The 61,544-nt window shown below is 39.0% G+C and overlaps 4 protein-coding genes across 4 annotated transcripts in view; 1 reads left to right on the plus strand and 3 right to left on the minus strand.

Annotated features, from left to right (window-relative positions):
* LOC137268430 (protein DDI1 homolog 2-like) overlaps positions 1-9,479 on the minus strand; it is a 9,783-nt gene extending 304 nt beyond the window's left edge. The window contains exons 1-8 of the mRNA XM_067802999.1: positions 9,094-9,479; positions 6,379-6,588; positions 5,886-6,012; positions 4,926-5,053; positions 3,263-3,391; positions 2,421-2,524; positions 1,622-1,799; positions 1-12 (exon numbers count right to left, since the gene is read on the minus strand). The exon at positions 1-12 is cut by the window's left edge and continues 304 nt beyond it. Of these exons, the coding sequence (XP_067659100.1) occupies positions 1-12; positions 1,622-1,799; positions 2,421-2,524; positions 3,263-3,391; positions 4,926-5,053; positions 5,886-6,012; positions 6,379-6,588; positions 9,094-9,373 (1,168 nt within the window). The 5' untranslated portion in view covers positions 9,374-9,479. The remainder of the gene's footprint in view (positions 13-1,621; positions 1,800-2,420; positions 2,525-3,262; positions 3,392-4,925; positions 5,054-5,885; positions 6,013-6,378; positions 6,589-9,093) is intronic.
* A 1,246-nt stretch (positions 9,480-10,725) lies between these two features.
* On the minus strand, positions 10,726-25,034 carry LOC137268667 (sialin-like). Its single transcript, XM_067803256.1, has 11 exons — positions 24,916-25,034; positions 21,908-22,155; positions 20,636-20,869; positions 18,608-18,695; positions 17,479-17,574; positions 16,138-16,271; positions 15,465-15,608; positions 14,447-14,579; positions 12,663-12,813; positions 12,180-12,270; positions 10,726-11,284 (listed from the first exon to the last, which is right to left on the minus strand). Exons 1-11 carry the CDS (start codon positions 24,965-24,967, stop codon positions 10,880-10,882), a joined length of 1,776 nt encoding a protein of 591 aa, XP_067659357.1. The 5' UTR covers positions 24,968-25,034; the 3' UTR covers positions 10,726-10,879.
* Positions 25,035-31,947: 6,913 nt separating this feature from the next.
* Positions 31,948-35,018, minus strand: LOC137268558 (uncharacterized). The gene is made up of 2 exons (XM_067803127.1): positions 34,818-35,018; positions 31,948-33,577 (listed from the first exon to the last, which is right to left on the minus strand). Exon 2 carries the CDS (start codon positions 33,554-33,556, stop codon positions 32,015-32,017), a length of 1,542 nt encoding a protein of 513 aa, XP_067659228.1. The 5' UTR covers positions 33,557-33,577; positions 34,818-35,018; the 3' UTR covers positions 31,948-32,014.
* A 5,723-nt stretch (positions 35,019-40,741) lies between these two features.
* On the plus strand, positions 40,742-59,683 carry LOC137268437 (uncharacterized). Its single transcript, XM_067803004.1, has 4 exons — positions 40,742-40,784; positions 48,987-49,095; positions 51,065-51,114; positions 57,492-59,683. Exons 1-4 carry the CDS (start codon positions 40,782-40,784, stop codon positions 58,416-58,418), a joined length of 1,089 nt encoding a protein of 362 aa, XP_067659105.1. The 5' UTR covers positions 40,742-40,781; the 3' UTR covers positions 58,419-59,683.
* Positions 59,684-61,544: the final 1,861 nt, after the last annotated feature.

Here is a 61,544-nt window from a genome sequence, read left to right on the forward strand (position 1 = left end):
TGCTGCCTGATGCTGAAGCAAATGAATTCATTAATCATTAGATTGTCATCCCACCAACCAAGCCACATGCAAAGTAAAACATCAAAGAGTAAATGAGGACTGGTGTATATAGATCTACACACTGAATCAGGGTTAACCAGGATTTTTCAACACATGAACATTAGTTTCTGGTGTGGATTAAGGACTGAGTTTGATTTAATGCAACTTGGAAAAGCACTCCAGTTTTATGACACCATGTCAGCTTAATATTTATAGAAGCCTGAGGTGACGCAGGTCTAAAATGTTTACCAGTCTGAGAAACCCAAGAACATGGGTCACAGATGACAAATCTAGAAACATAGTCAGGGCAAACTTGACTTTGAACCAAAAATTAAAGACTCTGCATACCAAATGACTGGATCACCCATCCACTCAGAAATCCTGTGTTTCCACTAACTTTTCAAGCCACTAGTACAGTGTACAGACAGCAATGAATATTTTGGTACATTACAATTTTAAGCGGTACTGTACTATAACATGACCTTGATAAAATAAAAACCAAAACCAAATACAAAAAGCCTCATGATGACTATTGTTATCAAGGTAGTCTTTCAAAACCAATTTTTGTAACCTAATTCACTCATGAGTAGATTTATTCAATTTACCAGCTACTTCAGATATTCTGCAAAACAAAGTCTCCCGTTCACATCGTTTTTGGTGTGTAAACAGTGAAATTCGTGAAACCAGTCATCATTAAACTGCTTCTCTCTCCTTATTACTTGTGACAGCTTGAATTTTTTTGCTATCATTGCTATTACTAATCATGTCACCAGTTGCCTCCTCACTTTCATTAGCAAATGAGCTTAACCCCTACCCAAAAGAGATGACAGCATCGGCTGCTTTTGAGTTGCCATTTGACACATGCTTTGAAAGCCTACCGTAACCACTCGTACCATTCTGCCAGACATGGAGGACACGAGTTTTTGTGAATCGCTGTCTCAGCCGATCAGAATCATGGAGCATCAACATGTCAAGGTTACTTTGGTAACGTCCGTGGTAATGAGACCAAAACGTCAGATGATTTTATTGCTCAGAGTGTTCTTAATGTATGATTACTGCCACTAGTCTAATAACCAACTAACTGCATATGATTTTTACTGGCACACTGATCTGACAGCATTTGAGATTACAGGTACATGGCATATTTTAGCAGTAAAACACCAGTAATTACCGGCAAACGGAAACACTGAAGTCCCATGAGAAAATGCCGCAGAATATACAAGTCTGCATTACTATAACACCTCTTTTATGAACACTGTGTTATTTACATCATTTTTTTGTGACTTATGTGCCATCAGAAGAACAAAATCCTTTTCACTTTAAATGATGAAATAGACTTCTCGTGAATAATCAGACCCACTGAAAGACAGTGTACACAAATGTCCAAACCACTTGTTTTTGTAGAAAACTCAGAGAATTATGCTAAACATATCCTGAGTGCCGGTATATTTTGAGGCTATTTAGACTACTGAGCATTCCTGTTTCGGCTACATCTCTTCACAACCATAGGGAAATTGATAATCTCAGCCTAATTCGTCAGGAAAATGTAGTGCTGTAGTTCAACAAAGGGGAGAAAACCTACCTGCTTCAGCTGCTGACTTAGCCAAAGCCTGAGCGAGCTGTTCATCTTCTTTGTCAACACTTGGCTGGTTACTGAGGTTGAGACGAGCATGCTCTGGCAGGTCCCCTTCTGCAAGAAAGTGTGTTTCGGTGCCCGTTGTCCCAATGATTAACCTGTTCTTCTTTAAGTCGATACAGCACTGAAAGATAGACAGTCAGGATGAAAAATAATACTGATTCAGTGGTGTGCAGTGTATGCAAAAACAATAACTAGAATAAAGTCAACAGTTCATGGGTTTTGATACCTTATGTTCCACATGACCAGTCAGAACATGTGTTTTGGTAAGTGCAGTCACAGTGATGAGGGTGTCCTTTTAATCAAGTAATGAATCAGAGCAGTGTGTCCAAATATTGCTGGCCAGTCGGGCTAGCTATGCCTGAAAGTTGCTAGAAAAGAATTCACTAGCCTGAAATTTGAACATAGAAACTAAGCCAAAGATTAGTAAAACAGATGAGATTGTTGGTATGACATGGGTTTCATCATGAAGGTCATATATAATATGAACATTTTTTAATCTATTTAACTTAACGAATTGGAGAGAGTGATACATTTACAGAATGACCCCATGAAAATTCACTTGCCAGTCGAGCCAATGACTGTGGAGATTTCCTGGCCCAAATGGATTTTTACTAGCAAAGCTAGTGGCTGTTTCGCACACTGAATCTACTTCATATGCCTGAATACACTACATTTCTTTCACCATTTGTGAATACCTATATCAGTCAAAGGGACACTGCAGTCACTATGCTGACTGACTTACTTGATGGCGTTTGAGCATATCAAGGCCCAGCAACATGTCCATAGGTTGGTCTTCCAATATGGAAAACGAGGACTGGAGGTAATCTGGTCCAATTTGGATCTGACCTGAAACAGCAGTGAATCTGTCACAATCATCTACAAGAAATGGTTCTGGGTGATCTTATACAATACTTTTCCATAACTGAACAGCAACTTATTTTTATGACTTCTTGGCTAGTCTTGGTCATTAGGCTATCATCCAACAAACATGAACTCATTCCAGTCATAGCATCAGTTCACACTCTCAATGTCAAGGTAAAACCAAAATTATTCTATCAACTGAATTAAATCAGATCTACACCTGACAGAATCCCTATGTGGCAAGACCTAAGGACTATCCTATCATGTCCACAGAAAGTTATTGAACAGACTTTGAGCGCCTAGTCAAAATGAAGGATGTATGGGTTCTTGAGCCAAGATGTCTGCTAACAAGAACTCCTATGTAGGTGTCCTAAGCTCTCCACAAAAACGTATTATAATGGAGGAGACAATCTGGATTTCATGGAGATTTACTTTTCTTTAAACACAATTGTGTATGTTTCGCAAGCCTCATCTTGTAAAACATCTTCACTGGTTCTGGCACAGGAATGAATATGGTGATGATCTTAAATGAAGATTACTAACACAAGAAAAAGATTTTCAATGATGCTATCTTCAGTCAAATTTTTCCATACTAAACACTCCATAAATATGACACACACATTATTTGAAACACTTCCATGTACTGAGCAAAGCCATGCTAACATTTATTTGACTAGTCTATGGATTATGATTGAAAATTGCAGAATGACATCCATGACTCACATAGATGAACTCGTCCAATAATTCTCTGTGTTCCTACGCCCTTGGCAATGCCAGCCCACCTCTTGTCGACCAGTCTCATGATGTTACACCTCTCGGCACAGGCCTGGCTCATGATGGTCATCTGGGCACCTGGTGTCAATATGAACATGCAATGTCAATTTCCTCTGGTGGAGATACAGGTAGCAAATGTGATACATTATCGTGGTATTATCATGACATGACACATATCCTAATGTGTGTGATGTTTATCTGGGCGCCTGCTGTCTATATTGTCAACAAGTTATGTCAATTATGTCACTCTGAAGAAGACACAGGCAGTACTGGTGAGACAATATATTTGGGTGACATTACAAACCTGATACTATGGGTGGGATGTTTATCTGGTGTCTATATTATCAACTAGCTATTTCACTGTGGGGGCAACACAGGTAGCAGTTGTGACACAACATTATGGGGTGGTGATATGCCATGTGCACAAATACTATGAGTGTAATGTTCCCCTAGTGTCAACATGATAGCTATGGTTGAGGGACTGTTAGTAATGATGGTAACAAGTTACTGGTGTCACATGTGACATGATAAAAGTGATTTCTAGACAGCAGTTTACCAGTACCATGATATTCAACTACATCAACCACAGACAGCCTCCACATTTATCAAAAGAAGTTGACAGAGCTCCAGATAAAATTTACGCCCTGACTTTTATGACACAATGTGTGATGTTAATGTTTACTGGACTATTTATCGAAGTGTGATAATTTCATTCTCTACTAGCTCTTCTTTATGATTAATGCAAACTTCATTATGATGGCTTCATTATGAGCAGATATGAAATCCTAGATTATTTGCAGTTTGAAACAATTAGTGGAAATAATCTAGTAGTCCACAGACAAGAAAGATACCATGAATTGATTGCCCGAAATGAAAACTGACTTGTCCAGGGCGTTAGACGCTGGGATTTTTTAACCCATGGTACTGTATCCACTGTATTATTTTGAAGTGGGTATTATGAATGTTGAGTGGGTATTATGAATGTTGAGTGGGTATTATGAATGTTGAGTGGGTATTATGAATGTTGAATGGGTATTATGAATGTTGAATGGGTATTATGAATGTTGAATGGGTATTATGAATGTTGAGTGGGTATAATGAATGTTGAGTGGGTATTTCATTACCAAAATATGTGGGTACTTCAGTGATTTTACTCAACTAAGTATGTGTCACTGAGTATGTTTACTAAGCAGGTATGTACTGCCATATGTCATACCTAATCGGAACCAACTTATATATAATGGAAATGATTTCATAAAAAATCACTCCCCCTTTAATGACAGTACAATACTAGTCTTATACTGACAGTACAACTTGACAGTAACCAATGTATTTGTCATTACACAAGCGATTTTTATAAAATTATTCCACATGCATATGTTTTAAAAGTTTTGCGTATGTAACACTTCAAATGCGCAATTGGTTCGCAACAGTTATTTCTTAATGTGTAATTGGACACTTTCTATGCATATTTTAGCCGCATATACACAGCTTATCTGGGCCTCTTGTTGAAATCTTGGTTTAATGCATTATTTTGTGTAACACAACATCCTTTCATTCAAGGTGTATATCTATCATAACTGTAGATATCATGTAAAGTTCCAAATATTACCTGAGTCGACGAATGCCTTAACAGCATGTCCATTCACCATACAGTCAACATACAGCATGACAACCTGGCCAAAACTCTCAGGAGCAAATTCCATAGCAGTTTCCATGTTGGATTCAACATTCTTTAACCTGAAACATACTCCAAGCACTCTTAAACAGAAACTTACAGTTATGATGTTATATTTTTTATAATGTCACAAACTGCTCATTAGGTATTGAGATTATTGTGCAGAAAATTCCTTTTCATCACTAGCAATAACAAAATCCAATATGCTTTTCAGTGCTGAGAGATCCAAATAATGGATGGGTTCAGCTACAATGATTAGTTGGCATGTTGCTTAACGTTGCACTCCACAATATTCCAGCTATATGGCATCTGACTGTAAATTGTCTAGTCTGGACCTGACAGTCCAGTGATCAACAGCATGAGCATTGATCTTCACAAATGGGATACAATCATGTGTCAACCAACTCAGCGAATCTGATCACACGCCTCTTAAGGCAAGCATGGGCTACTGAAGATCAGTTTTATCCACAGCTTCATGCATATGTCCAAATAAAAGACAAAATTGGATCTAAAATGATAACAATGCGTTCTGTAAGTGATATCAGGTTGTATGTAATATTCTGTATCCAGGGCTTGACATTCACTGAAATTTCCAACAAGACCACAGGACCAAAAACTTTTAAAAATCACTGGTCCTTACAGATTCTTACTGGTCCTGCTTAACTTACATTCACACATTGTCATGTAACTTTTATTTTCATTTAATGTTATTTTTTTAGAGATCAAAACCTGTACAATTATACTGACAGCCTTATATATCTAGTTGACCATCTGGTATCAAAGTTGCACAAGTCCTATCAACTTTTTGCTAGACCTGGGCCAGTGTGTTAGCATGAATGTCAAGCTCTGGTATTATGTCATGATTTACAGGAGGTAGGCTGCACATTAACTCACCTGATTTCCTCTGCAATCTGTCTCTGTGCATCTGCATCAAATGGGTCAGCAGTGGCAAGGCGTATACGTTCCTTCTCTTTCTCTTGACGTTCCTTTTGCTGCTTCAGGAATACTTCGCGAAACTTCTCTGAAGTATACAACATCCTTAAGATTAGGACAACAAAAATAAATACACTTAACATATTGAAAATAGTCAGGGCTATGCACAATTTGTCCTCAAATATACAGTGTATATATAAAGCACTACATATCAGGCAATATAAGGCAATATAAGGCACTATGGCTCACCATTTCATACCACATTACCAGACTGGACTGTGTATATTTACTCTGACATACCCTTGGTTTTTGACTGGAATCACATGCACTGTACTTATCTTGAACTGATAGACATCCCCAGCCAGACTGAAGCATTCTTTGGTGTGTGCCCTCTAGTCTGGTGTGCCCTGACCAAAGCCAATGTGAGCCATCAACTCAAACATATTAAACATACCAGGTTTTCCACTTGCAAGAGCTTCAGCAAGTGGTTGATTTCGCTCTTTGAGTAATGCGACCTGGTGAGGATTTGAAAGAAGCATCTGACGGATGAAGTCCGGGTCCTCCATCATGGCAGCTGTTGGGTTCTGGGGTTGGATAGGTCTGGGTGCTGCAGCTGGTCCAGCGCCAGGGATGTGAATACTGCCGAAGTCAATCTGTGGCAGTGCTGTGAGGATAACAGAAAGTGACACAGGTTAGTAACATACATAGTAAAGCAAAAGTCACTGTGCTCTGTAATCTGATTGGTTGGAAAACATTATCAAATGGTATTTGATTCCCGGAAACTGCAAGACTTTTCGCTGCGTATTGACCTGTAGAAACATCACAAACAATATTGTTTTGTCATGTCATCAACAGTGGGGACAGAATGCTCCAGATGCTACGATGGGAACCACCTGAAACGGAGAGTTCATGACACTTCACTGCTGTATCTGTACTCGATGTAAACAAGTGCAGACAGTAAAACCCTTTGGTTTACCTTTTTGTTTACAATGTCGATAAACATCACATGTTGGCCAATTTCTGGGTTTTATTGAGTATTTGAAACATGGGAATACATTTGGAACCAATGGCTGTCCAAATGTATTCCTGTGCTTCAAATACCCAATAAGGCCGGGAAATCGGTCAACACATGATGTTTATTTCCTGACTGGTATGTCAACTTTGCCCCATGAAAACAACTGTTTTCCACTTCAGACATCAAAAATGAGGTATGTTTGGACACTTTCTTAGTATTTTTTCTTGTTATCAAATAATAAAACTATGATGGCGGCAAAAGCCATGGTGTAAATATCTAAACATGCTATTTGGGCAGTGAGTGTAACACTGCTGGTTACAGTTTTTAGTGTCACACCCATAATATGTGATGTTACATATACTCTTCACAAAAAGTTAAGCAACATCTATTATTGAGAATGTAATATCTTCATTGGTTGAGATAGTTATTCATGAACACATAATCCAGGCCACAAAATTTCCTACTAATGTTGCACCTGAAGTCTTTTCCAGGTTGGTTTTCCAACAAGATTGTTAACAACACATGAACACATCCACCCTCAAAATGCACATTGCAAATCACTTTAATGTTCATCACCGCGTCATCTCCCAGGCAATGTCTCATTACTGTCAAACTGGATTGATGACTGAGAGACCATGCACTGATCATCCAAGGGTGACTCCTCCTATTTCTGCACCTTGGCCAGGAGAAGTAGATTCACAACAGCCAGATCTCTCTAGAATGCCCTCCAGAGAGTTGCAGGAAACAGAATCTCCACCCAGACAGTAAGGAACATGTCCAGAAGACCTGTGCAATGTATCTCACTTCCTGCACACCATCAACAATAAAGAATCAACTTGACCATTCAATGCCAAAACTTGAAGGTCAATCAGGTGCGCAATGTTCTGTTCACAGATGAGCCCAGATTGATGGCAGAGTTCACGTGTGGAGAAACAGAGCTGAATGATACGCCAATTGTATGATTGTGGAACATGATCAATACGGTGGTGGAAGTTTAAAGATCTCGGCCGGCATTCAGGTTGGACAAAGAAATGATCTTGTTGTCATCAGACGTGGTACCATGACAGGTGTGCAGTACAGGCACGAAATTGTCACCCCTGTAATCATTCCACAGGCACAGCAAGCACAGCAAACAAATAAAGTTTTGGTTAATCATGGATTTGAATCAATGATCATAGGTTTCTGCCACGTCTAAGGAATGCAACTCTGTGCACCTTAGTCAACTGGACCTGCTGTGGCTGCTACAGATAAACAAAATACCATTATGATTAAGCCTATAAATATTATCATACTCTATTACATTAAACTATGTCAGAAATAGGGTGTAAGGTGTTACAGTAAAGCGCAATGATTACTCTCAATGACAACCTCATAGTAAGATCTCCCTGAGATGCGCATGCGCAGTGCCTAACCACATGCGAAAAGCAGACGACATCTTGGCAGTGTCACAAACATGCAACGTTGCAATAAATCTTGAAAAATCCTGACTTTCGTCGTGGCATAACGTAAGGGACCATTCATTATTTATGGTTGTGGGAGGAGTAGGGTGGTGTTGGGTGTTTGTGGTGTTGATTTTAGTGGAGTTGCATTTACAATGTGAACGACTCCCCATCCCCTCTAAAATTAATGTACAAAGGAAGTGAACCCCTCTGCCTATGTACAAACTCTATGAACCCCATCACATCCCCGTACATGTGCACAAAATTAATGGAACCCCACCTCCCACCCCAGAAGAATTTGGGTGACAGCCCCCCTTATATCATCAAAGCCATAAATTCTGAAAGGCCCCTAACTATAGAATCAGACTGCCCCCATTGTTAGGTTAGGGGCGAACATGTTCTATAGGAGTTATAGTTTGTGTTTAAGTTAAGAGTTTTGACTCTAATACCAGTAATAGGGGCTCCGGAAATAGCTCTGATACTTTGGCTACCGGAAGGCTACATCATTATGGAAATACCCGTATCTATAAATAAAAATGATCAATGTCTGCAACGTCATACTCATGACATTATTTGCCACTGTCCATGTACATTGAAATCACAAATAATACTCCCCGTTTCCAAATTTCGTCTGTACCGCAGATTACTGGAAACTTTGACGGACAAGATAAATGTAAACGGTCTTCAAAATTATTCAGTGAGATGGTGTGAGTACCTCCAGCCCCTGCTGACGACTGGCCAGACGCCGCCTGACCTCCAGCTCTCTGTCCACTACGTAACTGCTGTAATAAAAGGACATCTCCATTCTTAATTCCGTACTGTTTCAGCGTTTGCTTGTCATCTTGGAGCGGACGTCCATTCCAAAGAATAGCGATTTCGTTCGATGAGATGCCGGTCTCGAATTCACATAAAGCTTTGAAGTTTTCGAGTTCCAAATCCTCACTGACGTCGAGGGTGAAAATGTCGTCAGATAATGAGGTTATTGTCAGTTGCATTGTTTGTGAAGAACCAGAAATTCTCTGAAATCTCCACACTGCGTTCTCAACACGGTGCCTGTGATCACAATGCACTTCCGGTGTTTACTTTCCGTTTCGCGCATGTCCCGCTAAACGTGAGCATGCTGGGTAACTAAGTAACTTAAAAGGGTTAAACTTAACTTAAAAGGGTCAAATGAATGTTGTAGGTTATGTTGTCAAAGAGGCAATGATGTTTTATGTTTCATGTATGAAAAACCTAAACACTTGCATGCCTCTGTGGTGACACTGAAGGGGATAAATATGTCAAGGCTTTAAGCATGTTGGAAACTGGTCATTCAAAATTCAAAATCTGATGCTGAACATCATGGGCTTTTACTGTAATCCAACTTACACCTTTGATATGTATACATCGATAATGAAGCATATAAATATTTGTTATCGCGGTTGTTGTAATTTCCACAACATTTTTGTCACGTTAAAAGATTTTAGGTGCGCTTCAAATTTGAATTGTCTTGGGCAGCAGAGTTCGTCGGCTTTTATTTCAGTCTTGTTTATCTCAAAGATAGAAAACTCGAATTCTACTCGATTTTGAATATTTCCCACGTTTCACACCGCCTTTCAGTGCAAATATTTGTATGGTTTGAAGAAATGACAATGTCGCTAGTTGGTAACAAGCTTACGTTGTACACATAATCGAGGAACCTATATGGTCTGCCTCAGAGTCCATAAACCCCGATCGTTATTTTGCCTTTCTGCAATACTTAAAATGATCGAAGCAAGTGTAGATTCCTGTAGGTTCTGAATCTTCCATCTCCTTCGGGCTAATTTCAGTTTAAAAGGAATTATTTGTTGTTTACCAAATGTTCTGAGATTAAGTGTTAGTGTAAGAAAAACGCTCTGTCACTTGTAGGATTTAATATGTTGCTGAGCATCAAAACCAGTGGCCGCTAGTATCAGCATCTCGTATGACAACACACTGGATCAAGTAGCTTGTCTGTTCTTTTCTGGAAGAGGGACTGTGGGGTAGTCTAGTGTCTAAAGCGTTCGCTCGTCACGCCGAAGATCCGGGTTCGATTCCCCACATGGTTACCGTGTGTGAAACCCGTTTCTGGTGACCCTACCGTGATATTGCTTAAAGCGGCGTAAAGCTATCCTCATTCACGCACTCACTCTAGGAAGAGCCAAGCGAAGGCTGACCTGGTTTTAAACCTCTGCACAACCTGTAGACCACAAATTCAGGATGTAGCAACACTAAAATCAACAAGGGCACTGTCCAAATCTAATGTGATGAATATAGTATGTCCAGGCAATGACGAATTATTGGTGGTCAAATAGAAAATAAATAAATAAACTAATTCAAACCAAATGTACTGTATTCTTAATATTTAATCCAGGTTCTACAATAAAAGAGTTGGCAACAATAAAGACGGGCGATGAAATCACGTGTTTCTCTGGTTACGGTTATCACGAGGAGACAACACAACACATCCTAGCTCACTGGTTATCAAGCCTATACCTCCGGAACTAAAGCCGCGTTACTTGGTCACGGCTGTTTCCATGGTTGCCAGCCGCTCCACCAGGACATGGCTCCGTGCTGTGACTTGTTTCATTAACCAAGTCACCAGACAGGTCCAATGCGGCGTTGATAGCACCATTTTTCGACGCTTTCAGATCCAACGTGTCCTTGGAACGTTGCCTCTGAACAGAATGTTCGTCCGATGCTTCAGTTCCTTTCTTCCTGTTCTCGACGCCTGTCGTACCAGCCGGTGAGCCATCGGCACCGGAAGTGACCGAGGGGATGACGTCAGTAGGTTTCTCCTTGGCCCAGTCCTGTTCCTTTCCGCTGCCAAAGATGAGGAAGAAAACGTCAGCCATCATGACGATACCCGCCGTCAGAAAGAACACCTGCTGCCACTGTTCCCGAGTTCTCTGTAATATCATCATATGAGAAAATTAAGTGTTTTACGTGGCGCCAGCAATATTCATTCTATATCAAGGGCGATGGGGTAGCCTAGTGATTAAAGCACTGGCTCGTCACGCAGAGGATCCGGGTTCGATTCCCCACTTGGGTCCAATACTCAGTCCTACCCATTAAATGTATTCGAGATTTAGACAGGTAGCACTGTGGTTTAAGCGCTCGCTCGTCGCACCGAAGACCCTACATTCGGTATTTTTCGCCGTGATATTGCAAAAATGGCGTACAACCATACTCACTCAAATACACGTGTCTTGGCTATGTGAACAGGAAGAGGAGTCATTCACACTGTTTGGACGCGATTATAACCAGCTACATCACGCACGATAACCACGTGGTCAGTATTTGACTCTGCTTAGGGCATAGGGGATTAAGAAAGGCGGGCCACCAAGTGTGAGTGGTGGGTGAGTAGGTGAGATCTGAAGTGACACTTTGGTGAAAGCTGCGATAAGATTTTCCTGCTGGACAGTGCTCGGTGTCATTATCAGTGAGGTAGCCTAGTGGCGTTCGTTCGTCACGGTGAAGTTCGATTCCCCACTTGGGTACAATGCGTAATGTCTATTTTTGGTCTCGCCCTCCGTGATATTGCTTGCATATTGCTAAAAGGGGCCTATCAAATCACTCACTATCAGCACAGAGCAATAATATGGCCTCACTGCCAGCGGATCCTAGCAAGGCCAAAGGGACCCATTTTTGAAGAGCGAGTAGCGACGCTATAGGCCACATGGCCACCCAAGCATTATCCGATCTACAATTACTGTAGGATCTACGTTCTTTTGAATGTTGATATTTTAAATTCCACATTCATGTCTGAAGAAAGTGAAATTTGACTGGAACAACGTCTCTTACGTCTATAGTCATGGCTGAGATGATTAGAGGGGATACGATGGAGGCACAGCAACCAATCGTCAGAGTGAAGCCCATCACCTGGCCCGCGTATCTGAAATATATCATACCGTTACACTTGAAACATACCAGAACTTCATACCTGTACTATATCAGAACATCATACCTGAAACATTACCAGAACGTCATACCTGAAACATTACCAGAATGTAATTCCTGAAACATTACAAGAACGTCACACCTAAGACATACATCACCATCATACCTAAACATACACCCACCATTATTCCTGAAATAACACACTGTTATTAAACATACCAGAAGTCACATTTGAAACATTCCAGAACGTTTTACCTGAAACATGCCATCTTATCGTCTTTTGCCCTTCGTGAAACAGCGTGATTTCCCCACAAATCGTTCCCAAATATAAGCGAGTTAGAAATAGAAAAGTGGTTGATATTCCAGTGATTGTGTTCGTTTGCTCACCTTGGCGCAATATCGAGGTGGTTGACCCTGAAGGAAGCCATGGTGAACGCTTGTGTAGTCATGGCGATCACCATGAGCCCTACTGCCAACATTCTCTGGTCAGAGGTCAGGAAGCTGACGCCAATTAGAAACCCTCCCGGCAGATATGTACCTGTACAGTTTATAAATCAGTCATCTGCTTGTTCTCAGAGAGCCATTGGAAACTTTTCATTAGTGTGGCACATTGTAAATGTTTCTGCAGTGAGAGACGTTGCCAGTGTTTCTGGAATGAAACGTACTTTCAACATTTCTCTAGTGTGACAGCACATTCTCAATATTCCTCTGGTGCGGTATATTCTAACTATTCCTCTCGTATGGCATACTCTAAATATTCCTTGCACGTATTACATACATGTATTTCCACAGTGGGAAGCGTTATCAATATAATTACAATGCGGCTCATTGTCAATAGTTATGTAGCGCTGTGAGCATGCCTGCAAGTGAAGATTGATATGGTTAAAGTCCCTCAATTAAGGCGTAAAGGAATGACGTTAAAATTACACATTTTGAGCATAAGTTTCTCTCAACATGTAATCAACACCTTTGAAACAACCGTTGTAAGAACCTCTCTGGATCAGCTTTGGAAACCAACGATCTGGCATTCTATTTGTTGCTGTGATGATAGAATGCATTCACGTCTGGGAAATGAACGAACAATATGGCAACCTTGTATATTAGCCTTGTATATTATTTACATTGTATTTATTTTGTTCTGCTCTGTATTATTTCCGGTATTGTTGGCTTCATGTGTCCCAGACGATAGTACTCGCCAAACCTCTCTGTGTCGCGCTTGAACTGCGCACTGCCATACACACCTCATGGACAGCTGTTGCAAGTTTGTTGATTTAGAAACCTCGTTTATTTTACGGACTTGTCCTTACCTTCCTGAAGGGGTCAACTTCTTTGATCATGTGGACACGGCGGTGTTTTGAATCACAGCAAGGGAAATCTTATGTCCGCAACACTAACATCGGTTAACTCGAAGTATTAATGTACGTCCCTTCAACTTCGCCATGACGGTGTTATACTGTATCTATAGACTATAGGGATGGGTATTGCCCAAACTTCCGTATTGCGATATATTATTGTGAAAACACATGATTTAAGGTAAATGTATTACTGTTTCCTTTCTTTTGAAACAACGCCACTGGCCACTGTGAAGGCTCAGTTGTAACTGTTGAAGAGGTCAATCGAAAATGATTCCCAGCTGAAGACTTCGCTCTGAAGTTTGGAACTCCAGAACAATGTTCTGCAGCTGCGTGTGCCATTTGGGTTTGTTATCCCTACAACGAGTGCCTGAAGCAATTTACTTTTTCACAATCAAGGTTTAAAAGTCATGCAAATGCAATTATATGACCAATAAACATTCTCCAAACTATTAATGTAGAATAATATAGAGTAAATAGAAACGTTATTAGCTTTTTCAACAACATCACGAAAATTAACGATCATGGTCACGAAAACTGCCGATCATATCGGGTGAATCGGTTCAGGAACTAAGAATGTAGTGCAATATATCGTATTGTTACGTTCGAATTGCTGACATGCCTGTTAACCGGCTGGTATTCTCTCCCGCTTATAGGCCTTATGAATAGCCCCTTTGACTTCCATATAACCGTAGTTCTGTACAGCGAGATACCTGAACACTTTAACAAAGAAATGCACTTCCGACCTGTTGAATTTTGAATTGAGACCTGTGATTTCGAGATAGGAATTTGGGAAAAGAAGAGACTGGGTGTAAATACCTAATGTCTGGAATATCTTCCTGTTGACCGTAACCGAGAGGGAGGTCTTCTGCATCACGAGGTCGGCGATGTAGGCGAAGAAGAGGCCGCCGAAGAAACGACCAATGTACGGGAGAGCCGAAAGGACGCCGTTCTGTGGGGAGGAATCGTTGCACAGTAATTCCAGTTATATAATGAGTCAGTTGGTTTAGTTGTAAGCGAGTTTTAGCAATATCCCAGCAAAATCATGGTGGGGGACACCAGAACTTGCCATGGCTTCGACCCCGGGTCTTCATGGTGACAAGCGAACGCTTTAAACACTAGACTACCCCACCGCCCCACGGTATACAATAGCGTATCAACATGTAGCGTAACACCCGATATGATTCAGATTTATAGGATATGAAACGAGCTTCCCCTTTCATTTCAAGTTCATGTCCCGAGTGAAATAATGTTATTTATATTTTATTTGAACGAGGGATACAAAGTTGATGTGAAAGGGGAACGAATGGTGCTAACAAACTTTGAAATATAATCGTGACCACCCGAAACTGACCCCATCATCATAGCATTCCATTTATAACTATTTGTCTCTTTCGGTGACCTGAAAGAAGATCTCATTCGTGACCAACTAGTGTTATTCAAGGACAAGCCGAATAGCGATTGTTACGGAAAGGTGACGAATGAACATCTTCCAGGTTACCGAAAGGGACGAGAAGTTACGAATGCACAGCATTAATGGGCAACTGTGTTATTCCGGGGCAGGTCGAACAGCGGAGTTGTGGAAAAGGGCGAGTGGTGACGAATGTAATGGTGTTCTGGCCATTCGCCACCACTCGCCCCTTCCCTTAACCTCCGTTAATCGGCTTGTCCCGGAATAACACGAGTTATAGCTGGTGCTGTTATCCCGTGTCATGCCGCAAAGCGGACGTACCGGTGATGGGCGAGTGGTGAGGAATGTTGTTGTCTGTGCCAGGCAAGGGAGTTAAATGGAAAGTGGGCCTTGTTTTGGGATCACGAACAGTTGAGAGTTATTTACCGAACCTATGTCGAACTTGAGGACATCGCTCATGTACATGGGCAGGAACGTCTGCATCGACGACATGATCCAGGAGTGGGACACGTGACTGACGACCAGGGCCCAGAAAGGCATCGACCGCAATGTCTTCATCCACGGTAGAGGCTGCATAACAACGAGGGTGAGTGAATCAGTACTATATCAGAAATGTGTCCATGTGGGGAATAGAACCCGGGTCTTCAGCGAGACGAGCGAGCTAGGGTACCCCACCGCCCCTTTGCAAATGTAAGCTATATCGAAGCATTATGAATTATGCATGAATTGATAATTAAAGCTTTGAATATTGACCAGAAAGGCAGACCAAACACATTTCTCAAAACTTGCACATTGACCAAATACGTCTGAAGTATTTTGTCAGAGTCCAGTTAAAACAATTATATTGCTATAGATTTGAAATTTGCCCAGATATCTGGAGTCTTAAATACGTCTCAAGTATTTAATCAGCATTCAACACTGATATTGTTACAGACCTGAATAGTGACTAGAAACCTTAAACATTGGCCAGACAGCTGGGACCTTGTACAGCCATAATCTTGAATAGACAGGAAGCATGGTGATGATCCATTCTAACCAGGATCTTCAAGGACTTTCTGTTGATTGAAATCATTTATGCAACATCTACATGTATACTGACCTTAGGTGAAGACTTGATGGAGGTCTTGCCGAAGTAGATGCGCTGCTTTTCTTCAGTGGAACATCTGGGATGCCGCTCTGGAGAATCGTGGACGAACAACAGCCAGAAGACCATCCAGACCACGCCCACCCCAGCTGACAAAGAAGGAAGTGTGTGTCAAATTTCATCAACGAAATGTGACTTGTCCGTACCCAGGAAGTGACAGATCCGTGTTTTCACCAAAGGGACACGTGAAGATCCGGGTTAGAATTGGTCCCTAGCAATCCTTGTCATAAGAGCAGCTAATGGGATCGGATGGTCAGGCTCATTGTTTTAGTTAATGCATGTCATATTATCCCAGTTCGTAAATCGATGCTCATGCTGTTGATCACTGGATTATCTGGTCCAGACTCGATTATTTACAGACACCCGCTACATAGATTGCGGGTTAAACAACAACTTCACCAAAATTGCTTGTTTGTTTGATTGATTTTTCTTCGTATAACGCCGCAGCACTCATTTATGTTCCAGCAATATCGACGCGTGTAAATTTGAGTCCGGACCGGACATTACAGTATTCTTTATCTAAGCATTAGCCTGACCAGTGACCAACCATCACCTTAACTACATCTAACGATATGCGAAAGTTGCTCAAGACCAATTCTTACCCGGATGTTCAGGGAACACCTATGAGCAAAACGTCCATTAACTGGGTCATTTCGGTATATTTCCCTCATCAAGCTGACACGCTGTTGGGTCATTATCACTGGATTACAGTGGCGTTGCACCAGCCTCACACTTTCATTGAATGAATTTATTTATAATGCAAACGAGATTATGTCCGTGTCCTAGTGGTATTTGTGAAACGATACATGAAAATGTGAGTTTGAATTCAAGAAGTCTAAGTAAACTTAGGCTTAGTATTATTCGTTACACGACCATACATGCTCGCCCCGGTATAGATGATGAGGCTAAGTTTACTGAGACTGGACTGCAAGCCAAATACAACAATTCAGTTTTATCGGTCGTCAAAACATCTTTTCAATTTTAACGGGTCGGTGGGGTGGCCTTGTGATAAAAACTTTCGCTCATCACGCCAAAGCCCCGTTTACGATTCGCCCTATGGGTACCACGTGTAAAGCCCACTCTCGGTGTCCCCTGCCATATTGCTGGAATATTGCTAAAAGCAGTGTAAAACCTAATTCACTCATTCGTTCAGTGACTTTGTCACACCCATATATAAGCATGCTCTGTAGTGAGTGAATGTGAAATAAGTGAATGAGTTCAGTGATATTTCTAGATAGTGCTGAAAGAGGAGTGAAACCAAACCATACTCACCCAATCACTTCAGATTTAACTTACCATATGTGTAGAAAGTAAGAGGCCAGCCTTCATCGAGTGGTATCTGGCATAAGAAACCGGAGATGGCAGTGGCCATGATACTCCCGACGTTTACTCCTGCAGGACATCACAGTTTTTCTGTACAACTGGGCAAGTTCTGTCTGTTTGTCTGTCTGTTTGTTTGTTTGTTTTGAATGTAACTACTTTTAGCTCACCTGATCAAAGGCCACGTGAACACATGTCCAGTGAGTGAGTTTAGTTCTTCGTCACACTCTGCAATATTGCAGCTGTATGGCGGCGGTCTGTAAATATTCAAGTCTGGGCCAGACAATCCAGTGATCAACATCTTAAGCATGGATTAACGCAATGTTAACGTCTCAACCAAGTCAGTGAGCCTGACCACCCGATCCCATTAGTCATCTCGTACGACAAGCATGGGTTGCTGAAGACTAATTCCAACCCGGATCTTCACGAGTGCTGGGTAAGGGGTAGAGTGATAAGAGAATAATACGAAAAACATACCACTCAAGTGCTGGGTAAGGGGTAGAGTGATAAGAGAGTAATACGAAAAACATACCACTCAAGTGTTAAAACATAAACAAAAGCGAGACAGTTCATCATTTTGACCATTTGTGCCATAAATAAGAAAAGTAAACTGTTACTTTGGACTATATCACGACGATGGCCATTCTGTGATTCCATACAAGCCACAAACACTGCAACTCTCTTAGCTCTACATGCATTTATTTACTCATGCTTATAGTCTGTTTGGCTGTTTGGCGGACCGATGATTTGATATCTAACTCCAAAACTAATAAACATATAATATTCAAAACAAAAATATCATACCAAATCTGTGAGATTAGCAATGTATCATAAAAAAATGACACAGTTCACTGTTTGTTATGAGGGAGGAGTGCAAAGAGCAAGAGACAGGTGTACTCCTCCATCGTAACAAATAGTGAACTGTGTCAGTATTTTAATGACACTTTGACAACTTTTTCATTTTTAGGACATAAATTCTGAGACAATGTCATAGAGTTGGTCTGATGTTTTTTTTATTATGATCAACATTTCATTGAGTATTATTAGTTTTCGAGTTAGATTGCAGTTCATCGGTCAGCTATTGAGTCTGACCTGAATTTGTTACCTGAATTTGACGTGGCAGCGAGTTGAGCCTTTTCGGAAATAGGGGCCCAGTTTGACCACAACACTTGTTGTGACGGCAATATAACTCCCTGAAAAACCAACAACAGCAAATACATTCACGTTTCCTTTGTTGTGCACACTGCATCCGTAAATGTAAACATGTCGAGTGAGTGCGTTTTACCCCGCTTTTACAAATAGTTCAGCAATATCACGGCGAAATACACCAGAACTGGACTTCGCACAGTCTTACCACCAGGCTACCTTTCCCAAACCAGGGAAGAGGTAAGTGGTGGACACAAGAGACCTTTCACATTCCTATACATACTAACGTACAAAAGAAACTCTCTTCTTTGAAAATGATTGACTGTGGTCAAGCGTCTCATGACGTCAGCTGGGTACGCCTTCATCCACTGGTGAGGGCCTGTGCCAGTTCCTGTCTTGTAACTGGCGGCTTCGATTTGTCTCCCCGACTCTGTCTATGGGACAGATCCGTCTATCGAATACAACTCTCTCAGTGGCTGTTGCTGTATAAACGGCAGGACCTGTGGCCCCAGCACCAGGCCTAGGACAACCGCCGTTGATATGCCGTGATTACCGTAGCAGACAAGAAGGTCAGTCCGCATAAGACACCCCAGACCATAACGCTATCGTCGCCATACGGTTCCGACGTCTGTATACAACAGCAACCTCTCCTCCTGTAAATTCACTCTGCTGTCGGGTCTCGATAGACAGAATCTGCTTTCGTCAGAAAACGGTATTCTACGTCAGTCACATGGCTGCCAACGTCTGACTAGTCTGGTCCAGCTGACCATGTCTATCCGTTAGACAAAATAATTTATAAAAAAAAGTGAAATGTTTCTCGGGCATCGGCGCGTCACTTTCATTTGTGCACGTAAAAAGTTTTTATTGCCCTTAAAAAAAAAACAATTCTGACTTTGCCGCGTCCCGATTATCCATTTGTCCACTATAAGAATTGGTGTCTGTATGAACGGGTGTCACTGAATCTACAACTTATTCACACGTGCAAAACTTTCCAAGCTGCATTTCTGAGAAAAGAATGTGTTTCTCCCTCGTCATTTTTTTCTACCAAAAGTTTTAAAAGGTCCTACCGCCCTTGTCACTTTTGGAAAAGATGTGCCCGAGAAACATTTATTTTTTTATTCAGCCTTAGTATCGTTCCCCGGTATGGTCGATAACATCTGATAGCATGGGCACAACATCTTCTTGTTACTGTCCGTCGACTTACTGGGTGACCTAATGCCGCTGACGAAGATACCGTCACCGTCAGGAAGCGGTTCCGCCGGTCTTCCGCAGTCGTTGCCACCCAGGGTCTGCCAGTCTGTGGCCTGTCCGATGTCTGACCAGTCTGAATGAAGCTCTGGCGAACGTTCCTGGCAGTAACTGCGAAACAACTAAACGCAGCAACCTGTCCAGTGGTAGCACCAAACTGTACCATTCCTACGGCCCTCACTCGTTTGTGTGAGCCCACCTGTTGCATGCAATGCTTTCATACACTTTCCACACTTGTCTTTTGCCTTTATTGCACAACACGTAAATTTCACACATCCCCCTACAACCTTTGGTGAGTTTGGTCGCAGTCGTTCCCAAAATACAAATGTTCTGTTTCATACGAGAACGAGAAGTATTCATGTACCTGATTATTTTCCGATTATGTCAAAATAAAAGTCAAAATTGGTAAGAAAAAGTTTCTTTTGCACGTCAGTATATCTGTGTGGATATTTTTTACGCTTAAGTCACAACATGCCCCCATATTTTCACCAACGATCCAATAACCATGCCGACAACTATTCCACCAACATTCCAGGAACACTACAGCAAATAGCAACATTTCAGCAATACGCACGTACGCGCACGCGCCCTACATAGGCGAACACCAAGACCACATGCAAGGCAAGGGCAATGTAGACATTAATCAATATTCAAGCAACAGTCTGACAAAACTCCAGCAGCAAGCAACATTGCAGCAACAATTTAGCAACATCCCAGCACACGCACACACGCGCCCTACCGAGGCAAACCCCATGGCCACCCGCAGGGCAACTGCAATGTACACATTAGTCCGGATGCTGATTGGCAGGACCAACATGACAACCACAGACACCGCCATCGATAGAGTAATCATAAGCTTCGCCCCAAATCTAGCGGCAAGGTATCCACCAATCAGAGGCGTCCATATATACCCGTAGAAGTAACAGGAAAGCACCAACCCTCTGACGTCATCCGGGATATACGGATTCACAACCTGGTGATGGAAAAATGGAAATCTACATAATAACAGTGATTGTTTGATCGTAAGATTGTCAGAGAACAAACTTAACAGAGGCATGGTTCAAAATAAATCTGGGACTGGTTGTTGCTTCGCTGTTTCCATGATATCCCAGAATTCTTGACTGGCTCGCGACCTCTGCTTCGCAAATCCGAAGCACTATTGATGGTAAGATGAAATACAGTTTCGTCTTCGAATTAAATGGAAAATGTAATCATCGTTATGATCCCTTAAGGTAGTGTATACAAACAAGTATTGACTGATATGTTTACACTATTGAGTCAACTAAAGATTGAACCGCTTTACACGAGAAGATAAATATTCATGATGGTGTCTCCTGCGAACACCTGGTATCATAATGATCACCACTGTTTTGCCCTTTAAGGTGTGGTGAGTTGAGGTGAGTTATTTCACTCATATGACGATGTGCATGCGTGAGTATACATGGCGACTTGTACCAGCAAAACATGGGTAGCTCACTGGGATACCATGATACAGTTCAGCATGAATACCAAGACACAGTACACTGACTCCGAGCCGACCAGACCTTGCAGTACTCATTAATACCGAGCGCCAGGCAAGGACCAACAAAAAACATGCTTTAATGGTTAGGTATTCTATATGACGCGTCCGGGGAGCACTTAAGGTTGAGTGTTGACGTGGCACACTTTTTCCTGCCCCTGAGATCATATAACTGAAATACTACTCCATTATACGCAAATTAAAACGCATATTGAAATGGGTTTTTTTATTAGACCTAAAATATTGAAAATACCATTAATTATTGGTAAAACGATAAAAGAGTTCGAAGACTCGCCGAAAAACATTTTGCTAATAAGTAGATGCATCGCTCAGTTATTACTAAATGACTGTTTTGGTTTTTTTTATTAAACAAGAGTGTCTCCGACAATAAAGTAATACAGACACCCATTCTCTGCTAGTACCGTTACAAGGAGAAACACTGATACGATGTTAAGTGCAAAGGGAGCAAAAAAGTATATTTCATCAACCAACTTTGGCACTGTCAGCAACGCTGGTAATGGTTGTATTGTGTGTTTCCGTGATGTTCATGTCAACGATGTTGCCTGTTTCCATACACACTATGGCGAAGTTGAACGAGTGCCGAAACGCAAACAGCAGCAGTGAGCACCACAATGTCAGATAACCAGTCTGCCATCGACACGACGTAAACTTGGACAGACACCCTTCATCCGGTGGCTTGGCGGCCATCTTGGATATACTGTTGTCATTGTCAATTGTGTCTGGAATTAAATTCGACGACAAACTCATGGGTTTACTCACCACATCTGATATGGGTTATTATTGCTAAACAAAGCCTTGGCAATGTATCAGCTATTCGTGGGGAATAAACAAAGAGTAAGTGAGTGTGTGGATTTAACACCGCTTTTGACAGTATTCTAGTCACACAGGTTAAGCAGTATTCCAGTTTTGGGTGAAAGGGTCACATGCAACCAAAAAATCAAACGTAATTAAAACACAATTATCACTTATTCGTGACATATAATATACATTGCTGCTTGTTGAAAAACGAATAAACAAAATTAAAAGCGTACAATCGCAAAAAGTGCAATATTTTTTACTTGGGCTTACTTCCCTCGAAACGAAGCCCTCGGGAGACCGAACCCAGTCATAGCGGGTGGATGTGCACTCAAGGGTAACGACGACTTCCGATTGGCTGGTTCATGTGCTGATACGCTGAAGGCTCATTGTGTGTACAGAAAGATGATCAGTTTGATGGGCCTGTTATAAGTATGGCTAGTCACAAGAAAGGATAACAACTTCTTTTATTGTACTTGATTCATCGTTTCAGTATGGATTCATATACCGTTGTCAAACAAAAGCATTTACACTAGAATACGTTGTTATCCCTAGAGAATGTATATAGAGATGCTGGGTTTTGTAAATACATGTTCTCTGAATTTGAGTACGATTAAATCAAAAATCATCTCAGCAGAGATGGTGAACTACTGCGTGACTGGAACGTGTCATTCGTCCAAGTACAAAGCAGGACTTGAAAGAGTTTGCACCAGTTTCCGTCAAATCCAGTCATCCAGTCATAGTTTGTTTGCAACCCACAGACATAAAAACTTGTCATGTGTACAAGTATCACACCTGCCTAATTACATAATGTGGCAGAGACTGGACTAGGGTGCACGAGTCATAAATCAATTTATTTTGTTTATGGCGCATAGTCTGATAGGTGTTAAGTTCAATTAAATTGCATGTGGTCAATGATTGAAGCTGTCTATTGTATATTGTCTTTAGCAGACAGGCAGGCAGACATACGGGTGTCAATAAACCAGACATTGAACTTTCTCTGTAGCAGAGGCTGCTTACTACAATAGACAAATTTTTCTTATGTAACGAGTAGATTATTAACTTGTTTGTGTACACAACCAAGATTAGACTACTGCTCACGACCTCATACTCCGAGCATGCATACTGTTTCAAGCTCCGCGAACCTATTCACTGCGCATGCGTTATGCGCGAACCTATTCACTGCGCAGCGCAGCACATCTGTTGAAACCAGTTTTCCCCCCAGCGCTGGGGGGAATTTAGTGAAACGTTTGAACTCCGATTTCGCGGGCGTTTTTTTCATCGCGTTTTTTTTTCAACTTTATAGACTGAATTGTCACTTTTCATGATTTGTTTCGGTAAGTGCATACCTAAAGGTATCAGAATCTGCAAAGTTGTGTTTTATGTTGCATGTGACCTTTTTAACAATTTAACACGTGATTAAAACATTAAATTGTCCGCCAAGTGCCGGGAAACATCATTGTGCCTCAGACTGTTGAAATGAAAAGAAATCGTCTGCCACAAAGATACATTCCCGCAAGATGTATTTTTAAGCCATAAAGTTTTGATTCAGCGGTTGCAGTTGTAGGGATGTATATAACACCATAATCCGCCTTGTCTGGTTTTGACATTTTAAAGCGATGTCTCTACATATTTCAGTTATTTTACAATAATTTCCATTAGTAATTAAGAAATATTGTACATTAAGAATTTTATAGAGTATGTTCTTTGTTACGACTCCTTTGGAATATTACAAGTGGAAATATCTGTAGACAAAAGAAATGAATGTCAACTGCGTTTTGACACCACAGCAAGATTGACACTACCTTAGAAAACAGCGTGACGTTCCATAAACCATGGTGTGTAATTGCCAATCAGTAGTCACATGCGTACCTCAGTTTTCGCACTGTCATGTCTGTTATTGACAAACACGACCTTAATGAAGGCTAACACGTTTAGATCATAGCATAATCTGAAGGATTATAAAGATACTACCCCATACACACAACAGAAAATTACATACGGCAATAGATCTTCTGTCACATCGTATGGAAGAGTCTAGAAAAATACATGTTTCAAAGATATTATTAAAGAGAGTATGTACTTCATCACTTCAGCTGTAGGCGATGGGGTAGCCTAACTGTTTTAAAGTGTTCTTTCAAGCCGAAGACACGGGTTCGGCGTGGGTACAGTACGTGATAATGTGTCCCTCCGATTTGAGATATTACTAAAGGCTGCGTAAAGCCATACTCACTCACTCACTCACTCACTCACTCACTCACGCGTGTCATCTGAAGGCACGAGGGCCATTTGAAGACTATTGACAACCTTGCTATAATCGTTTAGAATAACAGATTTATACATACAAAACAGCCAGGCCACATGGCCACAGTATACTGTGCTTATAGGGAGAGGTTGAGTGTTATTAAATTAATTTTTAGCTGATATACCATGGTGTATAGACTAGAACATATGTTGTATTACACCAGTGTCAACTGGAGTCACTGCAAAGAGACAGTGAGGACATCTGGAACACACATCTGTGTTTTCACCATCTACTACTTTTCTTATAACTCATTTTAGAACTAAATGTAGCTGAACGATCCGTTATACTGCTAAAAGCGGTGTACAACCAACCTCACTCATTCAAAGATGGGGAAAAAACATGTAAAACTCGGTTGATATGAGCTTGTATTATCAGTTACCATTTGGCGGTCGTAAGTGACCAACGTCCATTATCTGCATGTCCGGTTCCATGGTTTCCTTGAAGTGATGTCAGCAAGAGCTCTGCTGTGGTCTTCTGTTCCTCCGTCGAGCTAGAGGACAACCCTCACGTGCCCGTGCATGTCCATCATCAACGTGATGAATGCATATGGGTTAACCCTATCCGTTCTAAGGGGCAAAGGGACCTAAGTCGTTTCAGGTGACGAAATGCGCCGTGAGCGAAAGCCGTGCCAGAATCGAGATAAAATCACAACATGCTTGTGAATCTTGGTTCAGACCCGTACTCGTGGGTTTCGCAATAGTTCAGAATGTTCTGGCTTTCTTCCCAGACTGAGTTGACGTCGAATTGTGACAGCAGTTGTGTTCGTAACGACTCTGCTTTCATGAACAACACCGTAAATGTACTACAAACAAAAAGTATGGGAACACCCTAAAATTTGATAGTCGCATATAAACTTGACCGTGGTCAGTTCATTCATACCTTAAGGTAAACGAAATTTTTTGCGCGCTTAACGGGAAGTTTAAACGACATGTTAGAACATACATTGAAGCAACTCATTCAATATTCGTTGAGTTTGAGTGAACTGAAACTGTGTCAGGAACAGCGAAAAAACATGGGTGCTGAAACACACTATGCAGTACCATGTTTGATTTAAACGCCCCAACACAACAGCCTATGGCATGGAAAAGGAGAGACGTCAATGTTATGGTCCATTCCATAACAAATCTATTCAAGATCATGGGAGATTACCTTTATAAAAAAAAAAAAACACCGGTTTTTTTGGAGGAAATAAGGAATTGTGTAAAGCATGTACAAAACTAAATGTGTTCTGTGAGTGAGTGAGTGAGTGAGTTTAGTTTTACGCCCCACTCAGCAATATTCCAGCTATATGGCGGCGGTCTGTACATAATCGAGTCTGGACCAGACAATCCAGTGATCAACATGAGCATCGATCTGCGCAAGTGGGAACCGATGACATGTGTCAACCAAGTCAGCGAGCCTGACCACTCGATCCCGTTAGTCGCCTCTTACGACAAGCATAGTCGCAAATGTGTTCTGTATATATGTCTCTGATCATATAAAGGAAGGATGGCGTTTGATTATTGCTCCGATTCAAGATGTTACTTTCTGCACTGCAAAGGTCACAAGTCTGCAGCATATTTATACATAGAATTCAGGTAGTAGACACTGGACAAAGTAAATATGTCTGGTGTAAAGAGGCATAATGGATGTACATGGACAGTCCTGTGTGCGGTTGGTACAAATGTTGTGTTACAATGCAGGTCAAATGGGTTTCAATTAAGTTTGAATTATAGATTCTATTTCAATATTTTTCATATGGTTATACTCCTGGTGCCTACACCATGTACAGAGCACACCACTCTGAGTTTAGTTTTGCCGCTATTAGAAATATTCCTGGGCCCAGTTCTTCAAAGAGATCGTAGCTACGACTGGCGGTAGTAAGTCTATGGGAGTTACGATCACCTTAGGGTTAGATCGCTTTGAGGAACGGGGCCCAGAAATAACACAATGGGGATATCAGAAATGGGCTTAACACATTGTACCCACATGGGGAATCTAACTGAGGCTTTTGCGAGATGAGCGAACGCCTTAACCGCTTGGCAACTCACTCTCCCTCTCACTCACTCTAAATGAAGCAAGATTCACCATGCTACTTTGGTTTAGTTTTTTGTTTCTGTCAAAAGTGTACAGTTTTAGAGACATATGTACAAGAAGCAAAGTTACATGAGATACCAATCTGAGATTCAAACCCTGAACCATAGTATTCTGACATGCCTGAGGGACATATCTCTGCACACCTAAGAAACTTAGGCCAACGTGCCCCTGGTCAACAATGAGTGAGTCAGTGGGTATGGTCTTATGCCTTTTTTTAAAGCAATATTCAAGCCCAGGACACCAGAAATGGACTTTACATATTGTACCCATGAGGGGGATTGAATCTGGGTCTTCTGCATGAGGAGCAAATGCTTTAAGGACTATCCTACCAAACCAGTCATGACCAATAATGAAACAAGAAAAACTTGCAAACAACTTTTATATTGACATTGTGCAGCCTTACATTGCATAGATACTGATAACAATGACAATTTTATTATTATTAATACAAGATACTATTATGGATGAAAACTTCTTTAATTCTTTTAACACTACGTTTCAAGGCTAATTCTTGCCCCTTCCTCAGGTGGATAATGAACATAGGTAACATTGCAGAGTATATACAGATATACATGAAGCCAGAGAGGTAAGATGTATATACAAGCACATAAATGTAATTAGGTATGTACAATCACAGAGGAGAGATGAAAGGAGGAAAGTTTTAACAGTACATAGTTGTTTACACAGCTGATAGATTGTGAGTCTATGAGTCCTTGTTGACACACCAGACAGAGGGCAGGTACACGCCTTGATCTCTATTGATCTGAGGTTCTAATCTTCTGATGTTGATTGCTTCCCAAAGCTTCCTTCTCCGCCAATCACTGATGTTGGAAGCCAGGATCTCGGTGTTTTTCCAGTTGATGGAGTGGTTTGGATAGTTGACGATGTGTTCAGAGAGGGCCGATTTCAGATCTAATTTTCTTACTGAAGTTTTGTGCTCTTTGAGTCTGATGTTGAATGGTCTGAAGAATTAGCAAGAATTAGCCTTGAAACGTCGTGTTAAAAGAATTAAAGAAGTTGTCATCCATAATAGTGTCTTGTATTACCTCACCAACTTCTAAATGCCTTTGAAGAATTTCGACAATTTTATTGTACATCAAAATATAAATAAATGAAACAGAAGAAACACAGCTGCACCCTGTCTGTGGATCCGTCAAGGAACAATTTGTTTGAGGTCAACAGTAACATATAATAACCTGAAATATAGTTAAGTACTGTAAACTGACAGGTAACAGTTTTTAAAACAAATAAAATAACTAAATAACAAATGCGTCTACATACTATCCACAAAATACTTACAAAAATGTCACTGGTGGAATAAAAAAGTGAGTTTTTGTTTGACTTAAAACTACCTTTGTAACATGGAAAACCTCATGGCACACCAGCATATAAGCATTGGCATGCATCAGCATGACAGACTGCCTATCTTGGTATCTCACTCATGCTATCAACCACCTGTTTGCCTGTTCAAGATTCAATTCCTTTGTGCTGCTATATATTTGGACTAGGTAATATGAAACTACCGGTTTGCCTGACCGGTATTTACAGGGTGCTTATACTTAGCAAGAACATGGCCTTAATGGGGACATCATAATGAGAACTCAAATATACATACTGGACATAGCTAAGATTGAAATACCGCTTCTTTGGATGACAGTATAATAATTCAATTATCACGGATACAATTTAAACTTAGTTGTGAAAAATGAAAACAACACATCATCAGTAAACAACAATATAAAAATGGGCTGTACAGTACCTCACTTGGGGTTTAAATGGTAGCCTGACACTACTGAATACTCAAGTGAAGTCATGGAGAGAAAGATTTTCAATCATATTATCAATCATAGACAAATCCCCTGTGCTAGAGTGAGTGAATTTAGTAATATGTTGGATTTTTTTTCAAAATACCAGCAATATCACAATAGAGACACACGAAATGGGCTGTTCCCATATGAGGAATTGATGAGTGAAAGCTTTAACCATTAGGCCCCCTCTAGACCCCCTCCCACCCCCAGTCAGTGTGAGAAGGCCCACCAACAATGGAGGTCAAGTGGGTATCCAGTAGTCAGAGTGAAGTGGCACTAATGAACTCAGTCACTGTGAGAAACCTACCCGTGAGTGCATTGAAAACATCATGCAAAATCCCCATATATGGCAGCCATGGTACATATTCGAGTGGTTTTCAAATCATGGACTACACAATATTGTACATTGCAACAAAACAATTAAACTTTAATTTTGGACCATCAATCAAACACTGGAATAAAACATTTTACAATAACATAAATTCCAGCATTCTAATTGATAGGTTTGCATCACACTTCACAGAAATCCTTGCTCACATGCTACACCTTAACGACAAAATGAAAGGGATAAAATGTTTGACTTAGAATATTTGCTAACACAGTTTGCAGACAATACAATCATAATCTTAGACAGATTGGAACAAACTTTTCAAACAGCATTAGAAGTACATTGTACTTAAACAGTGTAGATATGGTCTAAACAGTTCTCAAGTACACAGTATTGCTGAGACACAAAGACCTATTAAACTACCAGGCATTATATTTCAACATAATAGGGCGTATATAGTGGAAAGAAGCTATAAAGATAAACTAAAGAGAATGAATAAACTATTGAAGCTTTGGTCACTAAGAGATATAACACCAGTCGGCAGAATAACGGCCTTGACAAGGCTAATACTGCTCACTCTCAATCATTTATGCTCCTCACTGCCTTATCCCAAAATGGATACAATTCAAAATATCCAGAAAAAGATTTTTGCATTTATTTGGAGAGGCAAACCAGACAAAATTATCCTCCATCCTTGATAATTAGAAACTATAAAGAAGGTGGTTTTAAAGTTCCAGATATACTTGAAACCACGAAATGTCAGAAATCATCATGGATAATAAGGTTCAAATTCTAAATTCAGCAATGTCTTAATTAACACAGTAAATAATATAAACCTAACTGACCACGGCTGGAATTACCTGAAAGCACACATCATTCCAAAACTTGAAAACCTTTTCTGGAAATATGTTCTGGAACCTTGGGCTGATTTACTAGACACATACCCTTACAATAGTATATTTGGGCAAACAGTAATAAAGAAATTGGAAACAATTCTGTATTATACAACCACTACTCAAAAGCAAATGTAAAATTTATACATGACTTACCACAGGCTGCTGAATCCTTCCAGTCTTTCTCCAAGTTTAAAGAGATGTATACAGTAGAGACAAATAAAAATATGTGGGAATAATATCCTCAATGAAACAATATCCAAAACAAGAAGCTACTATTTTTTTACACAACTAACACATTTACCCTTTATTCCCTCGAATGTAAAAATACTCTGTGAAAATAAGAAAGGCTTAACATTTTCTACACAATGCTACTAAACAATAGAAATTTTATTACCAGCTTAGGTTATCAATGTAGATGGGAAAAGGATCTTTATCACAGTTTTCCACCTGACTCATGGAATACCTATCACGTCATACCATTTAGAGCTTTACATAACACTAAAGCGAGATGCTTTCAATAGCGTGTAGTCCACAAAATTCTCACAAGCAATAAAGTCCTATACAATTATAACATATGAGAATCACCACTATAAATATATGTGCTTTTTGCAATGGTAAAAAGGAAACCACTGTTCATTTGATGTTCGAATCCAGATACATAAATATGCTGTGGAGGGAGCTTTTAGATTGGATCGAAAACAAAAATTATACTATTAGTATCATAAACTTGGATCCAGCTTTTGGAGGGCTTTCATGAAAAATGCAACGATGTTCTCAACTTGATATTTACCATCACAAAGGAAAATATATATTCCAGAAAGCTAGCAAATGTATGTCGAACTCTTGAAAGTCTCAAAGCCAAACTAAACCATAATTACAATCTCCATAAATGGAATTCTTACTCTGTATGCAAATATAGTAAGTTCACGACCTTCTGGTCATCATGTCACAATCTATTTACATAACCTATTTGATCTCAGTAAGTTTATATGCCTGATTTTCTAAGGGATTGGCATTGAGGTAATTTTCTTTTTTGTGACAGTAGTTTATCTACTTATTCTAAGTAAAAAAAGAAACCATACCCCAATTTTGTACATTGATGCTTATGATGCAGGTCACTGGTTTGTATGTTATTTGCAGACCGGTGCCATATAGCTGGAATATTGCTGTGCTGTTTTCAACAACAACCAAACAAAACTAATAGATATGAGCTCTTTGTATCTGCAAACAATGGTTACATACAGGATGTGTTATTTCAAGGCTGTTGTACACATTGGAAAATAATTTGATTACACTGGTTACATGTAGGACAGGTTTTGTAACAGGACGCCATACACAATGGTTGGTTTTAATGTCATATATAAGTATGGGTTATACCGATATTACATATACTATACAGTTTGATTCCTGGATGTATTTGTGGTACTTACATGTGATAAGGTCATTAATTTTGTCAAAAAAAACCCAAATTAGTCTTAATTATTTGAAATGTCGAGTTTTTTCAACGTTTGTCGAATATGGATTAAAATATAGTACAGATTACGCCAAATAATAAAGGCTGGCCTGTCTGTATTACGATTTCCTAAAACTGTTCTGCAAACCCTATCAAGTAATCAGTTTCAATTATATATTTATTGTCTAAATTATCAGTGGCAACAGAGTAACATGAGAAGGGAAGTAACTCTTACAAAACTTCATTTTATTTCCCTATATTAATTTTTTCAAACAAATTTGAAAACAATGTTTAAAAAAATATACTTAAACAATATTAATAACAACTAAGACCACCAACAATATGAAAACTGACAGCCAGCTAATCTGAACAGGTGACATGTTCTTGTTGCATCAACCAATCATAAAAAGACCTTAACACCAGGAGCCCCAATTAAACAAACAATGGCACACTTTCACACCCAGGAGAGGCAGCTTCAAAATTAGGTGCTGACATTCACACTTGTTAAGATGCATAAACCACACATAGCAATAGCTGATATTAAGACAGTGGTCACAGTCAACATATATAAATCCACACCCAGACTCTTGTACACACACTCGCAGTAAGTCTGAGAAATACTCTGGTATCCCATAACACTACATGTACAAAGATCATTTTATGGACTGCGTTTGTTTTTACGTTTCTACACATGAAACTGTCATTTCTTGAAGTACATGCCTCCTTGCTCTACAGCAGTCTCTGGACAGTCAATCAGAAAAAGATTATCCTGAAGACAGAGCCGCTTTCACAGTCTCTGCACCACAACATCAGCTTAGAAAATCTTTTGTCATCTCTGCCCTCCCCCACCCCCACCCCCAATTTTCTGAGAGAGGGTTTTCAAAACTGATGCAGCGATACAGAGAGTTATCACACACTTATGCAGTTATTCGTAGAGCTGCCTTGACTGTATCAATACCAGGACCTCTGAAGCGGTCCAGATCTCCTTCTACGTCTGGAGCACCCTCTTTCCACTGCATCTGGACAAGAAGTGACCTTCCAGCTCCCATATCCTCTGGCCTTGGCTGACACAATCCTTTGGAACATACTACATGCTGTAACAAGTTGGTGTCCATTTTAAGCACAGCAGGAACATCTACGTAAGTACGATATGCAATTTCTTCACTCTTTGCTTCCAAATATCTTGAAGGTGCTTGTTTTAATCGTGTTATAAATGACTTTAAAAATTTGGAATTAGGTTTTGAAATTAGTACATTTAAATCTACAGAGTAGTTAATGATTCTGTATATTGAACGTCGAAGTGTTGCAATGGAAGTGTATTTTCGAAGATCACTGGGGAACTCTTTTCTCCAAATGGTGTCTGAACGTACAACTATCCCACCGTGGCGTAATAACACATAGGCACCATATATCATGTCTCCTATTTCTGGATGCCAGTCCGACATGTGAGTCACAGGTATAAAACTCACATTATGTTTCGGTAACTGATCCCATCGATGTCCAGATGGTTTGATTGGTCCATGAATAAAGACATGCTGCATTTTCGCAACATAGAGGGCGCTGAGGATACTCATGTATGCAGTCAGATCTAAATCTGGAGATGAGGTCACATGTAATATATGACAATGTAAGGGTACAGGTGACCTTTCATCCACTGATGGCTCTATTGGATCTGGTGATCCATATGTCAGATTTCGCGCAAATTCATAAAACGGCTTTTTCTGATGCCAGATATCGGCAGGGGAGAGTCTGTCAGTAAGTTGAACACAAACAATGCTCCCAAACTTGTATTTGTTATATTTTTGAAGTGAGGGACAATCAAAGACCTGCGATTCTCGGCCTGATGACACAACATGGGGCTCTGATGCGGGTAACAGGAAAGCTCGTACATGCATAAACTGTGATGACAGCACCATTTTGAGATAATCTGCTTTTGTGAAGTCTACAACTGCAACTTCATCCGATATGAACACCCCTGCTGGATTAACATAATCTGAAAGAACAAAATCACTTTTTTCGAAAAAGGCATGTCCACAGTAATGGGTGTGGGATAATTTTTTAAAAGACAAAAATGGAATATCACGCTGAATGTCTTCAAACCATGTCACATAACCTTTCCTATCTGTGACCGGGAGATGAGTGTAATGAAACACAATCCAATCTGGACGAATCACCTGGACTATACTCAATATACTCAAGTAATGCTTAAACTCGAAGTAACCCTTTCGACACCACAGATAATGAACAATGAAGGGCGGGGCTCCAGCAATTAGCATCTCGTTAGCATCCCCTTTCAGCACAGTGTACAACTGTTTAGACTGGGTTGGTAGCGTCTGAAGCAGGTACGGGTGGCGCCATGGTTCATAGCAACTGTAGATTTGGTAAACTAGGAGTGATAACACTCCCAGCAGAGCAACTATCAAGTTGACAGTGAGGAACAAGGTTGGGTGTCGGCTCATGATGGTCTGTGCAGGTGGAGTCTGAAACATCGTAATGCAGGGGTGAGTTTGTTAGCATTAACTCCTAACATGACATGAGCAAAATCATATTTACCAAAGTTACTGATTTGTCGCTACCAATATGTTAATAACTGATTTTTTGTGAACATTTATAACTTTGTCACAGAAAATAAATAAGTACAATGTTTAATATGAGTGGATGTGTGATTGTGGTTCAACAATAACTGATTGATACGATGCAATACATCCTGGTATGTCAGATATCTGATTATGTTCATGTATTTGTACATGTATTTGTATATGTATTTGTCATTATGTAATGACCGTTATTATGGAAAAGTATCAAAGTAATCATCCTTTGTGGTTACATGCAACGTATGTTAGACAATCATTAACATTTAGATGGAACACAGGCAAACTATAGCGCAGATGGGTTGCGCAGCATAGAGAATGTGACAAGTCTTCTTATATGCGAGTGAAGCGAGGAAAGTTTGATGCCAAGCTTTGCTCGCTTCGCTCACAAGTAAGAAGACTGGTCATTTTCTCTATGCAGCGCAACCCATTTGTGTTACACTTTGCCTGTGGATGGAACAGTGGATGAAACATTCGTTTCTCACATCGAAGGTCCCAGTTTGATTCCCCACATCTGTATAATGTGCAAAGTCAACTTCTGTTGTCCCCGCCGTGATTTTACTGGCATACTGCTAACAGCGACATAAAAGTTAAAACCATCCTCACTCACTATCTATATCATTCAAGTGTCATTTGAATATGAATATACGATTAAATATCACATCTTCTCAGTAAAGCGCAGAGTCTATTACTTTAATGGAACAAATTACACATTCGTTGGATTGTGTCCCACCTCTGGGTTTTAGGATAGGTATAGAGGGCCCAAACTTTTTATATAACAAAATCCCAAAACATATATGTTGGCGAGAGCTCCTTCCGTTACCCAACATGCTTTCTTCAGCACATTAACAGCGATAACACTGAGTAGCTCAACCACATTATTTCTACTTAATTTGGGGGATTTTATTTTTAGTTGTGTTTTGTGAGTCCTCTAGTAATTGTTGTGTTAGGTTTTGTTAATAATCCTAGTATATATCTATTTATAATATTCTCTGGGAAGGGGGAACGGGAGAAACTCTGGTAAACTCTTACCCACTGAGACAGACTAAAATTGTGAGACTGAATTAAAAATAAATATTTCATGACAGAATTTATCCTGAATACCTGAGCGCGCTACCTGTTGACTCACCTGTGTCCGTTGAGGCGTTATATCAGTATTTGGTCCATCATATTCTACGTTGACCCTCGCAAATTATAGAAAGTGACAGCGGGCAGTTCGCACATGTACATAACTATGTCTGCGTGCATCCATTCATCATGACAAATTTCACTAACATTCCAACCTGTCCGCCCTCCCAAACCATGATCACTTCGCTTTCCATCAAAACACACGGACATGATGTACACACGATTTGATGACGTCACATGTTATGTGGTTAGACTTCAATGGTGCATGCGATCAGGAAACCACTATCAAACCTTACCATCGTTATGTTGGTAATGTTGAGTATTTACTGCAGAAATGGTAAATGGGAACCTTTGTCTGGTAATCTGAGTGGTGTTACTACTATCTGTTATAACACGTATAGGTTTTTACCACCAAACATGGGTCACAGCAAGGCAGTATAGCCTTGTAATTGCTGTATTGCATGCACTTTTAAATGCCTAAAAACTTGGAGGTCGAAGTAATTTTGATGGTGTGAACGGAACTTCATTTAGATTGTTTTATGAATGACAAAGATACTGATTTAGTAAACGTGTTCACGCAAATCAAGTGTGCGTTTTAATATCATAGGTTAACAGACATCACATGTCATGATTTATTAAAAATATCAAGGTAAAACAGAAATATATCATCATATCATCCATGCATCAGAAAATCCGAAAAAGGCTTAAGTTACAGTGGCCATGTTATACTAAATAAGTTTAAAATAGTCAGAACCCGTGAAGGTCCCGGGGTAGAATAGGCCTTCAGCAACCCATGCTTGCCATAAAGGGCGACTCAGCTTGTCGTAAGAGGCGACTAACGGGATCGGGTGGTCAGGCTCGCTGACTTGGTTGACACATGTCATTGGTTCCCAATTGCGCAGATCGATGCTCATGTTGCTGATCAATGGATTGTCTGGTCCAGACTCGATTATTTACAGACCGCCGCCATATAGCTGGAATATTGCTGAGTGCGGCGTAAAACTAAACTCACTCACTCACTAAAATAGTCAGACAAGAACTACCGGTCATCGTTTCAAATGATGTGCATCTGATGGGCATCCACCCTGTTTACCGTTCCTAGTTGAGAATGAAGTGATTCTGCCCAGTCTATGTAAGCTTAGCCTCACTACTTTTCGTTACACTCCACTACTGAGTCTCAGTGGTGGAGCGTAACGAACACTGAGGCTAAGTGTACTTAGACTGTAATTCTGCCATGATGGACACCTGTCCATGGGATCCCCGTGCAGGGCGGATAAAAAATGTGTGGGCGGGTGTGAAGGTTATGGCAAGCCATTTTCACTTTATTAAAGATTTCTACTGAAGTTATTTATAATCGAATTGAAGATATTTCTAACCGAAGTGAAGATATCCGTAATACAACTATAGAAATGTACCAATCATTTTAAGATATCTAGAAGAGAATCCAAGATAACTTGAATTAATTCCTAATACAACTTTACACAATTTGTACACTATGATCATTATTTTTTTACAGATATCTTTAAAATATTTGGAGATATCACGAAATATGTTCTTGATATCACTATAACATTTTGAGATATCAGACATTCTATTTAGGATATGTGAGGATTTTTTCAATTATTTCAGATATCTTTGCAGCATTATTGATATAAACATAATACCGATACCTTTAAAACAATTGAAGATGTCTGTAATTTGACAATAAATGCATGGATATCCTACAACATCTATATACAGACTCCCTGATAAATGTGAAAACGGCTTGCCATTCAGGGTCCCTTCTGGATCAGCCTATGCCCGTCAATTAGCGCGAAACATGAATCTCTCTGGATCAGTGCCCCTTTAATGATCATAGCATCACTTGAATCAAGCTCCTTACTTAAAACGAACGCAATGGAAAAAATGGTCTGGACTAGCTCTAGCACTGTTTGGAGCTCGTGGTGGCTGTACTCTGTTTTGAAGATTTACTGTTCAACAAAAAGGCCAATCAATTTTCACGAAAACATTAATGGGCATGTTAGTATCATTCAAGGACCCGTTGGTGAAACAACACGATGAAATTTTAATTCGGTCTCAGTCAGTAGGTGGGGTGTGGGGGCAATAAAAATACAAACATATACTAAGAAACAACCGAAACTAATAAACGGAATAAACGAGATAATAAGCACTCGGGATCTAAAACACCTAGGCAAAAGTGAGCAAAAGTGAGTGGCAGCGGCAGTATGTCAACAATCGAGTCTAGGCCAGACAATCGACCTACGCAGTTGGGATACGATATAACACGTATCAACCAAAGTCAGCAAGCCTGACAACCCGATCCTGTTAGTCGCCTCTTACGACAAGCATGGGTTACTGAAGATCATGTCTATCCCTTTTCTTCAAGGGTACCTTAGGGCAATAAGCTATATATAGTTCTTATGGATCCCAGCCCATGTTGGTCTGTTTGGTAACAAACGTGCTGCCTATGCAGCCAGTCGGCACTTAAACTCTAGACGTTAACAGAAACATATCCATGTCTTGAAGCGGAATGAAAATCATATCTTCCGAAAGTGGTTAAGTCAGTCTAAGTAAACTTAGTCATTGCATGTGTATTTCGTTACATTCCACTACTGTGTCTAACAAAACCGTATGGGAGGTCGCGTCAGGTAACCTCTGGGATTGACCAATCATCTTACCAAATCGCGAAAGTGGACATTCGCACATACCTTTTGAACTCTTTATCTCGAAAAGGTTCGTACCCGAACGATTCCGAATGCTATTTAGCGCACGCTCTCTTCCGGGTGATGCATACGGCGTACGTACAACCATGACAACGGTGAGTAAACAGTCGCTGAAAATGGTGTTTTTGGCAATATTCAAGGATGTCAGCTTGCGGAAATATTTACTAATGGTAACCATGTCAACAGAAACCCCAAAGCACATATACTGCAGGTCAAATAACTGTGTTCTATGCCATTTTTTGTTTGTGGAGAGATCTGTAGCAGTGACCTGAATATTTTGAAAGTCCCTCCGATCCCTAAATAGTAGCCGTTGTATGATTGGTTAAATCTATTTATCCGTCTCGCGTTTGATTGGACGGTCATTGGTCACTCAAAGGTTACCTGACACGACCTCTTACTAGGTTTTGTTAGACTCAGTAGTGGTGTGTAACGAAAAGTACTGAGGATAAGTTTACTTAGACTGGTGGCAAAGTAAACAAAGAAATTCAAATTCTAAATTAAAATATCTCCACTCCAAAACCACGTAAAAAAAACTAAAATGTGTGTGTGTGTTTTGTCATTCGACACCACTCGCTCATTTCCGTAACTCTCGATTTTCGACTTTAATGTTCCTGGAAAACACGAGCGAATACCTACTGCACTGCAAACACAACCAGCCAGCCTACGCAGAGATTATCCCTGACACTACCAACAACACAAAATGGCGCTGAACACGAACACACAGCTGGCACTACAAACACTCAAAAGTCTGCTATGTAGGACTCAAACCTTTAGTGTCTTAGGCATATTTCTTTTGAAAAAAAGACCTTTGAGGACGTTAAAATCCCACACAACACACTAGTGCTAACATACATAAATAATAATAAAACAAAGCATTCAAGCAAATATCAAACAAACCGTGCCAAAGTTCATTCCTCTACAATTTCTTGCAAATTACAATATTAAAAATTCATACAAACTTAATTATGCAACCCTAATGCTCCCTTCGGGTTGCCATTTCTTTCGACCAGCTTAAGCCTCTTTCAGATCGAACAAGAAGGTTGCCCAGTAGGTTCGATCGTGACGGGTCCGGGTTCGATTTCCCACATGATTACAATGTGTGAAGACTAACACTCACTCAGATCGACTACCAAATGGCTTGAGGGAATCATCAACAACGAAACGGCCGTACGTTAATCATGTCATGCAACCCAATAGTATTACACATTAAGTATATTTGGTTTAATTTCAAGGCCTCCGGTGAGACAATTCCATTGCTGGTAAGCCGCTTTAGATTTACAGTGTCTGTAATCACCAAAATCAAGCTGATATATCTTATATGTTTAGTATCTACCGTCCTAATCACACTTTCAGATTATGTAGAATCATCTACAATGCCCTTTTCCTTATTTTTCGACCTATTTGCCATATTTTCTATCACCAAATTTCGTAAACAAAATCAAAGTGTTCAAGTGATGATATCCAACTGAGTATGACGGTGATATTCAACATTAAGTATTTATGTCATTCAACACCATTGTTTCCACAGCATTGCCCCGTAGACATTTACGTCTGTTTTTTTTTTGGTTTGTTTGTTTGTTTTTGTTTTTTTTTGTTTTTTTTTTTTTGGGGGGGGGGGGGGGGGGGGATTTCGGGTTTTTTTGTCCCTTTTGTTTGTTTTGTTTGTTTTGCTTTGTTTTTCATTTCTTTGCTCCATACAACGATGTGTTTGCAAGATGACGGTGGTTTGTACATAAACACGCCTGAATAAGATGATCTAGTGACTGATATCATGAGCATCAATGTACTCAACTGCGATGCGATGACAAGGATGATAATAAAAATGTTAATCGTGAATTTATATATGTGCAAGGCACATGCTCAAAACGCTAACCCTTAATCTGATCATTATTATCCGGGATGACCCAGCTAGGGTGCCCGTGAGACGCATTGAGGTAAACAGTCACATGACTTAAACAGAAGCAAGTTTGAACAACTTAGGTGAAACATGTATCCCAAGTGCATCGTCGTGGGACAGGACTGAAGTCCTAGAGACTCCGAGGAGTCAAGCTGACAAACACGGTCACCCATGCAAGGACTTTCCGCGTCCAACTTCCACCTTATTTGTGACCGGGGCTCTACGCACAGGACCACACACCATCAACTAAACTGCCGAGACTGACCATCTTATCAGTCGTGAGTCCAACGACAAGTATGCATTCCTTAGCGAATGAGCGTTGCATTCCAGCAATATCAAGGCGGTGACTCCAGAAATGGGCTTCACATCTATACTGTATCTATGTTGGTAGTAGAACCCGGGTTTTCGGACTGAATGCTTCAACCACTTCAACCTCAATGCGCCACAGGTTCTTGAACACAAACCTTCTTCAAACTGGTGAATTTATTTTCACATTTGTGGATATTTGATTCACGCATGTCTCACCCGAGGCGAACCTTTTCACTCCACATGTTTACGTCTGCATTCCTGAGGTATTCACTAAAGCTACGGATCAGGATCACTTCAGTTAAAAGTAATAACTGAACATTCCTGTGCGTGATTTATTAGACGTGGCGAAGTGCTTCATCTTATATGGGCGAGCGAACGCTTTAACCACTAGGCTAAACTATCATAACTGTACACCATTGTGACGCCACATGTCATAATATTTCACAGCCGTATCTTCCACGGGTGAGAAAATATAATCATTGTCATTAGGCCCATCGTTACAATGTTACAAATCTGGGCATTGTTATGAGATCAGATTGTTACCACCATTTGTGCCATCATCACTTACGTCATAAATGACGTAGGATGCTGACAATAGAAACATTTAGGCCGACATTCTTTGTAAATGTATAACTCTGAGTACACGCTGAGAAACAAAGATCTTTATTTATTGAAAATGAGACAGAAGATTCTGATTTTGTTTCACATGGAGTGTTAATTTATATCACAGGCAGTGCTGGGGCAGGGGAAGTAATATGGTTCAGGCACCGTAAGACAGACTTTGGAAACAAAGTGTGCTTAGCACCGTTTCCATAATAAAAGTACCATTAACCGTACAGATGATCAGCAAACGTATGTCACAGAAGCAAAGGAAAGTCAGGTGCCAGCCGTCGGTTCTCGAAAGCCATTTTGATGCCATCACTGCTGTTTAGTCTGAAGCACTTTCATGCAAGGACACGCATAGCTCGGAAAGAAGCTTGACCGTGTAAACACTATCCTCATCCAGCCGGGATGCTGTGAGCGCTGGAAGATGTAAATGGTAAACCATTGTTATTTTCATGCATTCGTCTTTTCGTTTATGTTGAATATCACCGACCATATTTTAAATGTGTTTACAGCGACCCTTCGTTTTATCACTAGTTGCATTCACATCTACTGTGTGCCCCAAATATGACGAAGACAGGTCCTCTTAATCATCACCTCGATCTCTCCGTAAGGTAAAACGTCTTGAGCGAAATCATATGTGGAAATTTGGAAAAAAACCGAATCGGGACCCTGAATTGAAATATGTCTCAATTTGCTTTTGCAATAGGTATCGTGTACCGATCAAATCAAGCGCTCATCACTAATTGTGTCTCTCATAATGTATTATAGACTCTCCGAGTCAATCTATGCGGCTAAAATAACCAAGTATATTATGACCAGATGGAAAAGGTTTGTGCCACTAAGACATGTCAGTGGGTGTTCCAATAATGTTGTTAGCGTTTATATTCCATCAGTTTTGCTTAGTTTTGCAAATTTGCATAATATTTGGACGTGGCATGGTGTGTGTGTGGTGTGTGTGTTTGGGGATTAGGGTGGGGAGTGACACAATTGTACATAAAACTTTGGTGGGGTCATTATTACATTGTTCATGCTTCTCCAGTAGTAATCATCACACACACACACTGTGATATTGTTGAAATATTGCTGAAAGCGGTGTAAAATTAACTCACTCAGATATAGTTTACATTTATCATCTCCCAGTTTATGTGGGTATAACAATTAACACCATCCGTAAGAGTCTTTTCCTATTTGGACCTTCAAAAATGTTGACTATGTCCTCGACAAAGTTGGCATGTAGGTATAGTGGTGAAATGATGATTTTTTTAATTTATTTATTACAAGTGTTTTTATTTCATCATATATTTTTGTTTTTGTATTTAGAGTTTTACATTATCACATTAAATTTTCCTTGCCCTACTTGATGTTATTCTGAATAAGGTATTTTCATATTGCCTATTATTTCACAGTGACCGTGACGTCTGCCAGTCTGTGATTAAAAAATCCTAATGAAGCAAGTCTAGATTTTAATCAGTCTCAGGTTCTCATCCTTTCTCCTTTTCACTTAAAATGGATTATTTGTTTCTTTCAAACTTACATGAACTCAAAGACAAAGTGTTAGTCTATTGGACTGCTAGTACATTTTAATGTTTCCACTATGAATGTTGAAGGTATTTATTTATATAAAAATTATGTATTTTCAGAGATTAAGCATTAATATAAAACCTGTCCTGTTGTTGTTATCTTGGAATGCCTCACACATTAAAAGAAAGCAAAACACTGAGATTTTTATATCTGATATCCATTGAAATTGTGCAGTCTGAGTTAATGAGAACTGATATGAATGTTGCTAATGAGGTAGAGGAGGGTTGCCTCACCCCAGACTTGCACCAGTCTTTATTTAGTATTTAACTGTTTAAATGATAATTTCTAAAAATTATAAACGAAAAGAACACTTTGTCCCGCTAACAAATTGGCATGTTAGACTTACTTCTTTAAGGGATTGAATTACAAAACATCCATGGGAAAAGCATTCAGTACAGCCTTAACACAAGGCTATCTTATCCGCAGCCATATCCTGGCAGTAAGGGTTATAATGACAGAGCCTTGCTGCCAATCTATGTCTATCAACCCTCATGGAGCTTTAAGAAAATATCCAAGTATGGAAAAAGTGCAAAAAAAAAATTTACAATTGTTATTTTTTACAGATTAGAATGAAAATGCAGCAGAGAGGGTTTGGGTGATCCTGGCACTGTTATTATTATTATTATTATTATTATTATAATGTTTGACAGATTAAAGATAATATGCAGCTGAGAGTGTTCAGGGGACCCTGGCACAGTCAGGCTGATAATTCTCATCATTAGTTCAAGGCCCCTGCCCTTTCAACATACGGCCAAGACGGCACATTGGTGCGCGGCTCATTTAACACATCATCCTTTTCCTACTCACTTTAGCATGTACTTCAACATTCATTCTGCTTCCTCTTCCTTCCACATACCACATACCTTTCAACTGGATTTGCATGTCTAGTTTGTAACAAACTCAATTTCATGTTTTCATGAGTGGATGCATTGTCTGTGACTTTCAAGAATGTTAATTGATGGAGATGTACTTCTTTCACCCGCGAGGAAGACCATATTAGTTTAAATGTGCCACCTGGAATTTATGTGCAGCAACAACAATTCCTTTCATCTCAGGTATTTACCTGGGACCCAGGCTGAGTGAACGTAAACAGGAAGAACAAAAGTTATTTCAGTCAAAGGTTGGGTTTTTTCATTTATATATTTTCTTTAATTTGAAGTTTTCTTAGCAGAGACCCAGAAAAGCTTCATATCCTGGTAAAATATGTATAGATGATTTTCAGTTACACATTGGAAAATAATTGTCTGGTATGACATTCGCATTAGCAATAGCTAGGGCTGTGTATTGGTAAATAAACTGTATTCTGGTACCTGTAATGTAATATAATGTGATGTATTGGGATCTGTATACTATAGATTTGACTTTTAGGACATTACTTTTGTAGTAAAATTTGTTGTATGTAAAATATGTTGTTTTGTCAATATGCTCAAATGTGAATGAAAGTATTTGTAAATTTTACCTTAAACCATAGATATAATCACAAACTTCATGTATTTATAACACACAATATTCCAGAACAAAATATTGCAATATATTTTATTCAAAAAGTGTAATGTGGTATACAGGCAATCTTAGGAAGTTTTGCCATTTCCTATTTTGAACCTTTTACTGATATTTGCAGTTGATGTATATTGAATTTCATCTGTGTCATCCCAAAATGAATTTCCAGACTTGGTCAGTGTCATTTTACCATAATTTGTATGAGAGACCATTAAATTATGCAGATGAATACACATATAATTATCAGTACATCAGTAAAGTTGAAAATGTAACAGCCTTGATATTGCTGGAATATTGCTAAACTAAACTCACTCACTTAAATGTAAGCATTACCAGTAGTTTTGTGAAACGCACAAACTGGAACAATTACCAGGTAGGTGGTCTCTGAAAGAAGTACTTCTGATTTAGAATGTTTCATCCTTTCTATTTTTTTTTATTAATTTACATTACCCATTTCTATTTTCTAAAGCCTCATTTATCTTGTATGGATCAGACAGTGCTTCCTGGATCATCACTGTGTTTGTCAAGTATGTTTGAGTGAAAGTATGTACATTCTTGACTCCTTTTTAAACACTTTTGTTGTTGGGGGTTCGGCGTAACAACATTATGACTGAAGTTTTTGTTTGTCATGACCCAGGTTCTAGTCCCCAATATACCTGCAGTGTGTGAAGCCCATTGCTGGTGTCCCTTACCATCATACAAGTAGTATCTTGCAAAATGCAACTTGAAAAAACACTCACTCACTTAAACACTCACTAAAACACTCACTCACTCACTGTCCAATTTTGTTGAAAAATGTTGAAAAAAATCATTTCTGTATCAAGTAAAACCACTGTATTCACTGTAAATCATTAAATAAACCATTAATGAAGCATTCCAGTTGTTACACATTGTAGAAGAAATCGCTTGTCTTTGTCAGGGTTAGCCTTTAGATGATTGGATCATTCTTTACACAGCCTTCCCATGGAAAACTGAAGTTTGACAACAGGTGTTTTCAGTTTAAGAGTGTGGACATTCCACCAACTTGTCACCAACACCAATTTCAGCGTTATCAAACTGTTGGCAAGAAACAGGATCAGTCTCTATTGTCACCAAATTTTGTGTTATCTTTCGGTGTTATCAAACTTGAATTTGATGTCAAACTGGTGTTGTTCAGAAACGTTACCAATCACAGTTAACAAAATTGTCACATGACTGCACCGATAGAGCCATTGCGCTCAAATGACATGAGAAGTTTGACAATTTTTAAAAATTTCAACAGTATGTGTTGTCACACTTCAGTTTGCTTTGTGAAGGCTGCTCAATAGCTATAATCCTGTGTGTAAGGCAGTCTGTATGTTTGTCTGTGTTTCCTGTCTCCTGCAGACCTTCAAATAACATTCCAACATGAAATACTAACACATTTACTTATCTCAATTTTACCTCCTATAGTGGAGATTTGTGTCCTTATGTGTTCAGGAAAATAATCTTGAACAGTTACATAAAAAGACACCCAAGATCAGATCATTCTTCATATATGAAAACAATATCTCTGAAGCAGAGCGTTTCATCATTCTTCATCTATGAAAACAATATCTCTGAAGCAGAGTGTTTCACTCAACATAATAATTATTTTAAGACAATTGCCAAGTGATCTGAATTATGTAAATGTTTCCAAAGTTACCTTGCACAGTTAGTTAAGAATGTTTTGTTCTACTTGTTATCTACTTCTTCGAGCTGCCAGGGAGATGAGGAAGCCTACTACCAGGGAGGTAGGGTAGGTTACTACCAGGGAGGTGGGGTAGCCTACTACCAGGGAGGTAGGGTAGGTTACTACCAGGGAGGTGGGGTAGCCTACTACCAGGGAGGTAGGGTAGGTTACTACAAGGCAGATGGGGTAGTCTACTACCAGGGAGGTAGGGTAGGCTACTACCAGGGAGGTGGGGTAGTCTACTACTAGGGAGGTAGGGCAGCCTACTACCAGGGAGGTGGGGTAGCCTACTACCAGGCAGGTGGGGTAGTCTACTACTAGGGAGGTAGGGTAGGTTACTACCAGGGACACCAAATGTGGACTTCTCACATTGTACCCATGGGGAATCAAACCTGAGTACTGAGCATGGTCCAACACTTTAACCAGTAGGCTACTTCACCATCCTGGGACAGGGGATACTGGAACAGGGTTTACAATGGGGACAAATTTGATTAAAACTGTTTAATTTGGAGCACAGATATTTTAATCCTAAAATTTGTGTTATACTCATTGTTTTACAGAGTTATGGGCTTGCTTGAGTGTTTCGACTTGATGCATATAGTGTAAAATATGTTTTCTCAATATCTATCCATTTTAGAGAACTGAGATGTTATGCACTGCCAATATTGTTCACAATTTGAAATGAGTTCCCAAACTGGGATCATAGGTTTGTCATTTTACAGAGTTATGGAACTTCCTACATGCTTTTTAATGGTGTGAAATGGGGTCAAGTCTCACTGCATCACTGCATTTTCATGAAAGTTTGCAAGCTTATTGTTGAGGTAGTTATTCAGTCTCAGTTCAGAAAGAAGTGCCATAAAGGAAGTGCCATAAATCATTTCTGTCTAGAGGTACTTGCCCTGCCTCATTTTAGGGGCAAACAGTTATAAACATCATATCTAAATGGGGTAAGTATTGTCAAAAATTACTGAAGTTGTATGATATTCCTCAAAATTGGAAATCCTCTGAAAACAGAAATAAATTATAGGATATGTACTTTTTCTGGGCATCATTTCAAATTTAATCATTTGTGCCAATGGCATAGTCACCCTTACGGCTTTTTGTGACTTTCTTTTCATTCAACATTTACATCCATATTTCTCATAGCTATACGGTCATGATGTTGTTGATGTTGTTTCAGCTGTTGTGATGTGGTTTCAGCCATTGATGATGAGGTTTCAGCTGGTAATGATGTGATTTCAGTTGTTGATGATGTTGTTTCTGCAGTTAGTGATGTTGCAGTTTCTGCTGTTGATCATGATTTGGTTTCAGTTGTCAATGATGTTGTTGTGTCAGCAGTTGATGATGTAGTGGTTTCAGCTGTGATTATGCAGCTTCAGCTATTAATGATGTTTTCGTCACAGCTGTTGTGTTTTTATTCCCCCTGCACGTAATGTGGAGGGATATAGTCCGTCCATAATCATTTTGTTTCCGGAACATAACTCAGAAACTGTTCAATATCATTTTACCAAATTACCAAACTTGATAGATATAGTAATATCAGCCTATGGTTGTGCCTTTTGCTATTTACAGATTTTTGGCATTTATATTTTTTTTGTTTTTCCATGGAGCATTTTGGTGTTAGTCTTATGGTGGGGTGGACTTCATTTCCAGAGCAGAACTCAAAAACTGTTCAATATTTTTCTGCAAAACTTAGTAGATATATCAGTCAGAACCTAAATTGGTGCCTTTTGCTGTGTACAAGTTTTTGTGATGTATTATTTTCTCGGTTTCCATGGAAACGTTTCGGACATAGTCTCAAAATGGAGGGATGGGCTTTGTTTCTGGAGCAGAACTCAAAAACCATTCAATATTTTTCTGCAAAACTTGGTAGATATATCAATCTGAACATATAGTGGTGCCTTTTGGTAGTTACAGGTTTTTGTGAATTATTGTTTTCATGGTTTTCATGGAAATGTTTCAGACATATTCTCAAAAGTGAGAGGTGTGTTTCGTTTCGAACTCAAAAAACGTTCAATATTTTTCTGCAAAACTTGGTAGATATATCAATCAGAACCTAAGGTGGTGCCTTTTGCTATGTACGGGTTTTTGTGATTTATTATTTTCTTGGTTTCCATGGAAACGTTTCGGACATTTGGCTTCATTTCCAGGGTAGAACTCAAAAACCGTTCAATGTTTTTCTGCAAAACTTGGTAGATATATCAGTTAGAACCTGAAGTGGTGCCTTTTGCTATGTACAGGATACACTGATGTATTATTTTCTCGGTTTCCTTGGAAACGTTTTGGAAACCTAGTCTGAAAAGTGAGAGGTGTGTTTTGTTTCTGGAGCAGAACTCAAAAACATCTTAATATCTGTCTGTAAAACTTAGCAGATATGTGTTGCAGACCCCAAAGTGGTGCCTTTTGCTCTCTACAGGCTTTTGTGATATATTATTTTCTTGGTTTCCATGGAAACGTTTTGGAGTTAGTTTCAAAATCGAGGGATGGGCTTCATTCCCGGAGCTGAACTCAAAAACCATTCAATGTTTTTCTGCAAAAGGTGGTAGATATATCAATCAGAACCTATCGTGGTGCCTTTTGCTATGTAAAGGATCTTGTGATTTATTATTTTCTTGGTTTCCATAGAAACATTTTGGACCTAGTCTGAAAAGTGAGAGGTGTGTTTCATTTCCAGAGCAGAACTCAAAAACTTCTTAACATCTGTTAGTAAAACTTTCTAGATATGTGTGGCAGACCCCAAAGTGGTGCCTTTTGGTTTTTAAAGGTTTTTGTGATGTATTATTTTCTTGGTTTCCATGGAAACGTTTCAGACTTAGTCTCAAAATGGAGGGTGGGCTTCGTTCCCAGAGCACAACTTGAAAACCATTTCATATCTGTCAACAGATCTTGGCAGATATATGATACAGATCTTGAAATTGTGACTTTGCAGGTTACAGATATATGGCATTTATAATTTTCATGAATTCCATGGAAACAATTCAAACTTAGTCAAAAAAAACAATGAGCAACTCTCACATTATTTGTCCTTTCAAACATGTAGGGGCCGGGGGGATATGTCATTTTCTGATGACTCTTGTTTTCATCTGTTGACAATGTTGTGGTTTCAACCATTGATGATGTTTCAGCCATTGATGATGTTGTAGTTTCAGCCATTGATGATGTTTCAGCCATTGAAGATGTTGTGGTTTCAGCTGTTGGGGATATTTCAGCTGTTGACAGTGTTCGTTCAGCCATTGATGATGTTGTGGTTTCAGCTGTTGATGATCTTTCAGCTGCTGACAGTGTTTGTTCAGCCATTGATGATGTTGTGGTTTTAGGCTGTTGATAATGTTTCAGCTGTTGACAGTGTTCGTTCAGCCATTGATGATGTTTCAGCCATTGATGATGTTGTGGTTTCAGCCATTGATGATGTTGTGGTTTCTGCTGTTGGGGATATTTCAGCTGTTGACAGTGCTCGTTCAGCCATTGATGATGTTGTGGTTTCAGCTGTTGATAATGTTTCAGCTGTTGACAGTGTTTGTTCAGCCATTGATGATGTTGTGGTTTCAGCTGTTGGGGATATTTCAACTGTTGACAGTGTTTGTTCAGCCATTTATGATGTTGTGGTTTCAGCTGTTGATGATGTTTCAGCTGTTGACAGTGTTTGTTCAGCCATTTGTGATGTTGTGGTTTCTGCTGTTGGGGATATTTCAGCTGTTGACAGTGTTTGTTCAGTCACTGATGATGTTGTGGTTTCAGCTGTTGATGATGTTTCAGCTGTTGACAGTGTTTGTTCAGCCATTGATGATGTTGTGGTTTCATCTGTTGATGTTGTTTCAACTGTTGACAGTGTTTTTTCAGACATTGATGATGTTGTCGTTTCAGCTGTTGATGATGTTCGGGGCCCGAGGGGACTGGCTGAAAGAATGGCAGCACTATCTGAAGGGACTTGTGCTTTTCGTGGGCATCCTGTACACTTCCTATGTCCTATTTTGTAAGTCAGACTTTATTTACTTTTCGCTGTTGTTTATTTGTACTCAGCCACATTTCAGCAATGACATTGATTGACATAAGTGGAATATAATGACATGCATCAATCAGTCAGCAAGGCTGACCACCTGATCCAGTTGTCTTGGGTTATTGATGATCAGATTTACCATTGAGTATAGGGCAGTAGGGTAACCTTGTGATTAAAAGCCTTCACACAGGCTCAGATTCGATTCCCCACATGGGTACAAGATATGAAGCCCAAGTCTAGTGTCCCCTGCCATGATATTGTTGGAGTATTGCAAAGTCTGGTGTAAAACTAAACTTCCTCACTCAACACTTTGATCTTTAATTTGTGACATAACCCCCCATATATTTAAATTGAGTTGGACGTTAGATTTTGACAAAAAGAGTTTGTTTGAAAGAAAACACAGAAGTTAGTTAATCATATACTGAGGGAAACAGATAATGGAACACCACTACATTTCAATATTCCTCTCTTTATTCTCAGATTTTCACCTACAGGGCAATACAAGGCTTGTGAAGAAACTTCGAAAACAATAAAGCAACACTTGTGCCTTCATGTGTTCCCTTATTTGTTTCCATCAGTTTTTATTGGCTAGGTTTCTTAGGATTTTACAGGTTTTTAAACTTTTTTATAATCTAACATGTCTAAACCTCCCTCCCTCCCCACCTTAATAGAGATTGATTTAGGCCAAGTGTTGTTTCATTCTGTTCTTCACAACATTGTCACAAGGGCAGGCAGACTGAGCAAACATGAAGTCACCCAAGTCACACTACCTGCTCCTTCATGAAAATATGCTGTGTTAGTGACTAGACCAATTGATTGCCATGAAAGGCAACTAGAATCAGTATGTGAGGGTTTCGGAACTGTATTTACTGCGGTTGATAATAAAACACTGAACGAATGAGTAAGTTAGGTTTTACAACACTTCTAGCAATACCCCAGCAATATCATGGCAGGAACACCAGAAATGGGCTTCAAACATTGTAGCCATATATGGAGAATCGAACTGGTGCCTTTGCATGACAAGTGAACCACTTATAGTCAGCTACCCCACCTCCCCATTGGCCAGATGAAGTAATGTATATTAGTTTGCATATTACCCAGAATGCAGTGTTTAGGTTTTGTCAAAGATAAGAGAAATACTGCCTCCGAGGAGATGCACAAAAATACCTGCTGTCCATTAGTAGTTATGAGTGTCTGTAATTTTACTCATCCATTATAGACACTGTCAGCATAATCAGTGATTCATAACCGCCTCTGCAGTAATTAGCTGAACATACACTACACTACATCATCTCAATGCTTTACCAGGCCCTCATATTACCAGCGTGGACTTTCAACATTTATTGGTGGAGGCCTCAGGCCATATTTTAGGGCTTTTACCCATGCATGTTGTGAAGTGAACAAAACAAATGATGCTTTGCAATAATTTAAACCAAGATCACACCCATTTATGACCATGATCTGTAGTGTGTGACTATGGTTTTATGCTGCTTTTATCAATATTCCAGCAATATCATCACTGGTGACACCAGACATGGGCTTCACACACATGATCTGTAGGTTTTGTGATTGATATTTTTCCTCAGCAGGCTAATTATGACATGCTCTTTAAAATTTGTCATACAGTAGAACCTGCCTAAACCAGCACTCTTTGGGACTGAAGAAATAATCCGGTTTACAACAATGTGGTGGATTGTACAGCTGAGGATAAATGTACAAGGCATGGATGGGCTTGAGATTTTATGCCACTGTTGCTAACTTGCCAGACTGGACAGATGCCAGTTTTGACAGCTTCCACTGTAATTAATTTCCAGGATTTAGAGTGAAAATTCCTTGTCTAAGGCTGTATTTTAACACTTTTAAGCTTGCCCCTTCTTAATTAATCCTGTTTTCACAATAGTCTGGGTAATGTGCAATCTATTGATGATACTGGTTTTGTTTTCAGTTGCTTACCTCCGCGTCAGCGCAAGTTCTTGGGATGCTCGCCCCACACCAGTGAGTAATGTGACATGTTGGTTCACTCAGAGGTAGAGTAAGCCAAGTATTCTCTTATCCCAGACTATCAACAGCGCGAAGAGCCATAGCTGCACAGGTGCCTCTCCGTCCTCCCTTCCTCTTTTTTGTCCAGAATGTTTATTAAAGGACCACTAAACTCAATTTTTTGGTACCCTTTTTATTACTGCATATGAAAGACTTTTGGTTAGTCATAAACGAAACACCATTTTTTTAAAAAAAAACTTGTGGTTAATTAATACCAAGCGCTTAAAAGTTGCTAAAAAGCCGTCTGCTTCTCTCTCGCCCGCAAATGAAACCGCAGACAGGTTACGTAATCCTGTTGCCAGAGCCCTACAGTGACGTAATAGAAGGAACAATTTCTCGTTAAATGTATAGACAATGTGTAGGAAGCGCGTCATTTTGCTGATTTCTCGACGTCACCAAAGACATGCCGAATTGTTGTGTTGCCGTCAATTGTTCCTTCTTTCTTTTAAACATATTTATTCCAGAGAATGGATTGGGTACAAGTTATCCCAACTTAGTGAAACCCGCTCCTATATACATTGTACAATGCTTACATGCATGAAGTGAAACAAACTATGTACAGGAATAGAAATTGTTCCTTGGGGTCGGGTGATGGTGTCACTATGCACAGATTTCCACCAGACTTTGTAGTTTGTGCTTAAATTGGCTGTTAGTGTGTGCGAAGTGAGCTTTGTGGAAGCCTGTGGTATATACTAAATCAGATGGTTTGCCCCCAACCACGCTTCGGGGATAGAAAATGGAGTTCAAGTTTCATCGAGTCTATAAAATCAAGACTGCTTACTACACATTGCTGACCGAAAGGATTTTGCATGGATATGACGCTTTCTTCCTCGGAAACGAGGTTGTGGTCGAAGTGACAATATTATCGTAAGTAATATTATATTGACCCTTATATTGACCGATTCCAAGACCGATTCCAATGTTATAAGCAATGTCATGTAAAATCCTAATGTCCATCAAGAAAATACATATTTTACTACCAGTAGAAAGTAATTTTGATTTTGTAAGTCAGTGAAAACAAACTTAAATAACATTCATCCTCAGACAGGGCGCCACCATTTTTGAAAATCGTGATGTCACGGGCTAAAGTCCGTTAGAATTTTTGAAATTATGATTTGTTCTTATCAAGTTAGAAAATCAAAACTATTTTTTACTGGTAGTTAAATATGCATTTGAATCATGACCAAAAGGATTTTGCATGACACAACTTTTAACATAAGGACTTTTTCCAAGGAAGCAAGGTGGGGGTCAACGTGACATTTATATTGCAGTGTTATATAGACCTCCACCTCACTTCCAAGAGTGAAATTGTTATGTTATAAGCAATGTCATGCAAAATCCTATTGTCCATCAATAAAATACATATTTTACTACTAGTAGAAAGTAATTGTCCCTTTTTAAGTCGGTGAAAACAAACTTATATAGCATTCATCCCAAGACAGCGTGCCGCCATTTTTGAAAATCGTGAAGTCAAATCCATTTGAATTAATGAGATTATGTATGGTTGGTTCTCATCAAGTTAGAAAATCAAAACTACATAAATATGTATTTGAATCATTACCGAAAGGAGTTTGCATGACACAACCTGTAACATAATATAAGCGAGGTCGGGGTCGAAGTGAAAATACTGCGCGATAAATTTCTTCTCTTGCTAAATTTACTTGGTTTGTAACGTTCACTCACCAGTATGTAGACACTTGTCAGTATACATCTTTATACTTGGTCTCATAATCCTAATTACTTTATAATCATACTTGCATGCATTTGCTTGCAACTTAATAAAAAGAAGCGATCTGCGAATGTATAACAGGAATGTAATATGCAGACATTTCATAGTTTTCCTATATGAATCATAATTCGCATGCACGCCCTAGTGTGCCCTAGTTGCATCATTACAATTAACGATGAAAACAATGATTCTGTTGAAAGCTACGACAACGTATTAAAAACAAAAATGCAAATATTAATATTAAAGTTATAGGAGCAATGTCAGGCTATTACTTTCTTCGAGGAATGTATCCATCAATATCCACAAAAACAAGTGATATTATAATTCATCTGCAGATTTCCCAAGTGATGTGTCTTTTAACAGTCTAATATACGAAAACGTGATGTATCGTCTCAGGTTTTTCACATTGCTGTATAGTTTCATTGGTTACCCAAGATGGCACACCTGGCAACTAATTGCATAATGTGCGTCATTCTTTTAAAAAGGTTATTTAGTTATGAGCAATCAATCGATGTATTGGCGGTTAATCCTTTGAAAGAAGGGTGTTGTTTTACATAGACTCAGATACAACAGAGTGTATTCAGTATAGATTAGTAAATGTACATACATAAACACTACCTCTTGACAACTCCCCCATTTTAATCCCCATAAAACTAATTAATCAATCAGCGTGTTATTGGTTAATCCTTTGATCGATACAGACAAAAGAAATGCCAGATGGGGGCCTTTGTCGGGTAATCTAAGTGGCGTTACCACTAATTATACCTGTTATAACTTCATTAACTGAGCATCAAGTAAATAATGACAATTAATGTGTAGGTTTACACCACCTAACACGGATTACAACCAAGCAACACCAAGTGATTTTGACAGAATCGTCTATGAAAACAAGGGTTGTAACTCGAAAACTAGGTAAAGCAGGAGACAAAACTAAATGATAGTAGATTGTGAGAACATATAGCTTTCATTTTTCTCAACAGCTTTCGCGATTTCAGGTTTGTACAAACATGTAAACGAAATAGTTTAACCCCTGAAATGTAGATGATTACTGCACAGACCCCCATTTCTATACCCACTATTACGTCATGGAGACGCGCCGCTCTGATTGGTTGAAATTTCGTTTGAGGTTGAGAATTGTGCACGGTTGACAAAAAGGTCGATTTAAGGTAATTAGAGATCAAAATGAGCAGTTTTAATGACGGGGTTTCATTTATAACGATGTCAGCAAGTGATCAACCCAACTTGTTTTCGGTGTTTCATTTAATGTTCGTACCCCTTTGTAATTCAGACCAATAATAACTATCTGAAACTATGATCATTTGTAAAACAGGAGGTGAATCAAATTCTGAAATATTATGCACAATTGGCAAGGTAAAATTATGAAAATTCGCAGTCTTAATTTCAATTTGTTCCAGTTATTTTTGTTGTTGTTTAAAGTGAAATTCATCGGTACGTTTTCACTGCAAAGGGACTATAGACGATACGTCAAATAGTCAGTGAACCTTGATCATGGTTGAATTGCGGAAAAACTCATGTGCTGGAGGATATTTAGACAGATCAGTCATTAATTGGTGCTGCTTTAGATATCTTGTAAAGTTTGAACTTAAAGAATAAAATGTATAAAACAGAACTTATGTTTTTTAGACTTCTTAGTGTGAATACATTTGGTTTTAAACTGAAGACTAATCATATATTGAGTAACACTACACTTGTCACATGTCCCTAGTTAGGGCAACGGCAATGGTGAATACTGTTTTGAGTACTGATTTTGAGCAATCTTCATATCACTTCATGAGGTAGTTCTGAATTGTCACATAAATGGAACCTGGTAATTACCAAAGTGCCCGGGTATTGCTTGCTGCGCTGTTTTTTTCTGTCTACAGTGCTTATTTGCGGGTGAAACAGGGATTTAGTACCCAAGTACTCGTGAGAGCCCTAATTGCTACATACTGTTGTGACTAGCTTGTACTAATACTATTGGAGTAGTTTTATTTCTCCTTAAATTGCCTCGTTTGAAGTGATTTCCCATATGAAATAAATACAAGCTGAAGTAGTTTCAGTGCAAGTCTGCACGAGAACATAATCCGATAATGTATTATGTGCTGATCATTTATCTATGAAAGTCAATTACTAAACTATTGATAATCACACATACTATCCATGCATCGATAGTCAATTACTAAACTATTGATAATCACACATACATCCATGCATCGATAGTCAATTACTAAACTATTGATAATCACACATACTATCCATGCATCGATAGTCAATTACTAAACTATTGATAATCACACATACTATCCATGCATCGATAGTCAATTACTAAACTATTGATAATCACACATACTATCCATGCATCGATAGTCAATTACTAAACTATTGATAATCACACATACTATCCATGCATCGATAGTCAGTTACTAAACTATTGATAATCACACATACTATCCATGCATCGAAAGTCAATTACTAAACTATTGATAATCACACATACTATCCATGCATCGATAGTCAATTACTAAACTATTGATAACCACACATACTATCCATGCATCGATAGTCAATTACTAAACTATTGATAATCACACATACATCCATGCATCGATAGTCAAGTACTAAACTATTGATAATCACACATACTATCCATGCATCGATAGTCAATTACTAAACTATTGATAATCACACATACTATCCATGCATCGATAGTCAATTACTAAACTATTGATAATCACACATACTATCCATGCATCGATAGTCAATTACTAAACTATTGATAACCACACATACTATCCATGCATCGATAGTCAGTTACTAAACTATTGATAATCACACATACTATCCATGCATCGATAGTCAATTACTAAACTATTGATAATCACACATACTGTCCATGCATCGATAGTTTTCATTTCCACCATCGATTGATTGCTATTGGAGACTCAACAGTTGGAATCCATCGATAGTTGGATGCACCATTACATCACTTGTCATTACTACTGTTTGTTGGACATTTAATGAGAAGATGATCTACTCCTCTAATGATTGTCACTGAATACTTATGTTAAGCTGATAATTTATTCTTTGTATATTTTAGTTTTCAGGAAACATACTGAGGTGATGATTTCATAACATTGGGTGTTATGAGCTTTCTGTTTTTTAATTGCTAATCAAATTAACAAGTGCAGCACATGTCATGATACTCCAAATGTTTCGAATAAGAAAAAATCGATTAAAGTTTTTATATACCATGGGTATGTCTTCTCATGGGTTCAGATTTCTGTTTCCTCAGTTTCACAAAATTTTGTCTTGTTGATATTGTTACTGTTAAAAATTTACCGCGACAAAAGGTGTAAGAAATCCCCTCAGAACCAGCAAAGTATAACACTGACAAGTGTAAAATTTTCAGTAATGTGTCCGGAACAAAGGGCAAGACACAAAGATTCACAACAGAGGTTTCATGTACAATGCAACTGAGTCAAATCTAAAGTTATGGGTCACAAATATAACATCAGCTCACCAAAGTCTTGATTTAAGAGTGAGAAACAGTTATACTGAATGTAAAACAGTGAACAGTCATGTAGGTCAAGTGTTGACAAAGGCAGGCAGTTTGGTGTACACCAGTTATGCATGTGTGTGCCCATGTTGTCAGCACATCCAGCCTTTATATACACAGTCACTGATTCTTAAATATTCGAGCACATGTGCCACCATCGCCGTTAACATAAAATTTTCTTGGCCAGCCTTGTGTTTATCTCAGTCAAACATTCTCAAAGGGAGGTAACTATAGAGAACTACCCTAAAGGCCTGCCACTAAAATACTAATACCACTCAACATTTATGATATGAAACGAGACCCACAATAACTATCACCCAAAACTACAGTTTACAGAAAAATACACTCTGGTAACAATATCAACAGTGATTGTTATCATATATAAATGAAAATAACATGTATGCCCACATTAGGGGTGGGTAAAATTGTTATTAGATACTATTCTCAACAAGCATGCTTATGTTTTACATTGTACATCCAAGAGAGCAACTTTTTGTCTTGTGGTCTGATTAGGAGACCTCCACAACTCTTGGCTACATGTTGAGTACTTCTATTTGCCTTTCAAACAGTTCAGCCCAGTTGTACCATTTTGCTACTGATTTTACTGGTCAAGCAGGGCTCTAGGTAATGGCTGTCTCAGCGTGTAAGGATACGAAATATATTAGGTAGAAAATAACTGGGAGTATGCAGCAGATATGCACCACAGCAATGATGTGTAGTTTTGGAATCATTTGCAGATGTATTTATCTGAGAAAGTATTGTGTTGTTGTTTATTGACCTGTTTACACAAGAGTAGCAATGATGTGGTGCATATATGAATTGAAACACAAGATTGCTGATACTCTGCTGCATTACATTCAGTACTCTAAATGTATTCGTAATTTTCCAGTACTCCTATAGTATCTGGAGCCCTGTTCAAGTTAGGACCTTAATTTATCTATGAGAGAGGCTTATCTCCTGTAATATTCTGTATATGATATGACAATGTTTGTCTTGCTGTTAAACATCTGTTACAAATTTCATGTAGTCTTCATATCTGTCTTGTAGATATCAGAATTTATGTGGCGAGGAGATGCCGGCCTGGAGGATGTCCACAGTCACGTGATGGAGGGGCATCTGTCAGATGACGTCACCATCATCACAGCATACTTCAACCTTGGCAAATTCACTAAAGGCATAAGGTACAGCTACACTCCTCGCCTTTACACTCAGTGGATGCAGGTATTTGCCCGTCTCAACAACCCTCTTGTTGTTTTCACAGACAGTCAGGATGTTTACGACCATTTTGTTAAACTCCGACAAACCTTTTCTTCAAACCAGTCCAAAATAATCTTGCTTGAAAGAAGAAAACTGTGGTCATTTTCTCTTGCTAGGGAAATCAGAGACATCTATCGCCAACAACACTACCCAAAATATCACCCAAACACAGTAAATGAGAACTATTCCTGCGTCATGCATGCCAAGTTTGAGTTAGTGAACAAAGTCATAAGAGAACGGCTGTACAAAACAAAATATCTCAGCTGGTTAGACATAGGTTTATTTCGTGACATTGCTGATGAAGGCACTGAATTCCACATCCAAACACCACCATTTTGGGATGAAAACAAAGTTGCCTACAGTGAGGTCAATGATTTTGATGCAACCTTGACCCCTGTACAGGTCATATTGCAGAATCAGGTATGGGTTTGTGGTGCAATGTTTCTCGGTAGGCCAGAGGTTCTGTATATGTATACCAAAGACTACATGAAGGCGGTCCGAATGCTGCTTGACCAATCGTTAATGAACACTGACCAGCAGGTTATCTACTCAATGTACTTGCCATCGTTTAATTTCAAGCCTCACGTGGACATTCAGACGTACACGACTCACAGCAGTGGGGATTGGTTCTATCTGGGATATCTCATCAAGGATCTCTCAGACAAGAAGAAACGCGAAATGATGCCATTGGTTCGGTTCTACTTGTCGTATCTGTGATATATTTTATATTTCCATAGTAAGTTGAAGTGAACATAGATTTATACTGACTATTTTCGTGTTAATTTCTATCCTGCTCCGGTTTCCTGGGTTTGTACACAACAAGGGCAGGTAACTCTTTTGAAGCTTTGATCAGATCAAGATCATCTAGTATTCTCCCTTGTTATTCCCAATGCCATGATGCTCCTAGAGGCTAGTTACTCAGTTTGTGAATGGCTTCTCTATTAGTGGTTTGTCATTATTATAAGAATGTTTGCAAACTTCATCTGACTAAAAGCAGTAGTAAAAAATCTATAATTAATTACTGACGTTTAAGAAAACTTGAAACATTTAACATACTTAGAATTGCTTAAATTACAGTCAATCATTACTCATCTCATGCTATTATCTTGACATAATTTCTATTTTTAAAACATGATTTTATCAAGAAATATGCCTTAATTTCCATCAACGAAATGCCTTCATAGCTTGTGAAGGATGACAACATTTTGTTAACTTGTCTAATTGAAACATTCAACTCCACTTTTTATAATTATTATGTAAGTAAATCAGAGTTGGTATATAGCTTTCTGGAAATGACACCAAATAGAAAACAACAGTACTACAATTTGGCAACACAGTTTTTTCTGTGCTAGTCTGTGTCCCTACAGCACTCCCCAAACATCCTTTACCCCTGTGACATCATCTCCCATCTCACTTGAATTTTTTTCAAATTAAATGGCTTTATTTGTTCCTGTCAAAAATATATTTATATATTCAGGGACTAAACATTAGTCAGGAGGTGAGCATTTTCCCTTTTGAAAGCTGACGACTCTGATTTTGATTGGCTATCATATTTTCTTGACAGCTAATTATGTATAGGTAAAAGCGAAAAGGATTTGAAAATTCTGAGGATTAATTTTGTGGATTAGGATTTATGACAATAAAGTAATAGAGTAGGTGTTCTTAGAATTATTATCATTCAATATATATTTTGATTGTTGTTTGTTATGAATCCTGGTGGGTCAGATATTGTTTTCTATGCTTGTCAGCATCATAAATATCCATGTCCATTGACTGACACAGCATGATGTAACTGCAATACTCACTGTGTTTATATGACTGACTTATAATTGTGTATGGAATACGTCATTAAGGTCCCACCAAATTAAGTAAGTAAGTACAATAACACAAATCTAAATTTGGTCAAAATAACTTTCTAGATTGTCCTCAACAAAAACATGATATAAGTTCTGCATTAGTCTTTGTTTATTGAAATATGTCAATATGACTTGATAAAAAAAATATAACGTTCTGATACAACTTGCACACCCTCAAATTTTTGAAGGACGTATTTGAGGTTAAAAGAGATAACTTAAGCAGGGGTTCAAAATATTGTTTAAAAGCTACTTGTCACAGGGCAAGTGACTTAAAGAAAGTAACTTGTCCTGACTAATTTTCCACTTCTCCTGATTACATTACATAATCAAGAGTGATAAATAGCAAAGTGAGATAACCCTCCTTTATCATTATTGTGAAATGTATTAGCTACATTTTGAGCAGATATGAAATGAAATCCAGGTTTGTTTGCAGTTTGAAACCATAGGTGGAAACTATCTAGTAGCCCATGGACAAGTAAGATATCATAACTTGCCTGCCCGATATGAAATCTGACACGTCCCGGGATCAGGCGATGGGATTTTTTAACCTCTGTTAAGTAATTTAAATTGTAGACAACAGCTACTGTTTGAGATTCAAACTAGAAATCAATAAATGATATTTTCTAAAAAAATAATACTGTAGTTATTGGGGATGATAAAGCTGTCGGTCATAAGGACCTGCAGAAAACAACCTTGGGGTAACAGTGGTTTTCAGTCAGATTCAGGCCCAAGGACAGATTTTAATTTCCCACTCTATCTGGAATGTTGCTAAAAGTGGTGTAAAACTGTATTCACTTTATGTCATTGTCTGAAACATGTCACTGGTACCCAGGGGCTGTATGTATTCACGCCAGCGGAGGAATTAAGTATATACAAATCTGGGAAAAACTGACCTTGCCTGAAATACACCAACATCAATTTTGACATCTTCTGTCTGAGAAAATAATCTCAACTTAAAGAAATCAGTATATATATTTTTATAGAAAGCATGACTTGAGGTATGTCTTAAGCATGTTAAAGTAATGTTCTATCATAAAAGAATGTATAAAATTTAATAAAACTTAAACAGTAATTTACTCAAGTAGTGCATTTTACATGTAAATGTTCAGAATTAGAGTAGCCTTATCAGCAAATGCATCCTGTTTTAAGTTTGATGTATAAGTTGTTGTGCTGTTTTGATATCTAGACCGTCCAATGTTGTGTATTTTCTAATCAGTATTCAGCAAGTGTGAATTCATCATGAGATGAATACCATCAAAGTCCATCACTCTTGAAAGTTTTGTAATTTGAGTCTTCCTGTGTGTGGGTGTCAATTCTAAGTAATGTGTTTCAGAGTGAGAATATAAGATGGCTTTCTCCTCAATGTTTACGAGAAGCAGTCTGCTGATTAATAAATATCAGCCTTAGTGTTACAACAATGTTGAGTATTTTATAGTGCTTTGCAGAACAATCCCTCCAAACGTCAGTTGCTAAGCAACTACATTGTTTTGTAAGCTTAAAAATTCAGAAGAAATCAAACTTTTCTTCAAGTTGCCCAATTTGAAAATAGATTTATTTTGGATGAAATTTTCAACTTGATATTGCAATGTTTACATATTTCTCTCTTGTCAGTACATCATTTTCACACGTTTGGAGAGAAGCGTTTTCTTATAGATGACTCTGAAGTCTTTGAAAAGAGTTTTATGATGATTCAGCAGGAAACTGTTTTCCTGAACACTGTTTGTTATTGTTGATCTGATGTTGCTTTTTGGATGAACATTCCTGCGTCTTGATCTGAATTTTTATGTCAAATCATTGAGCATTAGAAGCAGTTGTTGAACAGTCATGTTTTACTCATTGTTTTCAGTAAAGACTGAGCCAGTGTTTGTGCAATATTTATAAAGATCTGATTAATGATCACATTAGTCTGATATTTGTTTGTTTTTGTCCATCGTGATTAGTTAGAAATGGTTCAAGTAAGGCTGTGTTCAAGGAGGTATTGAACAAC

Source organism: Haliotis asinina, chromosome 16, assembly GCF_037392515.1.
Source record: "Haliotis asinina isolate JCU_RB_2024 chromosome 16, JCU_Hal_asi_v2, whole genome shotgun sequence".
NCBI classification, from domain to species: Eukaryota; Metazoa; Mollusca; class Gastropoda; order Lepetellida; family Haliotidae; genus Haliotis; species Haliotis asinina.

Coding starts and splice junctions, on each gene's coding strand:
- LOC137268667 (XM_067803256.1), bottom strand. CDS start 24,967: ATGGAACCGGACATGCAGATAATGGACGTTGGTCACTTACGACCGCCA. Junction 20,870..21,907: donor GCGTTGCTGACAGTGCCAAA/GTTGGTTGATGA, acceptor TTCCATCACCAG/GTTGTGAATCCGTATATCCC. Junction 14,580..15,464: donor TCAAGTTCGACATAGGTTCG/GTAAATAACTCT, acceptor TCCTCCCCACAG/AACGGCGTCCTTTCGGCTCT.
- LOC137268558 (XM_067803127.1), bottom strand. CDS start 33,556: ATGAGCCGACACCCAACCTTGTTCCTCACTGTCAACTTGATAGTTGCT.
- LOC137268437 (XM_067803004.1), top strand. Junction 49,096..51,064: donor CACTTCCTATGTCCTATTTT/GTAAGTCAGACT, acceptor TTTTGTTTTCAG/TTGCTTACCTCCGCGTCAGC. Junction 51,115..57,491: donor GGGATGCTCGCCCCACACCA/GTGAGTAATGTG, acceptor TCTGTCTTGTAG/ATATCAGAATTTATGTGGCG.